This window comes from Mesoplodon densirostris, chromosome 8 (genome assembly GCF_025265405.1).
Source record: "Mesoplodon densirostris isolate mMesDen1 chromosome 8, mMesDen1 primary haplotype, whole genome shotgun sequence".
NCBI lineage: Eukaryota > Metazoa > Chordata > Mammalia > Artiodactyla > Ziphiidae > Mesoplodon > Mesoplodon densirostris.
In genome coordinates, this window is record NC_082668.1 from 14,903,801 (window position 1) to 14,975,889 (window position 72,089).

At 41.7% G+C, this 72,089-nt stretch overlaps 1 protein-coding gene across 1 annotated transcript; it reads left to right on the plus strand.

The window, feature by feature from the left end:
- The first annotated feature begins 365 nt into the window (after positions 1-365).
- On the plus strand, positions 366-46,773 carry WDFY1 (WD repeat and FYVE domain containing 1). Its single transcript, XM_060107098.1, has 12 exons — positions 366-622; positions 17,404-17,471; positions 21,867-21,940; positions 28,006-28,060; positions 29,539-29,689; positions 31,262-31,374; positions 33,433-33,559; positions 35,714-35,819; positions 41,123-41,224; positions 42,766-42,896; positions 44,401-44,509; positions 45,296-46,773. Exons 1-12 carry the CDS (start codon positions 486-488, stop codon positions 45,353-45,355), a joined length of 1,233 nt encoding a protein of 410 aa, XP_059963081.1. The 5' UTR covers positions 366-485; the 3' UTR covers positions 45,356-46,773.
- Positions 46,774-72,089: the final 25,316 nt, after the last annotated feature.

Here is a 72,089-nt window from a genome sequence, read left to right on the forward strand (position 1 = left end):
TGGGATAGTGCTTGGTATATAGTCACCCCTCAATGAGTACCTTTCAAAGATTCTAAATTGCACTCATTTTTTCACACTTTATCATGTCTGAAATGCAGCTGTGGTCCAAACAAAGGTTTCTTAGAATGGATACAATGTAGTATTATTATTTTCCCAAGGCTCTGGTTTGGGGGACGATTCCTCTTCGCCGCCATCTGCTCAATCCACTCCTGGGTGAATGACTTTACTTTTCAACCTTTGTGAGTTTCACCACTTCTCTGGCAAATCCCTAAGGGCCTCTCTCTCCGCCAAGTAATTTTAGTTGCGCGTCTTCCCCAGCCAATACGATCGTTGGCGGCAGCACTCGGGAGCTTACGGCGGCGCGGCACCCTCACCGCCAAGGAGCCGAAGCGAAACCTGCAGGTCCCCGCCCGGCCATCAGCTGATGGGCCGCCCGCCGCGAAGACCGCCACCGCCGCCGCCGCCGCCGCCGCTGCTGTGCGAACATGGCGGCCGAGATCCACTCCAGGCCGCAGAGCAGCCGCCCGGTGCTGCTGAGCAAGATCGAGGGACACCAGGACGCCGTCACGGCCGCGCTGCTCATCCCCAAGGAGGATGGCGTGATCACAGCCAGCGAGGACAGGTAGGGACGGCGGGTCGAGCGCGGGGCCGAGGCGCGACGGGGGCGGCCCGGACTCCCGCCGGCGACCGGGTGTAGGGACTGTGGGGTCGGCGGCCTCGTCCCTTTTCTCGTGGGGACGTCCACGGCCCCCGGGTCCCGCGGCCTGTCGCCCCGCCGCCCTTTCTGGCCTCTGGGCCCCACCCCCGTCCAGGGTTCCCGCTTTTGGGTTCTCCAGTCTCGACCCCCGCCGCTCCCCTCCCGCCCGGGACGCCGTACCCGCTTCGCACCTTCAGTCCGGGACACCTGTCCCACACGCGTCCACTGCGCTCTGCCAGCCCGAGACCCACATCTCCGCCACGTCCCTCCAGTCTGGGACTCCCACCCCCCCTCGCACTCTCCTTTGTGGGATTTCGCCCAGAGCTGGATGCGCCCCCTCCTCGGTCAGTTCCGAGCCGCTTTCTCTGGGAGCCGGGACTGGCGGCCGGTCACCGCGGGACCCGGTGCCAGTGATTCCCTTCTTGCAACAAACCTCCCGGGGCTTCAAAGGTCTTCCTTCTGCTTTACGCTGGAGTTTACACCTCTGTTTGTGTCGCGCACACCAGGTCCCTAGATCAGTTATTTTATCACAGCATCTCGGACCACCTGAATTGTTATTTACAAAATAGTTTTTTTTTTCTAAAAGTGACTCACTTAAGAAAAAACTTAATAAGAATAGTGAAAGATACTTTTATTTTTCAGATAATTTGATATTTCCACTATTAATGGAAAACCGGTTATCACTTGCCATAAAAAAATTAAACTAATAACTAAAACATGTACATCTGTGTCACCTAAAGTCAGCTCTATCTTGTAACAAGACATCTTGCCCACCGTATTTTGGGAAACACTGATCTGATGCGATTTTCTCATTCTATCTAAAAGGAAACTGAGGCCCATGGAGAGGCACAGAAATACTGGTGACGCCACAAATGCACCCCAGGATTCCCCAGTCCAGCTCTCTGGTCTTCCCAGGGCTGTGTGATTGGATCGGAGAGAGGTTATTTGTTTTAAAACTTTGGCATTTTTTTAAACCCTGAAAGTTTAAAAGGTTAGTGGCTTTACTGTGGGAATTTGGAGGAAATGACTGATGTTATTGAGAGAAACTGTGTTTCCTTGCGACAATGAGTGGTCTTAAAGGGTGATATTGCAAAAGTGGAAAGGCTTTCTGGAAGAAGGAAGGTACTGCTGTTCTCTTAAAGCTGGAGGCTTTTTGTAATCTATCTTTTGAAGTAAGTACCTTTGAGGGCCTGTCCCAAATGGAAAGAGGAAACCTGAAGCCCTCAGTGCCTCTTTGACCTTTGTATTTTGCTTTTGAGTGAGTTTATTGTGCGCAGGCAATTTACATGTAGCTGAACTTGGTGGGACCTGGGTGTGGGTGCGTCACCAGGATGGGAATGGGAGAGAGAGGGATACACGAGCCACAGGGAGAAGAGGGGAATGTAAAAAAAGGCAAAGGACAGAATAATGATATTTGCATGATATGAACATAGATGCAGACAACACTTTATACAAGTTAGCTGTCTTTATTCAGTAAAATATTTTATTCATGACTCATGTGTTGGGTCAATCGCTGAATATTTGAGATTATTGGCCAGGAGCAGTGCTGATAAATGTTTTATGGAAAGTGATTACTTAGCTGCCCTGGGACTGAAGTGTTCTGGGGGAGCCTTAGATCAGCTCATTTTGTCACTGGGGCACAGCAGGATCCTGGCAGATGACTGGACCAGGCGAGGGTTGGGGCCTCGGGTTTCTAATTGGTGTTTCAGGCCCATGGACCGTCCTGGAAGGTAGGACACTCTTTTCAGCAGGTGCTACACTTTATGAGATTTACGAAAGCACACGGCTATGGGGTTTTTGTTGTTGTTGGATATGGTGGTTGGTTTTTACATTGTCATAAATATGTGTCGTATTCTTCAATCATTTATTTATTCACTCATTTCTATATTTAGCAATACTGTACTTACTGAGTGCCAGGCCCTAGAGATAGAACAAGGATCAAAAGTCATAGCACCTGCCCTTATATAACTTTGGAATCATTGATTTTATGGCCTCTGACTGATAGAACCAGCCTGTTGAGGAAATAGAACACTGACCACCCTAATTCATCAAACAAGCATTTATTGGACACTTACTGTGTGCCGGGCCCACGCTAGACCAGTGGGTAGAAAAAGCTGACGCTGAAATTGTTTTTTCCAAAGGGCTGGATGGTGTGGTGAAGAGATGGCCGTGTGCTCTCAGCTTCCTGGGTGCTGGGGAGACACAGAGGAAGGAGTATCCTTGGGTGAGGGCTGGGTTTCAAGGAAAGCCTCCCAGAGGAGAAATCACTGGAGAGAGGAGTGGTCTGTGTGACCCTGGTCCAGGCAATGGGAAAGGACAGGAGAATTTGGACTTTAGTTTGCAAGCAGTGGGGGACCATCAAAGAGTTCAAAGCAAGCAAATGACATGATCAGAATTTGTACTTGAGAAGTAACAATAGTTAACCTTTTAAAAGCCCCTTTCCTCTCTCAGTACAGAAGTGGACCCATGTACGTGACTGCATCCAATCCTCACATCTCCCTGTGAGGCGAGTTCAGTCACCTAGTCTTATCAGCAGTTCCAAAATTCAAAGTATTTAAAAAGTCAGATGTGCTTTTTGTTTGTTTGTTTGTTTTGTGTGAGTTAGGCCTGAAAACTCATTGCTGCTAAAACTTGACCTATAGAGTTGAGACTATTTGTAATCTCTATTTGTCCCATGTGGTGTGAATATTCATTTGTTTCACTGCAGAAAGAGCAATGCATTTAATTGCAGTCGCTGCCCCAGGCCCCGCTGGGAGGTTTATGGAACATTTGGTGGAGGCATCTTATTGTAACGGGCATTTGACCATTTGGAAAACTGGGGCACAAAGGACCTTGAGTAAGTACCCAAGGTCATGTAGCCAGTAAACGATAGGACTGCGATTTGAACCCAGGTCTGACTCTGAGGCCCCCAGTTCTTTCTGCCACGGCCCTAGTTCCACACCTTTGGAAAACCTGAGTCCAGGCAGTGTCAGTGACTGTCTACTCCGGCAGCAAGTGTAAAATGCTAGGATTCTGCCTTCCACCCCTCCCCCCTCCCCCCGGGGACATTGGGTAATATCTGCAGGCATTTTGGTCGTCATAACTCCGGGAGGGCACTCCTGGAATCTAGTGAGTAGAGGATGCTCAACATCCTTTAATGCCCAGGACAGACCCTCATGAAAAGGATTATGCAGCCCCAAATGTCAATAATGCCCAGGTTGAGAAACCCTGGTCTAGGCTTAATGTACATGTTTATCTGGTCTCTCTAGACAGTGGTTCTCAAACTTGAGTGTTCATCAGAGTCACATGGAGATAAATCTTGTTAAAACACAGAGATTCTAGTTTAGTAAGTCTGGGGCGGGGCCTGAGAGTTTGTCGAGAGTTTACTTGTCATGATGCTTGTCTGTGGAAACCCACTGGGAGAGAATACTGTTTATACGTTGTCCTCTTTTTTGTCAGCTTCTGGGATGTATTTGCCTGGAGTCCTTTAGATATACCCACCTATTTCCCAGTAAAACCAAACTATATATATGATAGAGCTACATACAGAGAATCCCCCCAGGGAGTAATAAACCACTGTGGAGTATTCAGCTTAATTCCATCAGACCTGGTGTCACTGGTAATGGTTTGGGCAGTGAGCTTAGGGGGTCTAATCAGAAACCTTCAGGGGTTACTGTGCCATGAAGGGTTAACAGAGAATGGCGCTCCTCTCACATGCATTCATTTCTATTTTGTTGAAGTAATAAGTACCCCACGCTCTTTTGCTTAAACTTCATTCTTCATGAAACCTTAATTAGTATTTTTAAATTTTAGTTTTCAGTTGCTTGCACTTTGGAACTAGAATATTTGAGCATGCAAAGTAGAATGATACATTTGTAAAGTGAAAAAAAATATTCTTGAGTCAACGGAGTATGACTGTCTTTCTCAGGAGACTGTGAAAATAAAAGTAATAACCTCAGTATTACGTTTCAGAATTTGAACCGCAGCAGTCATTTTCCTGGTAAGGGAAACAGAAAATGAGACTCTGCTTTCAGGACAGAACTGAAATGTGGTGAGGCAGGAGGAATTGATTCCCTAGACACGTTTGCTTTTTGAACTTCTTTGCTGTGAACTGCACCAAAAAATTAGACAGTCAGTTGGTTGAAAAGGATAGATAGCATTTTTTAAAGATAAAAACTTTATTAAAAGCCTTATCAATAAGTTAAGGCTGTGGGCCCGCTGTCTTCATTTTTTGAAAAATAGAGTTTGGAGAAAAGCGTGCTAATACTATTGCTTCAGGGGCCTGTGGGCCAAGGTTGATTTCTGCAAGAAACTCAACTTTGTCTGGCCCAAGTCAAACAAAGAGATATCTCATATATTTTAAGATATTTTAGGATGTTTCTCTTAGGCTGGTAAATAATAGAGATTATAGAAAATCAACTTTTAAAATATTTTTGGTGGCATCTTCCTTTTTTTTTGTTGTTACACCAGCTATTTAATTTTTTTGTTTTCTTTTAGACATTTCTAAGCATATTAAGACGGTTTGAAGGAAAAATTATGTATTTAGTAGCTGTTCACATGGAAACAATCTTAAATAAACAACTTGATTTTTAAGTGTTATGCTTAGGAGGAAACCTGGCGTAGCTGGAAGTTTTTAGTTTATACAGAAAACCAGAGTGTTAACCACTGTATTTTTGTTGTCATGCAGTGCCTAAAAATAGACTCTTTCGTTTGTGTTACAAAATAAAGTGAAGAAGTGAGAAATGGGAAGCCTGAGTGGGAGAGCATTTATTCCTCTGTCGTTAGAGTAGTTTTTCATTGTTATGATCATTTTCTTTTTATAGCATAGTTTAGAACAGATTCTGGATCCAGAATGCCAGAGTTTGAATCCCAGCCATGTGACCCTGGGCAGGTTACTTATTCTCTCTGTATCATAGTTTTCTCATCTGCAAAATGGAGATAATAAAGGCACCTACCTCATAGGGTTTTGTGGGAATTAGATGAATTCACATGCAAAGCATTTTGAACTGTGCCTGGCACAGATAAAGTGCTTTTTGTGTGTTGGCTATTACTGTTTTCATTCCCATTTATTTTCCATTTAATTGCTTTAATCTCATCAGAAGCTAAAGTTCTCTCTGCTTATTCTATCTGTGGGTATGTATGTGTGTGTGTGTACATGAAATGAAATTTCTCCTGTCTGAATAGGATAGTACTGTTTTGGGGGTCATTTACACACCTAAGTTCTTATAACTGTCTTCGAGTTATGCCTTTTCATCATTTCCATATTTGGTCACTTACAAGTCACGTCAGCCATAAGTTTTCCCTTATAAAAATCTTTGCCCTGCTGTGTTAGGGGGCGCGAAGGCCACCGCCAATTTCCTTGATTCACTAGGACTGTCATTATACAGTCATGCTCATGGCCATGATTTATTACAGTGGGACAACCCAAAACAAAATCCATGAAGGGAAAGGCGTGGGGTGAAGTCTAGAGGAAAGCAGGCATGAGCTTGCAAGAGTCCTGGCCCTGTGGAGGCACTCAGGAGGTGCTCCGTTCCGCCAGCAGAGTTACATCACATGTGTGAAATACCTTCTACCGGCAAAAAGGTGGCTGGAGACTCAATACCCAAGGCTTTCACTAGGGGTTGGTCATGAAGTCAGCCTCTGCCTCACACGTGCTGAAATTCCAGACTCCCAGAAGGAAAGCATGTGGTCAGCGGTCTCTCAAATGTTAGTTTGAGTGAATCAATGAACAAATAAACCTGGTAGGTATGAAGAAGCATGGACCAGAATTGAAAAACAGGCTTCTTCCTTATGGCCTCCAACGGTGCTTCTTTTAGGTTAGTATAACCTTGCATTTCAAGACTTCTGGGCTGTGAACAGAGTTTGAACTTTTTATTTTTAATTCAAGAATCAGTGTTGCGTGGACCCTACATTGATTGACTCCATCCTGTCCTCCTGCCCCTGCTCCTCAAAGGTTGTGATAGCTTTTACCCTTCTGGGTGGCACAGAGGTCACAAAAAAATAATTTTGATGCTAACAGTGAAAAGATAACAGCAGGAGTGGTTCCCCAAATAAAAAAGAAAACATCTGCAGGTAGAAAACCCAGCCATCAGGCTTCTGGAGCAGCATTATTCATTTAGGGGCTGGTGCAAGTACCACACAAGTGCAAGTGGCCTTCCCTCCAGGATAAAAGTCTGCCTGTGACACGATCTGCAGTGTGAGAGTCACCATTGTCATGGACCCTTGAAGCTGCCCCGGATTCCTTCCCTGGACTGTAGAAGGGGGTGGAAATTTTAATTTTTTTAAACCAGTCTGATTCTCCTCTGTAGAAAGAGGCTGGTTTCCCTGCCTTTCAGTTTAGATAATCAATTCAATAAAAATCTAGTGTTTCCCCCCTTTGTTATCAAAGGAGAAAGGCTGCTTTCTGCCGCGGTAATGAAGAGGGCAGAGTTCAGGAGACTTGGCTGGAAGGAAACTGCTGTTTATTTGATAAAAGCAGATTGTACCATATCCTTTCCTCTCCCTCTTAGGCTAACATTTTAATGTTATAGAAACCAGCCAGGCTACCAGAATTACACATTTTTGTAGGTAACCCTGGAGGTACTGTCAGACTAGGAAAAAATATCCTTTGTAGTAGGTAACACAAATGTTTGGTGATTTACCAAGATATAAAATAGCATCAGCAATCCTAAGAGTGACTGGAAAATCAGATTTCCCCAAACTTACTATTTGTTCAGAGTTTAAAAGAAATCAGGCCTGAGGCTTAATTAATTTGTAGCATATGCTATACTCTGTACTCTTTTAAATCATTTTGTTGAATAACCCCTGTATATCAGTTTACAACTTAAAGATGGTTAAATTGCTTTAATTTAGCTATTTTGGGATGATTAGGGTGTTGTTTTGAGAACTTTTTTTTTTTAAGTTTTAAAAAATAATTATTTATTTAGGCTGTGCCGGGTCTTAGTTGCAGCACATGGGATCTTTAGTTGTGGCATGCATGTGGGACCTAGTTCCCCGAACAGGGATCGAACCTGGGCCCCCTGCACTGGGAGTGTGGAGTCTTACCCACTGGACCACCAGGGAAGTCCTCTGAGAACTTTTTTAAAAGAGCTGGTTTTAATCATCAAAAAATCTACAAACCATAAATGCTGGAGAGGGTGTGGAGAAAAGGGGACCCTCTTGCACTGTTGGTGGGAATGTAAATTGATACAGCCACTGTGGAGAACAGTATGTAGGTTCCTTAAAAAACTAAAAATAGAACTACCATACGACCCAGCAATCCCACTACTGGGCATATACCCTGAGAAAACCATAATTCAAAAAGAGTCATGTACCACAATGTTCATTGCAGTACTATTTACAATAGCCAGGACATGGAAGCAACCTAAGTGTCCATCGACAGATGAATGAATAAAAAGGATGTGACCCATATATACAATGGAATATTACTCAGCCATAAAAAGAAATGAAATTGAGTTATTTGTAGTGAGGTGGATGGACCTAGAGTCTGTCATACAGAGTGAAGTAAGTCAGAAAGAGAAAAACAAATACCGTATGCTAACACATATATACGAAACCTAAAAAAAAAATGGTTCTGAAGAACCTAGGGCCAGGACAGGAATAGACACAGACATAGAGAATGGACTTGAGGACACGGGGAGGGGGAAGGGTAAGCTGGGACGAAGTGAGAGAGTGGCATTAACACATATACACTACCAAACGTAAAATAGATAGTGGGAAGCAGCTGCATAGCACAGGGAGATCAGCTCGGTGCTTTGTGAGCACCTAGAGGGGTGGGGTAGGGAGGGTGGGAGGGAGAGACAAGAGGGAGGAGATATGGGGATATATGTGTATGTATAGCTGATTCGCTTTGTTATGAAGCAGAAAGTAACACACCATTGTAAAGCAATTATACTCCAATAAAGATGCTAAAAACTATAAGTCATACTCACCAAAAAAAAAAAAAAAAGAGCTGGTTTTAGAAATGCTGATGTGTCGGGCGAGGTGGAACTTGGCCTTGTGATTTTACAGAAACACTTGTGTGCTATTTGAATCTGTTTATCAAAGTGTGGGCATGACTTTCAAGGTAATCATACCAGAAAATAACATGTATTGAACCAAATGTATGTTCTCATGGAGTTACAGGTTTGAAAATGGTGTTAATCATGACTTACATGAGATGCCTCCTGTTTTGAGAGCCAGCGCTTTTTAGAAGAAAAATCATGCTTTGAGTCTGTCTTTGCTCTAGTATGTTGTAGCTTAAGCAGATGAGGCTTTATAGACTTGGTGATTTCCTAAAGTGTATTTTTAACTTGCTTTCAATCAGCTCTCTGAAAGAGTCAAACAAAGGGACTAGAAGAAATAAAAGGGGCCTCTCTGCTCCTCATCAGGAATGTCTTTGAGCAGATCACAGATTAATCTCCCAGGAATAAGTACTTCTTTCTTAACCAAACCTTTGGTTTTTAGTCTGCTTTTTATGTATCTACTGTAGTAAGGTAAAAGAACATACGGAATTATTATCCTTGATAGACAGGATGAAAATATTGAATAATATTTAATTAAGAGTAATAACTTCATTTATGCTTTTACAGTAATGTCTTCAGTTTCTTGGGAATCAAATTAGCATCTGAGCAAAGTGAGGATCCTAGAGCTCAGTTAAAAATTAAAGTGAACTTATGTGTTTACTAAGTACTTTGAAATTCTTGACACTTGGTCAATGCCAAATGCTGTTTTTATTTCCAGTTTTAAGGTCAGATTCCTAACTATTCTTAAAGATATACTGCTTGGGACAGATAGCATTGTATCAGTTAGCTATTGCTATGTCACAAACCAACCGAAAATTCAGTGGCTTAAAACAACAAGTGTTATCATTGATCATGAGCCTATAGGTCACCTAGACAGTCCATCTGGTCACAGCCAGGCTCACTTATACACGTGTTGGCCCTGCTCATCTTAGTCCGTCTCTTTCACGTGGCTTGCTAGCCACAGCCCTGTGGAGGATGGCTTCACCTGGCACAGTGGGGCTCTCTTCTGTGCGATCTCTCATCCTCCAGCAGGCTAGCCCCTCTTGTTCATGTAACCATGGTAGGCTTCCAAAAGAGGGTCTCTTTACTCAGAGCTGGCACTGCATTGCTACAACCATGTTCTTCTGGCCAAAGCAAGTCACAAGGCAGCCCATTTTCAAGATCAGAGAAGTAGCTTCCACCTCTTGATGGGAAGAGCTACAGAGTCACATTGTAAAGGGCATGGATGCAGGGAGGGGTAAAGCATTGGGCCCATTTTTGCAACTTGCTACCTCAAGCACTTACATATTGAATCGTATACTGTAGTTGATCTTGAGGTAGTGAGAGATTTTGTTAGAATGATTGTACATATTGAGCACAGAAGTCAGGATTTTTTTGAGCTAAGTGAGAATTTTGGAGTTAGACCTGGACTTTTCCACCTTCTGCATTTATATGGAGAAAAAAGGAATTTAATGCTTCATGTTTGCTTATTGTTTAGGAGTTACTGCTTTGGAGGATAAAATGTAGAGTTTTCTGAATGCCCTTTAAAAATTGTTCTATATATTAATTAATTACCATATAAAGCTTCTTTGCTTTGAATTATTTACTTTGGTATTGTTTTGAAATGTGAATTTTCATCACCTTCTGGCAGAATAAGTAGACAGAGTTTGAAAATCTGATCCAGGGCTGCTGTTGGTTTGTTTCGTTTTAGGACTTTCTCCCTCCTGACTTCTGCCTCCCTAAGTATAAAGTGGAGGTCTTGGGCTTCCCTGGTGGCGCAGTGGTTGGGAGTCCGCCTGCCGATGCAGGGAACACGGGTTCGTGCCCCCGTCCGGGAGGATCCCACATGCCGCGGAGCGGCTGGGTCCGTGAACCATGGCCGCTGAGCCTGCGCGTCCGGAGCCTGTGCTCCGCAACGGGAGAGGCCACAACAGTGAGAGGCCCGCGTACCGCAAAAAAAAAAAACAAAAAAAAAAAAAACAAAGGAGGTCTTGGCTGTCATCTTTGCCTTGAGGGTGTGGTATCATGTTCTCGACAGACCACAGCTTTTCTAGATTCCCAGTGCATACGTAGAAGGCAGGAGGTAGCGTCTGTGCCACTGGAGCTCTTCTCTGGGAACTTTGAGAAGTTAAGCGGAGACACGTTTGTGAAGAGGCGCGGTTTACTGCCTTGTATCTTTCAGGCCATCGAGTCCTGTGCCTTTTGGTGTCTTCTCTTTCCTGCCTTGCTGCACTGGACTTCTTTGCCCAGCTCTGCCCATTCTGCCCCTGCTCACTGCTCCCGGGGCCTAACTGATGCTCTCAAGGCCCCGTCCACCCGGCACCTCTAGCCCTCGTGTCCAGACCCTCCTCACTCCTCTGCGCTGACCTCCATGGGTGCAGCGGATCCCCTGACAGACTCCATGGGGGCACAGGGCCTCCTAGACTCTGCCGCACTGAAAAAAGGAAAGTGGTCGAGCCCTATTTGAAACTGCCTCTGATTCTAGTGCCTGCAGCCGCGCCAGAGCTTCAGTCTGAGCCCTGCTTTACTACTCAGCCTCACTTGCTCTCAGTGGTAATGATTTAACGGGCAGGCTCCCAGGGAGTGGACGGTTTTTACATTTAGAATTTGAGATAGGTACACTTGAAACTCAGGCAAGATAAGTCCTTATGTGCCTCAGGGCTTATGAGGAGGTGTTTAATTGTTGGTGGCCCTGCTGTTTTCCTGCTTCTCAGCTGTTCCACATCTTTTCTCTGGGAATACCCCCTCCCCCGCCCCCCAGGAACCAGAGTCCTTGTCTGCCCCCGGGGGCGTGTTCCCTCCTCTCCTTCCTTCTCCCCGTCATCAGCCGCCTTATCCTCCCTGCCCAGCCTGACTCAGCCTAATCATGGAATTTACTTCTATCATCTTATATTAAGCTTAAAAAAAGAAACCCTTAATATATTATAAACATTTTTTCATGGTTCTATGGTCTTCATAACTAATTTTAATGACTATATAGGCAATTAAATTCATGTGTCATTAATCCATTTCATTATTTAACATGTTCCCCTAACTTTATTCCTTTGAATAATGTTCATATGAACTTTTTAAAATATGTAGTTCCTTTTTTCATCTATTAAAAAATTTCTTCAGGATCAGTTGCCGAGCCTGGAATTCCTAAATCAGTTCATTGTTGTCGTCATCATCATCATCATTGTTATTATTGTTATCTTTATGATTAGGCAGGAAACGTGCTTCTCACTCTATGGAGCAAAATTCTTTTTTTTTTTTTTTTTTTTTTTTTTTTTTTTTGCTGTACGTGGGCCTCTCACTGTTGTGGCTTCTCACTGTTGTGGCCTCTCCCGTTGTGCAGCACAGGCTCCGGACGCGCAGGCTCAGTGGCCATGGCTCACGGGCCCAGCCGCTCCGCGGCACGTGGGATCTTTCCGGACCTGGGCATAAACCCGTGTCCCCCGCACCGGCAGGCCCTGGAGCACAATTCTTGCCAAAGGATTAGCTCTAGTGTGCAGTGAGTGCTGACAGAAAATCATGAGAGCCCTAGAAACGGCGTGTTATTATTGTTTTCAGCTGTTCCTTTGCTTAGCCCTGCCCGGCAATACATTTTAAACACATTTCAGTCTGAACTATTTAAAATAAAGAAATACAATCCAACTTTGGCATTTCATTTATTTAGAAAATGAACAGATGATGATCCACCGTGCTGAACAATGAGGCAAATAAGATGATGGTTTGATGCGCATACAGTGGGGCTATAGTCTTACAGAGAGTCTTCCTCTCAGGTCTCCATGGAAAACGCTGCAGCCCTACATGAGTTCATGCTTCTCAAACTAGGAGGGCAAAGGAGACTGATGGTGCAGCCCTCCACAGGGGCAGCAGGAGCGTGGGGAAGATTGAAAAGCACTTATAGTAGTGTAGGCTCTGAAAGAAATGACACATTTCCTTTCTAAGTACCTTTTGGAAAAATATCAAACTACTGTTTTTAAAAGAACTTAAAAATAGATCTTGGCAAAGATGAACATGTTTCTCAGGTTCTGGTTTTAAGGAAAGACTTTTTTTCCAGATTGACGCAGTCTTGGAACATCAAACAAGACCCCTCTACTAGAAAAATGGGTAGAATAAGCAGCAGGCAAAAGATAAAATGAGTTTAGGTGAGTGGGTGTAGGTTGTCAAAATAGTGAAGGAAAAGTTAAGCTGTTTTACTTCAGTCCGAGAGGGACTTAGACCTTCATCTAGGCAGACAAGATTGTGGTTTTTGGAAAAATAAAGCCATCTGATCCTGACACTTTGGTGATTATATCGTTCATTAATATCATCCTAGAGTTTTTAATAGTTTGCTCCTGTAAAATGTTACTAAACTGTTTGTGACTAGTAGATTTTGTTTCCAGTTTTCTGAATAGTAAATTTTTTTAGTCTGTGGAATTTGTTGATTTTTTTAAATAAGCAGCCCAACTTAAGCCTGTTTTTATAACCATTTTTTTAAACCAATGAGGCATGTTCTGACTACAATACAAAACAAATTTCTATATTACTTAGTAGAAATTATACACCTTTGTTTAATATCATAGTTTCTTGAGAGTGCCGGAGTACTAGGAGTTAAATTTAATATCGTTTTGATTTTTATGTCAGAAGTGGGAGATTTTAATATGTCCCCTAAGTAAGGGAAAGAGTTTGGCTTGAAAAGAGAAGGAAGGGAATTCCAGATAGAAAGTGTGAGTACAGAGGTAAAGCCAACTATCAAGGTCAGCTGCTTGATTTGGAACCTGATTCCCAAGAAAGGATGGTCTTCTCTCAGCCTGGATGTGATAAATAATTTCCAAATGAAACACCCCAAGAGATCATTTGTCTTGCCAGTTTCCTAGTGTGTCAGCTGGGTGCAGACCAAATGGTAGTAACTTACGTTTGTTCTCCAAAGGAAATAATACTGTGTTTCAAAGATGCTGGGGTCTAGGTAGGTCCCATTTTGACCTTGGACTAAGCTGCATGAAGTTAAAATTTGACTTTTCCAGGTTAGATGATTGGATGGAAGAGACAACCTTTAACGTTTCCAGCTCACAGTGACTTCTGTGCTGTCTGAAATCACTCTTCTTTCAAGAGGACACAGGGAAAAGCATGTGCCACTGAGGCCTCCATTGAGCTACCAGTGCATTCATGACCCACAACTTTTGGGGTTGATCTGGGGGCTTTTAGACTACATCAGCATTCTGGTCTTTAGACCCTTAAAAAAATAGACAGATAGGTTTAATCCCTTTGAGTGAATGAAGGTGCTGTACGGTGCTCTCATCTTCAAGTGCCTTGACCTTTGCTGTCCTGTCTTTGTAAGTGGAGTAGAATCCTTGAACAGATTTACTGCTTAGAGGTGAGTTGGCCTTTAACTTCTTATAACTCCTGTTTCATCCCCTATGTTGAACATAAGTAATGAAATGTATCCATAAACATTCTGTACTAAGTAACATAAAATATAGTCAACAGAATGTAATATTGTGTTAGTAGTTCAGGCCTAAGGATCATCATTATACGCTTCTATTGATTAATTTAGGTGAGGTCGTGCTGAAATGGTACCCATCCTGAGGGTGCTGCCCAGATGAACTACTGCCTAGAGAGAAAAGTCCTTGGTGGAGTGGTGAGGGAGGAGGGATTAGGACATAACCTGAGCTCAGCATATTTGGGGCCTCTGAGGTTGACAGCTTGCTGGGATGTAGGGTCTGGGTCTCGGAATCATAATTATGTCAGTTGAACCCCTGATTTTTTTTTTTTTTTTTTTTTGTGGTACGCGGGCCTCTCACTGTTGTGGCCTCTCCTGTTGAGGAGCGCAGGCTCAGCGGCCAAGGCTCACGGGCCCAGCCGCTCCACGGCATGTGGGATCTTCCCGGACCGGGGCACGAACCCATGTCCCCTGCATCAGCAGGCGGACTCTCAACCACTGCGCCACCAGGGAAGCCCAAACCCCTGATTTGAGACAACAGTTGGTTAGCTCTGAACACAGGGGCAGTGGGATGCATGGTTCCTTGGGAGATGTAGCCAGTAGTCGACACGCCCGAGGTGGACCAGAGGGATGAGCCCACCACGTAACCTGAGAGGAGGCTGCACTGAGGCATGAGTGATGAGGGCTGGACGGTGGGGGGCATGCTGAGAACAGAGACAAGGGCCAGTGTCACAGGTAGACATTACTGCTTACTTCTTTAAAAAACAAGCAAAAACCTGCAACACCATTATCACACCTAAAGAAATAAGCAGTATTTTTTTAAAATAAATTTATTTATTTATTTATGGCTACATTGGGTCTTCGTTGTTGGGTCTTAGTTGCTGCGCGCAGGCTTTCTCTAGTTGCGGTGAACAGGGGCTACTCTTCGTTGCGGTGTGCAGGCTTCTCATTGCAGTGGCTTTTCTTGTTGCGGAGCATGGGCTCTAGGCGTGCAGGCTTCAGTAGTTGCGGCGCATGGGCTCAGTAGTTGTGGCGCATGGGCTTAGTTGCTCCGCGGCATGTGGGATCCTCCTGGGCCAGGGCTTGAACCTGTGTCACCTGCATTAGCAGGCAGAGTCTTAACCAGTGTGCCACCAGGGAAATCCCCATTAAGTATTTTTCATAGCTTCATTTAAATGGTTTCAAACTAGAAAGATCTGTTCCATGAAAAAGTCTTAACCTCTGAGGTTTGTGAAAAAAGAAAACTAAATAATCATGAACAGTAACCAAGAACCCACAAATAATAACAGTGGTTTAAAACGTTACCTCAAAGAGTGTCAAATTTTGGTTTAAGATGCCGAACTACAAACAGTAAAAAGTATAGGTCTGTTCACAGATGCTTTAGTCTGATCTTTCTCTCTCTTTCCCTTTTAATTTTGGATGTGAACTTGAACTTTCTAGAACTTCCTATCACAATATAGGTACTCCTGAAGGAGTCTGCCTGATTGACTTGCCTTGTGAACTTTGTCACGTAGGATCTTGTTTAATGGTGCTTGAACGAAGAGACAGTGTCTGAGAGACTTCATGGTGTCCCACGCAGACACAGTGTATGAGTACCTATTTGATTGCAAATAGCAAAGATTACTCAGATTCGCTTAAGCCGCTGAGGGTGTTTATGGTGAGGACGCTGGGGCATCTGCCTCACGGAACCCAAGTCTAGGGAAATAGCGGCCTCAGGAGCAGCTGGCATGGGGGACTCTCCACCTGGACTGTCTCCAGCTTGCTACTGCTTCTCCTCTTCGGCCGGCTTCATTCTTTCCCTTTTATTAACGTACAAAATTCTCCAGTCCAAATTGCGAAATGTGTGACCAGAAACAGTCATTTCAACGACTGGAGACATACTGATCTATTTCTGTCTCTCCTGGTTTCTGATTTCCTAGGGAAGGAACTGACTGATCCCATTCCTGGTCTGGCCAGTTGTGATCAGAGGTGGGATGTAGAGAAACATTCTGAGGGATTCAACTTGGCCAAAGGTTCCATCATGACCAGTTAGCAGTGGCTGGAAGATGGGTCATGTTTTACAAATGGCTGTTCCTACACTACGGCCTATATGGCCAGTTCACATTTAAAATAGCATGATTCCCACTGTGCTGCTGGGTCATCTTATTTATTTGGATGAATGAAAGTTAACATCTAGTCTTTATTTTCTTTTATTTAGCTCTAATCATTTACAGTAATCTGTAAGATCTTAAGTACAGCTGGGCAGGTTCTGAAAGATGCATACACCCACGTCACCTGCTCCCCAGAGCCTTACCATGGCCCTAGAAGGTTCCCTCACATCCCTTCACTGCATTCTGTCCTCACCCCCAGAAGCAACCACCATTCTGATTTTTATCCTCATAGACCTGTCTTACTTGTCTTGAACTTCAAGCAGAATGGAAACATAGTGTCAACATTTAGCCTTACTGTATTTTAGTTCAAGGTTGCAACCATTAATTCCGTGCTGGCTGTGGGCCAGAATCTGTGTTGCTGTTAGAAATACAAGAGTGTGATAGAGCTGACAATAAGGGACACTGAGACAGGAGTCATGGCGAAGGCAGAGCACAGCTGTGCCGGAAAAGGCAGTGAGTGTCCTCCTCTGAAGAGGAAGAGGCCCAGAGCCTCCTGGAGGTTCCATGAGTGCTGGAGAAATATTCCATGGTGTTCTTCTGAGGTGCTAAGCCAAAATATTAAACCTTGGCTGTTTTGGTCATGTGTCATTTTCCTGCCTGTGTCCAGGATTTCCTCATCTCTCTGTGTGCGTTCTGGTGAAAGGAGAGGCTCAGAGACGGGTGTGGAAGGATTTCCTCCCGGGGCCGAGACGACCGGGAATTATCTGTGAACGAGCGGTGGCGTGGGCTCTGCTTTGTACGCACGTCTCTCCAAGTTCTCCAGAAACATTTTCTTTCCATTTACGTCTACGACTCTCATTTGGCTGCGACAGCCAGGCGACCAAGTTTGCAGTTTGTTGCCAAGAAAAGTAGTTAATAGTTCTCAGCTTTCTTTGTATATCATGATATGATGAATATTTTCCATATTATTAAAGTTATTTAGAATCCTGACTCCTAGTTACTGCATAACTCACCATGTATGGACATACTGTAGGTAACTATATAATATGTGTGTGTGTATATACACACATATATACTAGTATAAAGTATACCATAATACTCTGTGTGTGTATTGGTCTAATTTTTCCAGTTATTAATGTTATAAGGTCAATGGGAAACAATATTGAAAATAAAATAAAAAGTTTGCCTGGAGCGGAAAAGAAGGTAAAATTACTAAAGACTACTCGTTTTTTTCTTTGCTTTTCTCCACAGAACTATCCGAGTATGGCTGAAAAGAGACAGCGGTCAGTACTGGCCCAGCATTTACCACACAATGGCCTGTGAGTAGCTGTCTTTGAGGATTTAAATTTCAAAATTCCTGATTAAAAAAAATGCTGCTAGATTTCGAAATGAGCTTCTTAGTTGCCTGATACCTCTGATAGGCTGTGTTAAACCACAGAAAGACTCCCTTTCTCTTGCGAATGAAGCTGGGTCTACCGGCTTAACTGAAGTGGACTTGAACAGAACTGGAGAAAATAAAAGGAAGAGGAAAGCCTCCCACCTCCTCCATTTTCCTTTGTCTTCCTTTTGCCAACTTGTATTAGTAGTAACTTTCTTCTTAGTAATAGCTGATATTGACACTAAAACAGGGCTCTGAACACTCTGCCTTCTTAACTGGCCTTTTGCCCAACTTTTTCATAAACTCTGGGTACTGTTGAGAGATTTGATCCAAGGCACATCCAATGCATTCTACATGGAGATTTTTCTCAGTAGTCAAATATGTTCTAAAAATAAACCTTGACGATAAAGCTTTTGCATTGAGATTTTAGAACAGCCCTGAGATGTAGTGACATCAAATTACATTTAAATCCAGCCCTTCCTGCAGATCTAAGCAGCTTTGTATCCTTCTTTCCCACTTCTCCATCCTTTCTTGAAAAAAGCGCCTGGATACCACCCAGGTCCAAGCTGGGGTTGAGTCCTGCCACCCCCAGTGGCCACACGGAAGGCATCCATAGCTGCTTATTTCCTGGTGGTTTTGGTCCTTAATGAGGGCTTTTCCTCAGTTAAGGTTTCAATAATCAGAGGATCCCCTAGGAAAAGACAAAGGGCTCTGGAGCAGGCTTGACGGTTTGCTAGTGACGACTGTTACGAAGTTCTCCAAAGAAGAGTGTTTGCTAGTTCCAGACACTGTGGACACTGTTCATAGCTCCCTTAAGAGTTATTCCAGGGGCTGTGGAGTTTCTTACAAACACAGAGCTGCCAGTTATTCAGCAAATTCCTTATATCAGCTTGAGTCATCCTTCCAAGCACCTCCTTTCTTGGCTAGCACTTTCTCATTTGCACATTTATCGCAGGGTACATGCAGGGTTTAGATCCTATAAGCATTTCCACAAATTAGTAGTTTATCAGGATTTTCATTTGTTCTGCCTTCTACTGACAGCTTGGGCAGGCTGGTTATCTTTTCTATCTTGATAACCATTCAGTGAAAATGAAGTGGGCTTTTTGGAATACTGGTATAAAGCTAACTATTATAAAAGGAACCATAAAACTTTACCATATGCAGTGTGTTAAGACTACCTGAAACCCTAATCATGATTTACTGTGCCAGGCAGTAGTACCTCCCGTCCTGTGTCCGTGTGTGTCTGTGGATTTGTCACCTTGGTTACTCAGTGTGAAATAGGAAGCGGCTGATGTCTTGTGAATGTGCTTATGGAGGCCGTTTGATACATTTACTTTGGGATTTTGAGGGAGCAGGGTAGAGGTAGGTGGGGTACTCTGGGCCTCTGAGCCTATCCTTTACCCAATTGAAAAATAAAAGGCTTCTCTTAGACAGATAACTCCTTACTTCCAGTGACCCAGTGATAGATCCAACAGCCTGGGGACCTGCTACCTGTGCTGGGGGGTGTTTTGCCGCCTTTGTGGACAGTCCTGCTAATGCTCTTGCTGTTATCCCTTCCTCCTCTCCATTACCCCGCACTTCATAATCTGGCCACAGCTCAATCTCCTGAGACCTCAACCTTGGAGTTCATGCTCTTAAGAACAGAGAGAGACTGAGATAGATTTTTGTCCAGTGTTTAGTTCAGTGACTCCTTGGCTTGTATTTCCCCCAGATATTTAGTTCACTTTGTAATTGATTTCTCCCCCAGGGCACCAGAACCTAGCAGTAGCAGTGCACACTCTTCCTTGGCTTTTGGGTCTTGGGCACGTGGCTTTGCTTTCTCTGTTGCCATCCCTTGCTATCTTGGCCTAACTGTACCCTCCAGAAGTAGCTTCCAGCGCTGTGGCTGGAAAGACTAGTAAAAACACATCTCTGCTGTGGGTGACTGACACCTTCATGTTTGTATCTACACGTATGCAGCCTGTTGCTTCCAGATGCCTCTTTATCACCTCCATCTGGAACAATGTCTACTGATGAAATTTCAAGAACACTGCCAGAAGAAAACGGAATGAATGAATTTTGAGAAATAACTGCTTGTCTGTTTTATTTTAAAATTAAATTTGAAGTATGAGAAGAAAAGTGCCATGTTGGTTTTAAAAACTGTCTGCAGATTACCCAGTTGAGGACATTTTAGTGGTCATCCACCAGTTTGTTTCCTGTGACCTAACAGAGGTGATCAGTAAGCAAACCTTAGAATGTTGCTGTATGTGGACCAATTATGATTCAGAACATTACCTCACATAACAAAAATAACTTTCAGAATCTGCTTTAGCTGAAGAAAGATGTAACTCTTAGTTTCTGTATCTACTATGTGCCTCATGCATTTTTGTTTTTTGGTGCTATTTTATGAAATCATCACAACAGCTATATAAGGTAGATGATATTTTCACCATTTAGTAGACAAGGAAACTGAGGCCAGAGGTTGGAATTGCAGTTCATGCCCATCTGACTCCAAAACTGTGCTGCTCACCATGATATGGGGTAGGTCCACAAACTTTTTCTGCAAGGGGCCATAAATACTATGCTTTATGGGCCAAACAATCTCTGTGGCAACTTTTCAACTCTGCCATGGTCATGTGAAAGCAGCCATAGGAATACATAAATGAAAGAACCTGACTATATTCCAGAAAACCCTTTGTTTACAAAACTAAAGTTTTAAGCATATGATTTTGGACTGCAATGGTGCCTTTTTAAAAGGTCACTGATTTGAAAGATGATTTGTGTTTTGCTTGTTTATAAAACTATGTGAACATTCACATTAAAAAAAAAAAGTATAGTTTATCTCAGTAGAAGCTTCCCTTCTAGGAAAAAAGCCAGGACATTTTTAGATACAAAGCAAACTAGCGAGGCTTTTTTTTTAAATATGTTAGAATTCTCTAGTCTTATAAAATTACTCAGCACATTGTAATTTTTACACAAAAGATTTTAACATGTCTATGTACAGTTAGTTATAGGATTGGGCATAAAAAAAATTGAAAAGAAGCTTAAAACTAAAGCATTAAGATTTAGTACCAACTGAAAGGCAAGCAAAAATGATGACAGTGAATCTTTAAAATCATCAAAGAGATTTGATTTCTCAAAGGTAATTTTATGTGTGTTTATTAAAAAGCACTTTGTATGAAGATACATATATCTTTGTGGTTATAATTCTTAAACATGATCGTTCTTTGTAGTTTCAAACATCAATATGGTGGATAAGGGTGTACAAACTTGTAGTCAGTTCTAACTGTTTTGTGTGTAGACAGTTTTGGTCTCTACATTTCAACGAGATAGTTTTTTGAATGCAACTGAAATAGTCTGATCATACAGCTAACTATGTTTCTGCCTTTGAGTACAATTCAGTATTGTAGTTTATTTTCTTCCTTTGGTGGAGAATATCAGCCATTGTAGTTAGAGAACTTTAAACTGCTTTCAAATCGTAACTTCATTTATAAGATTTTTCTCTTTTACTTTTTTTAAGAAGTTTTATTTCAAAATAAACTCAAGTTTGTTTATTTCCTAGCATGCATTTCATTCCACAGTCAATTAAAATTCTTAAGGCTGAAGTGAACCCAAACATTTCTTTTTCCAAATGCTCCATTTTCTAAATCACTTTAATTCTGATTTTTAGCAGAGGAGATGATTTATAGTTTCTCCCTTGTGAAACTCATTCTCTGGCCCATGCTTTCTGGAAGAAGACTATGTAGAAGCTGGAAGAGGGGTGCATACATGGGAAGAGTCGGGGCTGTCCTAGTCACATGACATGCTATGGACAAAGAAACATATCTACCCCTCACAACTCGTTAGCACAAACTGGGGTTGTATGAGTCATCGCAAAATGGAACATTTTTTTCATCATTGGGGAAAAAAAAAACAAGTAATCCCAAAGTGGCTTTCCCAGCTTGCTCACATGCCACGGAAAGGGAATTGTGGTGCTGGGAACTGTTCTTTCCACAGATGCCAGGTGCTGTTTTACCTGTGATGGGGAAGTGGGAGGGGCAGGATGACCTGTGGAATTTGGGTAGCAGATCACCTACTCTAAGCACTGGACCCCAGACCTTTCCAGAAACAGGTAGGAGTTTCAATCAGATGAAACTTCATGGAGCTCGCCTCACCCAAAGTGATAAAAGTAACTTGGAAGATTGTTAAAGTTAAAATTTTACACTAAGACAACAGAATTTTAGTAATTTTTTTTTATAAAGTGTTTTTGCCCTCTTTCTTTTAACCTAAGTTTTATAGCTCTTTTTAATAATGTACCTTGAACAATGACTTAACATGCTTAGCTTTGCACGTAACATGATCTTTGTCTTTCTGGCAGCTCCTTGCTCTGCTATGGCTTACCATCATGATAGCAGACGGATATTTGTGGGCCAGGATAACGGAGCCGTGATGGTAGGTAGCTTCCAGAATGTATTCATTATATTGACCTCCTGTGTTCACTCCTGTTGGACAGTGTAAATAAAGCTAACAATGAATGCCTGCTTGTTTGGCATTAGAAAATGTTTCATTCAGTACAGATGTTAGGCCTAAAAATGGATTAATTTTAGTTTGTGCTTAATTGTAAACTACAGGTCTTCCTCAACTTATGATGGGGTTATATCCTGATAAACCCATCGTAAGTTGAAAATACATTTGGGACTTCCCTTGTGGAGCTATGGTGAGGAATCCTCCTGCCAATTCAGGGGACACGGGTTCGATCCCTGGTCTGGGAAGGTCCCACATGCCGCAGAGGAGCTAAGCCCGTGTGCCACAACTACTGAGCCTGTACTCTAGAACCCACAAGCCACAACTACTGAAGCCCGTGCGCCTAGAGCCCGTGCTTCGCAACAAGAGAACCCACAGTAATGAGAAGCCTGTGCACTGCAGTGAAGAGTAGCCCCTGCTTGCCACAACTAGAGAAAGCCCACACACAGCGACGAAGACCCAATGCAGCCAAAACTTAAAAAAAAAAAAAAAATTAATTAGTAAAAAAAAGAAAATATATTTAATACACTTAATCTACTGAATATCATAGCTTAGCCTAGCCTACCTTAAACGTGCTCAGAACACTTACATTAGCCTACAGTTGGGCAAAATCACCTAACACAAAGCCTATTTTATAATAAAGTATTGAATATCTCATGTTAATTATTGAATACCATACTGAAAGTGAAAAACAGAATGATTGTGTGAGTCCAGAATGATGGTAAGTGTGTTGGTTGTTAACCTTCATGATCACATGGCTGAGCGGGGCTGCAGCTGCCCCTCCCCAGCATCATGAGGGAGGATCGTATGGGAAAAGATCAACATTAATCGAAGCGTGGTTTCTACTGAAGGCGTATTGCTTTAGCACCATCGTAAAATTGAAAAATCATAAGTTGAAGCATCATAAGTCAGGGACCATCTGTAGTTCCATGGAGCTCTGAATGCTGTCATGATTGATGGTTTGGTGCTCAGTCTAGCCCACAAAGTACAGCCTTCGTACAGGGGACGTGGGTCCTGTAGCAGCCCTGACCCCTGAACCCATGAAGGAGGAGGCTGGGGCAAGGAAAGTGTGGGAGAGAGCGCACGCACGTGTGTGTGTGTGTGTGTGTGTGTGTGTGTAGGATGAGGAGGAAGGAAAACAAGACTAGGGACTAGTCATTCAGCCAACAGCTCATGTAACTCTTTGAGGCTCTACATCTCAAACCATCTTTGGTGAAGGACCAGATATTTAGATTTTCAGTTTATTATAGATAAGTATTTTTGTGGGTCTAACTGTGTGTGTGTGCGTGCATATATTTAATGGAGATGTAATTCATACACCATAAAATTCACCAGTTTAAAGTGTGCAATTCATTGGTCTTATAGTATAGTTACAAGATCATGCAACCGTTAATACTCTAATTCTACAACATTTTTATCAGCTCCTCCAACCCCCGAAAAAAGAAATCCCACACCTATTAGCAGTCACACTACAGTCCCCTTTCCTTCAGCTCCTGGCAGTAGCTAATCTACTTTCTGAATTCAGAGGTTTGCTTATTCTAAACATTTTACATAAATAGAATCATATAAGGTATATATCCTTTTATGTATGGTTTCTTTCACTTAGCATAATATTTTCAAGGTTCATCTATGTTGTAGCTTGAGTTAATACTTCATTCCTTTTTGTGGTGGGATAATATTCCGTTACATAGATATACCACACTTTGTTTATCCATTCATTAGTTGATGGATAGTTGGGTTGTTTCTACTTTTTGGCTATTATGAATAATATTACTATGAATAGTCACATAACAGTTTGCATGTGAACCTAAGTTTTCAATGTTATTGGGTATATACACCTAGGAAAGGAATTGCTGGGTCATATGGTACCTCTGTACTTAACTTTTTACAGAACTGCCAAACTGTTTTCCAAAGTTTCTATACCATTTTACATTCCCAACAGCAATATATAAAGGTTCTAAGTTTTTTACGTATTTACCAACACTTGTTATTTTCTGGGTTTGTTTTTGTTTTATTATGGACATCCTAATCGGTGTGAAGTGGTATCTCATTATGGTTTTGATTTGCATTGCCCTAATAGCTAGTGATCTTGAGCATCTTCTCATATGCTTGTTAGTCATTTGTATATCTTCTTTGGAGAAATATCTATTCAAGTCCTTTGCCTTTTTTTTTTTTTTTTTTTTTTAATTGGTGAGTTGTAAAATACTTGGACCTTCAGTTTGGAAGAGTTTCACCAGTGAAACCACCTGGTCCTGGGCTTTTCGTCCTGGGAAGTTTTTTGAGTGCTAATTTAATCTGTTTACTTGTTATGGGTTTTCTGTTTCGTCTTCAGCCGGTGTTTGTTGTTTATGTCTTTTTAGGAGTTTGTCCATTTTATCTAGCTTATCTAATTTGTTGGCATGTAATTGTTCATAGCAGCCTTTACAGTCCTTTTTCTTTCTGTAAGGTTTATAGTAACGCTCCCCCTTTCATTCCTGAATTTAGTAGTTTAAGTCGTCTCTCTCTTTCTTCACCACTCTGACTAAATGTGTGTCAATTTTGTTGATTTTTTCAAAGAACCAGTTTTGATTTAATTGATTCTCTATTGTTTTTTTCTATTCTCTGATAATGTATTTCAACTCTTTTATTTTTCCTTCGGTTTGCTTTGAGTTTAGTTTGCTGGATTGATATTTTGGGTATTACATTGTTGATTGAGAAAATTTGCTGGTTTTGTCTGCTTGGATGTCATAATAATATTAAATTGCTGTAAAGGTTTCTGAACACACATTCCCTATTTCTCTGCTTCTTTCATCAGGACCAGTGGTCCGCAGACCGCACTTTGAGTATCATTGCTTTATAGAACTGCACACAGAGCAGTGAGAGCACAGACCGGTGCCTGCACCTGGTCGGAGAGCGGCAAGGCCAGCCTGTTACTGTGCTGAGTCATAGAGGATGGCTAGGAGTTAACCAGGAAAGAGGGAGGAGGAGGACTTCCAGACACAGAGGACAGCATGAGCAAAGACAGAGGGGCTTTTAAAGTCAGAGTGTGCGCAGGGAACAAGAATGAAGCAGCTTGGCAGCATGAAGCATGTAAGACTGAAGAGATGGCTGGAGCGGGTCATAGAGAGCCTTGCATTCAGCACTAGGTGTCATGCAGAGTGCTAATTAAGAAGAAGGTAGACATGGTCCCTGCTCTCAGGAGTCTTATGGCCTCGTGGGAGGGACAGGTAATATACAAGTAAACATCAAATTGCAGGTTGTGGTAGGTGCCGTGAAGAAGTGAACAGGTGCAGTGAAAGAGGGAATCCAGAGAGATGTGTGGCCCCACTCCTAGCAAACAGGATCGTCAGGAAGGAAGACTGCTCCAAGGGTGTGACGTTCAGCTGAGGCCTGAAGGGTAGGTAGGAGACAGCCAGGCAGAGCCCGAGTAAGTTTTCCAGAAGTGAAGGTCCAAGTAAAGACTCGAGGCAGGAAGATCTCTGTGTCTGAGGACTTGAAGGGGGTCATCTTGGCGGGATGGTGCTGAGCGACGGGGCAGGACGAGGGGCAATGTGACAAGTGGGCTGAGGCCAGGTCATGCAGGGCCTTGTAGGTCTGGGTGAAGTTTTAAGTTTTGTAAATCTGTGGGAAGCTCTTACAGGGTTTTCAGCAGATGAATGGCGTGATTTAATTTACATTTTTAAAAGATCACTCTGGCTGCTCAGTGGAGAGTGGATCGAGGGGCCGCAAGAGTGGAGGCGGGAACGTCAGGTGTTGTCGCCTTCTGGGTGAGAGGTCAGTGGCAGTGATGATGGTCAGAAGCAGATGACGGACATACATCTGTGGCAGGTTGGGTGTGGGGAGGGGAGGAAGGGGAGCAACTCAGGTGACAGCCAGGTTTCCGGCTTGAGTAACCGCTAGACAGAGGTATCATTTATTGAGAAGAGAAAGGCTTAGGGGCATGTGGGGAGAGGGGGCATTTAGAGGGAAAGAAGACAGTGAGGAACCAGCTGTACAGTTGAGATACCAGTGAGACACCCAATGGCGATGCAGAATTGGCATTGGATTTGCAGGCCTGGAGCCCAGTGGGAGCCCGGGCTAGGGAGTCATCTGCACATAGGGCGTCTTTCAAGCCATAAGAATAGCTGTGATCGGGCTTCCCTGGTGGCGCAGTGGTGTAGAGTCCGCCTGCCGATGCAGTGGACGCGGGTTCGTGCCCCAGTCTGGGAAGATCCCACATGCCACGGAGCAGCTGGGCCCATGAGCCATGGTCGCTGAGCCTGCACGTCCGGAGCCTGTGCTCCGCAACCGGAGAGGCCACAACAGTGAGAGGCCCGCGTACGGCCAAAAAAAAGAAAAAAAGAGTGACCGGGGTGAGCAGCTAGAGACCCTGAACGTGGTGAGTGTGGACTCATCTGTAGAGAAGGTTTTGGCTGGGGAGGGGATGAAGAAAGTTTTAGTATCGTTAAGAGAATTTTGTTGTTTTTTGTGTGCTTGTTTTGCTTTTTAAAGTAAAGGAGAAGAAGCCTTGAGTGTGTTTAAGGGCCAAGAAAGAAAGAGCCAAGAGAAAGGACAGGCTCTCTGCTTAAGCAGTTCACGCAACAGTGGGCCGCTGGTGAGGGCTGGGGAGCTGCGGGCTTGAGGGTCAGTGCCCACCTGCTTGGGGCTGCTGTGTGTACGTCGTGTAGTAATAAATGCTGGTGGTCTTGTTTTTCTCCCTCTGAAGATTTTATAGGAATATTGTGGCGATGTGTGCACACATATATAACGAGAAGCCACGAGTGCAAGCCTCAAATGCCTTCTCCAGTGGTGGCAGTGGTCATGCATTTATTTCTCTAGGGACCATTCTTGTGGCTCGTGGTTCAAGGGTACTCTCTGTGGTTATAGGGTGGCATATAAAAACTCATAGCTCCTCAGTGGAAAGGGGCAATGTAAATTCAATTTATTATTAGTTAGTATTAATCTATTGATTTCCCCCGAGTAGAAATTAGTATGTATAAAATGCTGATACATTTTTGTACTTCGTAAAAAACCAAGATGGAGGACAAAGAATCAGTATTCCTTTGTGGGTTGTTTTTGATTTTTTTTCATCCTGACCAATCAGCAATTCATAATGTCCATGTTATCGAGACCCTTAAGGACTTATCAGTTTAGCACTGATCAGTAGAATTTTTAATTAGTGCTTTTTCTTTAGAGTTTTATCTTCTCAGTTTTATGCTGAGGCTCATTTTCTCATTAAGAAATATGTACTTTTAATTTTTTCCTAGTTATAAAGTATTATGTAGTCTATATAAATTTTAGAAGATACAGGAGTATTAAAAAAAAAAAACACCCACAGTGTCTAAATTTCCTTTTTTTTTTTTTTTTTGCGTTACGCGGGCCTCTCACTGCTGTGGCCTCTCTCGTTGCGGAGCACAGGCTCCGGACGCGTAGGCTCAGCGGCCATGGCTCACGGGCCCAGCCGCTCTGCGGCATGTGGGATCCTCCCGGACCGGGGCACGAACCCGCGTCCCCTGCATCAGCAGGCGGACTCTCAACCACTGCACCACCAGGGAAGCCCTAAATTTCCTTTTTAGTGTGTGTTTATATATTAAATATACGTAATTTTCCTCCTCTATTGCCTCATATACCCAATGCCTTATTTTCACTAGTGCTGAGAATTCTGTTAGTAATGGGTCTTTGTAGTTTTACTTTGTATGTGTCATCTTGAAATTCTAGTGAAGCCAAGAGAGCAAAATTAACAAGATGCCTCCTTTGCAATTAGAGGGAGAGGAAATACAGAGCACTGATTTGTAGAGGAAGAATTGGACAAAAATGCTGTGATGGTTCACAGCACTTTCTTTACTTGTCTGGTTCCAAAAGAAACGGTAACCCAAGGACAGGACCAAGAAGCAATTCCCTGTTGTTCTTATGTAGCTAATCTTGAGTCCCAAGGCTGGTGATGGCCATTTTTGGATTTTACTTCCTTTTGAAAGTTAAGGTCCTGTTGTTTTTAAAACCATAACTGTTTTCTTATTGCATGTGTTTACTTTTAGGAATTTCACGTTTCTGAAGATTTTAATAAAATGAACTTTATCAAGACCTACCCAGGTAATTGTGATACACACACACACACAACTAGAATACCATGTCTTATGATCAAAATTAGGTTTTCACATTAACTTTTTAAAAGTTTTGTTACCCCAGTTATGTGGGAGGTTATTAGCTCTTCAGAGTTATTTACCATCCTTTTCCTGCTTATTAACATTTGAAATTTTGTATACTATTCCATTGGGTGCATGTGTCAGATTTAATTTAACCATTCCTCTGTTTTGGAAAATGTATACTGCTTCCATTTTTTTTATAACACATACTAACATATATGATGGTGTGTATACATATCTGTGTGTGTATTTCATATATATGTATATACACATATGTGTGTGTGTGTGTGTGTCCTTGATGGTTACTCTTACTCTAATTCTGTAACTCTGATTATTTCTATTTAAGACAGATTACTAAAAGTAGAATAACTGGGTCAAACTTTAAAACTTTTTTTAGTCCTCTGGATTTATTTTGCAAAACTCTTTCCAGCAATAGTGTAAACTTTTAATGAGTGGTGATTGAGAGTGCCTGTTCATTAAGTCTGTATTGATCTTTATAAATGTTTATTGCCAGTTTGATAGTCAAAAATAGTTCTCAGTTTTAAAATTATTTAAGCTTTATTTAATGTTGACCATTTGTCATGTTTTATGAATATCTGTTCATGATTTAGCCCATATTTCCTGGGAGTTGTAGTATTTTCTGATTTTTCTGATTTATTTATCAGAGCCCCTCCGTTTTTCTGAAGCAGGCTACACAGCTGAGAGCAAGGTCAGAGGTGTCTCTGTCTAGCCTCTGACTTCATTCATCAAACTGGGCATTTATTAAACACCAGCTGCATGCAAGATCCTGTTCCAGATAAAGCAGACAGGTCATTGCTCTGGTGTGGCTTGCAATTGACCTGGAAATAGAAATATTCTAGAAGTTAGGTAATAGAACACCTTCCTCATTCTCAGCTATTGCTTTGGAATGAAGAACTTTACAAATGCTTCATCTTAAAAATAAAAAGTTAATTTCAGAAAATTTCAGTTGCCATTTTTTACAATGCCAGTGTTTTCTAAAGAGTCAAAACACTAAAGGTATAGACAATAAAAAACAAACAAACATATTTTTTGGAGATAAGACTGCTGTTTTCCATATGGAACTCATTGAGAGTTGTTTGTGTGTTTTTTAATCAGTTCTCTAATATATTATTTGAATCCCTCTTGAGCATTACTCTGTAATGATTTGTAGCTTCTGATGGTCTTCCCTGTAGGGAGGCAGAGGGCAGGGCCACGGAGAGCCTGCGATAGATCTTGGGTTGGGGCGGGCAGATGCTCTGCAGCCTGTTTGGAGTGCAGGCATCTCCGGGATAGGACTGCTGAGTCTGTGAGTCTGCAGACCGACCAAGTGGAGAAGGGGAGCCTCAGTTCACACCCACGGAAACTGGATTCCAAAGATCACATTTCTTCCTGAAGGGCGCAGACTTTCCCTCTCTGTCCCCACAGCTCATCAGAACCGGGTGACCGCGATTATCTTCAGCCTGGCCACAGAGTGGGTGATCAGCACCGGCCACGACAAGTGTGTCAGCTGGATGTGCACCCGCAGCGGGAACATGCTCGGGAGGCACTTCTCCACTTCCTGGGCTTCATGTCTGCAGTATCCTTCCCCGCCCAGCGCCTCCCAGTCTCAGTAGTTAGTTTTGAATGTGCTTGAAAATTGCTGATTGAGATCCAAAGACTGAACGATTCCTACATATTTCACATAAAATCTAAGAATTTCTGTCTCTGCTTTTTTGCTATAAAGTTGGTTTATTAAAGATAATGACTAACTGAATTGCTGTTCTCTGCTGGGATGTGCTCTAGGTGTTTTAATACAAAATCTGGGAAAATCTAAACTTCATTAACGCAGACCCCTCCACTCCTTTGCTTTTCAAAGTGAAAGAAAAGACTTTCTGTTGTAGAAAGAAAGGAATGACTCTTCTGGTGATGGTTTCTTTGCAGACCCCACAGGAGAATATAAGAAGGGTCTGTGACCCTGGAGTTCATAAATGGGCTACAATGTGTTTGGAGAGGGTTCATAATCCTTATAATACTCTCAAAGATGCCTCAGGATACCCCAAATGTTACAAAATTGACGCTCTCAAATTTTTCTACTACTCTATGGGATTTGTTTCACGTAGAGCTCACTCTTGCTTAAGGCTGCCTGTGGTAGCTGTGTATCTTAGTGATGGCAAGGTCAAGGCTGCCAGCAACAGGCAAATGCCTCGCAGTAATTTCTCTTTGAGAGTTGGACGTCTGGTGTAGTAAAATTCTTTTCTTCCATTGAAAGCCTTTATAAAAAAACATGTGCTACAAATGAATGCACCGCATGAGATATTTAAAATAGTACCATATGCTTTTGAATCAAGCAAGGGAAGGCTACTCAGATGTATCATGTGCTAAATAAGTTTTTCTGTTACGTGTTTGGCTTTCGTATGGATTGATAGAAAATGGCACCGAATCACATAATCATGGCCCAGCCTGTGGTCGTCCTTTTGATCTATGTTTTGGAATTAAAATAGTAGTTATCCTATTGTGTGTAAACTACTGATTTGCCACAAATGTCTATGGCCATAAAGCGACCAAGAAAGTAATGAGTTGTTGCCAATAGTTAATATATTTTTAAATTTAAAGTTTACTACTATGCCAAATGACTGCCTTTTGGATGATTAAAATTAAACTCTTCACAGCAATTTAAACCATCCTCTTCACTTAACGCTAAATCATCTAGGCCCCCCAAAAAGATGGGGTCATGTCCTTATTTGCTGTCAGTTTTACACCATTTCCAGAGATTTTTCATGAAAAGCAGTTGTCTTCCAGTTCTTTTTGTCTGTTTTCATTATTGAGCGTTTTACTTTTTAACACTTTGTTATAATTTGCTTATAATCACTTGTTTTTATGTCTGTCTTCTCTATCAGCTCTTAACTTTTTTGTTGCCAATTCCTAGGATACTGGTTGGAATAGTAACAGCTACTCAGTGAATTCTTGTTGAATGAATGAATATTAATTTTCCTGATAATTCTAGCTTAAAACATTCTTTTTCTTCAATATTTACATGTTGTATGATTTTCAGTTGGGTATTTCTTTTCTCATAGTTTTAGGTGTGTGCTTACTCTCTTTAGAATGTACATTTTCTTCTTTATAACTTTGAGATGGATTGTGTTATATGTCCTTGACTGCTTCTCCACAGATATGACTTTGATACTCAGTATGCTTTTGTCGGCGACTGTTCTGGACAGATAAGCCTGCTGAAGCTTGAACAGAGCTCGTGTTCAGTTATTACCACCCTTAAAGGACATGAAGGTAGGCTGTATACTCACCGCCGTTTTTCACCTAATTTGGGCATCCAAATTTAGTTCTCAGCTCTGTGGTTTCACGAATGATCACCTCCTTATGATCCGTCAGATTTCAATTCGATTGGCCAGATAGGGGAATTAAATCTCAAAAGATCTCAAAGAGTGAAAACTAAGTGAAGGCAGGGTGTTGGGTAGGGTTTTGTGTTGTCCAAATCCCTTCTAGATTGCTTGTGTGGATAATACTTTCTATTTTGTTTACCTTTTAAATTAAATTATTTTTGAAGACCCTTTAAAATGTCTTATAAATGGTGAGACTTTTGGAAGAATGTTGTTATTACTGTCTTAAATTTGTCACTTTCTAGGACACCAAGCAAGATGTAGTAGGTGAGTACAATTAGAAGAAATGTATGAGCTGGTTCTGTCTCTACTTGGGAAACATCCCCAGGGGAGGGACCGAGGGAAAAGAATGACTGGGTGGAATTTTATTATTTCTGTAGGGTGGTGAGTTGGCCAGGCTTTGTGGAAAGGCTTTAAAACTCAATCGGCTATATTGAGTAACAAATTAGAAGCTCTGAGGCCATCTGGTTCACATAGAAGAATTGGGGGTTTGTTGAAGGAATTAATGATGGGCTTATTTATGAAAATAGTGTTTTTAAGTGTAACAAGTTAAATGTCCTCCATAGCTAATCTATTTATATAAAACCGAGTGTATCAGATCAGGGACCTTGAAGGGGAAAAGGGAGAGAGAAGGACAGTAAGTTTGAATAGATTTAGGCAGGAAAGCACAGGCCCTGCAGAAACCACTTTCTGTTATGACTAATGGTCTCATGATCCCCATGCTGTTAAGTATTCTCTAGGTTGCTAAGGGCAGAGTGGGTTCTGATAACTACTTAGCAGTGTTCATGTAGAAAGACCTTGCTTGTCTGCTATTAGGCCTCTAGCTGAAGTGCATGGGGCATAGGATCAGACAGGGTCAGGATTTCTGCAAAGTTGATCCCTGAAGCCAGTTTTGCACAATACTTCTTTTTTCACTTTCGTTAAGCTTCTGTGAGAAACTAGTCTCTGTTGGTTGCTTTTGAATGTGGCTTTATCAGTTTTCTGTATACCCAACCAAAAATATTATTAGCTTGTGTGACTGGTTCAATTTTATTAGGTTTATTAATAGTTTTTTTCTAGGCAAGCAGCAGTCAATGGAACAATGAAAAGATCTGTTGAAAGAGAAATCTGTAGAAAGAAAGATTTTCCCAAGGATATCAAATTTAATAAGTTTAGCCAATATAGAGTGTGAACTGTAGGGTTTGGATTTTTTTACCTAAGTTCTCTGGCATAATTGGATGGTATGCCTGCATCTCTTTTTTTTTTTTTTTCCTCTGAGATACTTAATTCAGTTTTCTTAAACGCAGGCATCCTGCGGTAAGACACCTGCAAGGTCCCAGAGCCCTAGAATAATCTAGATTTTAATCTTATATAAGATAACCACAGAAAACTTCACTGCCTTTTCTCATTAGACATTGGGAGCTATTTTTTTGTTTTTCTTTTTTTTTTTTTTTTTTGCTGTACGCGGGCCTCTCACTGCTGTGGCCTCTCCCGTTGCGGAGCACAGGCTCCGGACACACAGGCTCCGCGGCCATGGCTCGCGGGCCCAGCCGCTCCGCGGCATGTGGGATCTTCCGGGATCGGGGCACGAACCCGTGTCCCCTGCATCGGCAGGCGGACTCTCAACCACTGCGCCACCAGGGAAGCCCTTGTTTTTCTTCAAAAGCTTTTTCTGAACTAACCCTCATATACAGCTATTCTATAATTTTTTGGTATAGACAGGGAAAATCTTCTTTAAGCACATTGTGTTCAAAGCAGTTTGATATGCAACTGAAAATCCTAATCTTGTAGCTCGGGACAGCGGATGTGCTGTGCCTTCTCTGTGAATCGTGATAAAGTGTTGACCGCCCTTTTGTACAACGAAAATACATTTTTACTTAAAGACTCAGCTGGTCCTCGTTCAGTCTTCTGCCTCAGATGTGTATGTCCTGATGTAGAGTTACATTTAGCCTCCCTCTCTTACGCCTAGGTAGTGTCGCCTGCCTCTGGTGGGACCCTATTCAACGGTTACTCTTCTCAGGAGCCTCTGACAACAGCATCATCATGTGGGACATCGGAGGAAGGAAAGGCCGCACGCTCTTGCTCCAGGGCCACCAGTGCGTGACTGTTTGTGAGGGTGGGGAAGGAATCTGAGTTGGGGCAGGTCGGGGGAGGCGTTAGTATTCTGAGACTACTTTCTCCAAACCCCGTCTTTTAGCAGACAGTGAGCCCTGTTTGATAGGGCTCACTCAGTCTGCTTCGAACTGCTTTTCCGTGAGTCCTGAGAGTCTGGTGTTCTGTAGCAAAAATAGAGGCCAGGATTTTCTTCTTCCTTAGTCCATTGGTAGTAACTACCGTGCCGTTGGTAGTTTGATAGGGAATTGCACTGAATCTGTAGATTGCTTTGAGTAGTATAGTCATTTTCACAATGTTGATTCTTCCAATCCAAGAACATGGTATATCTCTCCATCTGTTTATGTCATCTTTGATTTCTTTCATCAGTGTTTTATAGTTTTCTGAGTACAAGTCTTTCGCCTCCTTAGGCAAGTTTATTCCTGGGTATTTTATTCGTTTTGTTGCAATGGTAAATTGGAATGTTTCCTTAATTTCTCTTTCTGATTTTTTGTTGTTGGTGGATAGGAATGCAAGAGACTTCTGTGCATTAATTTTGTATCCTGCAAACTTACCAAATTCACTGATTAGTTCTAGTAGTTTTCTGGTGGCATCTTTAGGGTTTTCTATGTATAGTATCATGTCATCTGCAAACAGTGACAGTTTTACTTATTCTTTTCCAATTTGTATTTCTTTTATGTCTTTTTCTTCTCTGATTGCTGTGTCTAGGACTTCCAAAACTATGTTGAATAAGAGTGGTGAGGGTGGACATCCTTGTCTTGTTCCTGATCTTAGTGGAAATCCTTTCAGTTTTTCACCATTGAGAATGATGCTTGCTGTGGGTTTATCATATATGGCCTTTATTATGTTGAGGTAGGTTCCCTCTCTGCCCATTTTCTGGAGAGTTTTTATCATAAATGGGTGTTGAATTTTGTCAGAAGCTTTTTCTGCATCTATTGAGATGATCATATGGTTTTTCTTCTTCAATTTGTTCATATGGTGTATCACATTGATTGATATCTGTATACTGAAGAATCCTTGCATCCCTGGGATAAATCCCATTTAATCATGGTGTATGATCCTTTTAATGTGCTGTTGGATTCTGTTTGCTAGTATTTTGTTGAGGATTTTTGCATCTCTGTTCATCAGTGATATTGGTCTATAATTTTCTTTTTTTGTGATACCTTTTTCTGGTTTTGATATCAGGGTGATGGTGGCTTTGTAGAATGAATTTGGGAGTGTTTCTCCCTCTGCAATTTTTTGGAAGAGTTTGAGAAGGATTGGTGTTAGCTTTTCTCTAAATGTTTGATAGAATTCGCCTGTGAAGCTATCTGGTCCTGGACTTTTGTTTGTTGGAAGATTTTTAATTATGGTTTCAATGTCATTACTTGTGATAGGTCTGTTTATATTTTCTAATTCTTCCTGGTTCAGTCTTGGAAAATTGTACCTTTCCAAGAATTTGTCCATTTCTTCGTGGTTGTCCGTTTTATTGGCATATAGTTGTTTATAGTAGTCTCTTATAATCCTTTTGCATTTCTGCAGTGTCAGTTGTGATTTCTCCTTTTTCATTTCTAATTTTACTGCTTTCATCCTCTCCCTTTTTTTCTTGATGAGTCTGGCTAAGGGTTTATCAGTTTTGCTTATCTCCTCAAAGAACCAGCTTTTAGTTTTATTGATCTTTGCTATTGCTTTCTTCCTTTCTATTTCATTTATTTCTGCTCGATCTTTATGATTTCTTTCCTTCTACTGACTTTGGGTTTTCTTTGTTCTTCTTTGTCTAGTTGTTTTAAGTGTAGGGTTAGATTGTTTATTTGAGATTTTTCTTGTTTCTTGAGGTGAGATTGTATTGCTATAAACAAGATGGCAGTGTGGGAAGACGTGGAGTTAGCATCTCCCCACAAATAGGGCGCCTGCCAGCCGCTGGTGGGGGACTCTGACCTGCAGTTCTTAATGACTGATTAGTAGTGTTTATTTCATAGAAACTATTATTCTGTATAATAAGTTATTGAATGCCAATTAAAGTTTATACTGGGATCCAGATCACCAATGATAAAATGTCAGTTGCTGATTCCAACGAGGGGAGAGATTTGAGCCTGAATGAAGATGATGTCTGTGTTTTCCACATCGAGACATGTAACTGCTGTGTGTGCTGTTTGCAGTGACAGGGTGCAGTCGCTGTGTTACCTTCAGCTCACGAGGCAGCTGGTCTCCTGTTCCTCAGACGGCGGAATCGCAGTGTGGAACATGGACGTTAGCAGAGAGGAGGTAAGAGAGGGCAAGGCAGGGCTGACCAGGAGAGCTCCCACAGCCTGCCTCTTGGTTTTCTACCCGGTGACCGGAGATGCCAGCCAAGGTGCAGACAGTCCCAGCTCTTACTGGTTATCAGCTGACAGGGTCCTGCATGTCACTTTGCACTGCATTCACTACTCATTGGAGAGTTTCCACAGGGACAAGGGATATACACAGCCAGGGCATTTAGGCTGATTTTCACAGAGAAGGGCAAGGAGAGGACACGGGAGACGGTCTGGCACGCCCAGGGGAGTGACTGTGGGGAAGCGCTCCGAGGCTGCACACCTGCCCTGGGGTCCCCGAGACGCGCACCAGGGGCATAGCTCCTCTGGGAAAATATATCTCTGTTCTCTGATTTTATTTTCCACTGACTTCTGTTCCACTGAGTCCATGTCAACATAGTGTTCTTTTCAGGAGACCCGAGTTCTAAGTGCCTTAATTTCCCTGAGTCTCCGTTCCTTCTTCCATAAAGTGAAGTAGTTGAATGAGATGACTTCTAAGGTCTCTTCCAATTCTTTAGACAGACACTCTATCTAAGCAATCTTTCTGTCTTTCTTTTCTATTTTAAATATTGCTGCAGGGAACATTTTTGACCTTGTCATTGTGTGATTGTTCAATTATTTATTTCAGACAAATTTCTGAAAATAGACCCTTTGGGTCAAGGATATGTGCATTCTGAATGCTTTTTATAGATGTTGTCAGAGGATTTCCAGGCAGGATTTCCATTCTCATCTCTGCCAGCACAGGTACTTATCTGTCTTTTCCAAGTGGCGTTTAAAACCTGTGATGTAGATAGCGGAGTTGATTCCAGAGAAGATTTTAGCGTGAGGGGTGTTAAAGACTTATGGTTTAACTTCAGAAACATTTATTGAGCATCTAAAGGGTGACCCTAAAGTCTGGAAACTTAGGTGCATATGCATCATAAATGATACTGCATTGCAGTACATACTGTATTGCATGATGTCACATGATGTGTTCTGGGTGCTGTCCTTTACGCAGCGTGTAGGTCAGTATGCTGCATACCTCTGTGGTGGACGCCAGGCGTGAATGACCACAACGAAGAGTAGACCCCGCTCGCCACAACTAGAGAAAGCCTGCACACAGCAACGAAGTCCCAACAGAGCCAAAAATAATAAATAAATAAAAATAAATTTATTAAAAAAAAAAAAGAAATAGCAATATTACTCACTTCCAGACTTTATGATTACCATGCTTTATACACAAAGATTCATACCTGCAAGAAGTTTGTAATCTAGTGAAGGAAACAGACTACCGTATAAATGATAAAGTGCCGTCCGTCATCTGGAGAAGTACCGATTGCTAGTTTTTTAGTGACCTTGTGAGACAAGTCACATAGAGGAAATCTTGATTGCGTGTCTGCTGGTTAATTTCCCTTTTTGAATTTTCTAAAGATCTTTTGGTACGGCTTAGAGTAACTTGTTATTAAACATATGTAGCATTGGCTCGATATTACAGAATGTGTAATACTTTCTTTTCAAAGATTTATTTGAACTGCGTTTTGTATTTATCATCTGCTCGTTACATGCAACAGTGGCAGCTAGTATACTGTTCTATTTCCTAGACTCGGCCTGTTGTTTTTCAGTCTTACTCTGTGTTTCCTGGATCGTGAGGGAGGAGACCATTGGGGCCTGATTCTACTAGGGGCTCTTGTAAGGGTTTAACGACTTGGATTTCAATCCACTATTCTCAGCCTTGGTAAGTTCTTTTAGATGTAGAAAGTAGAAGCAGAGTTCTTACCTTCAAGGTTATGTGAGTGTGGAGTTTACCTGTGCCTCCAGGGAAAGAAAAGACAGTCCTGTCATTCCTGTGGGGGTCACTCTTTTCCTTGTAGTCACTTATGGAAGAGTACCCCAAATCATGAGCACACAGCTGGTAATACGTTTTGCTCTACGAGCTTTTCTGTCTCAATGGTTGGCAGTATTGGTGGGAAAGAAAATTATGTCAAAAAGATGCAGCATTTTTAGTAGTTTTTTTTTGGTTTTTAGTTGTTGTTTTGTTTTGTTTCTACCAGCTGAGTAAATATTAGTGCAAAAGTAAGCAGCCTCCGATCTATTAGATTCTGAACTTGAGTTCGGGTTTTGGACAATTTGTGGGACTTCTTTAGGCACAGGCCTAGAGGATTAATCCCAGATTCTCTAGCCCCACAGTGTTTGCTGGAATTTCTTTCTGAGTCACCTGGAAACACTCACTGTGGAGTGTCCCCAGCCTACAATGGCTGTCGGCCACCACACTGGCTGGTTGGAAGCAGATCTACCTCCCTGCCAGATTGTAATCAAAGGGACTCTTTTCTGGAAGTAGGCATGAAACATAAATGAGCAAGTAACAATAATTAGAATGAATCCTCTTGAAATGAGGACTTTATTTGGAGCTAGTCGATCACGGAATGGATACTGTTTTATACATTAGTTCAAAGTAGATGAGCGCACCAGATAGCAGCAGCAGTGCATTGGGGTTATTCTTGTTACATCATCTTTGTCCAGATTAGGCAGATGGAACAAGATGGAGAAAAGAGAGTGAAACAGAAAACTTGATTAATGTTCTCTTCAGCTCTTCTCAGCATAAAAGAAAACTTTGTCTCCTTAGAGAATAAGCATTTAATAGGATGGTTCATGATAGCTTACACCGTAACACTTAATTCTATTAAAAGAAACAAAGTTATGGGTATTTCTTATATCAAAATATGTTCCAAAAAGTCTGTTGATTTCTGAGTTCATTTTTTCATTTGTTATCTCAAATTATTTTAAGCATATTTTTTTCTTCCCTCATGCCCCTCTGCCTTCCCGCTCAGCAAAGTAATATTCTTTCCTAACCCTTAGGCAGAAGCATGCTTCCTAAGGGCAGGAACTCAGTCCCCATTGGTTGTCATACTCCAGAAACATGTTTGGAGACCCTGACATGTTGAGGTGAAAAGGACCATGTCCAGAGGCTGTGTAGAGCGCAGTGGACGAGTGCAGGGCTGTGGGCTGGACTCTTGGGTCTACTGGGAGCTCCACCCACTAACCAACCATGGACAGTCGATTCAATCTCTGAGCCACAGTTTCTTTGCCTGTAAAATGGGGAGAATGTTGCTCTGTATCTCCTAGGGTTGTGTTGAAAATTAAGCAAAATATGGCATATAAAACCCTTGGCACACACTGCTGGACTTACAAGGCCCTTTGTATATACCAGGCATTATGCAGAACACTTCGCCAATGTTGCCTCATGTAATCCTCACAGCCTTATGCGGTGTATCCTTCTATTTGAATATCACTGCCGTGAATACGTTTTTGCGTTCATCTTGTTCCACGGGACTGTTCCTCACATGGGTGGTATTGCAGGAGTTAACACTGGCGTGTGTCACAAACATAAGACTAGACAGTGGCCCCTGCTTTCCTTCCCCCTGCGATTTAATGTCCCCACGTTGTTGGCAGCAGGGCCCGTTGTGTCGTTGTAATCACCGTTTCTCCTTCAGGAGCATTGTTCACAGGCAGTGTTTTCAAACCACCTTCTCTCTTCCCTGGTCACAGAAACAAGTAATTCTACATCAAGTGGTAATCTTCCTCACGGAGGTGCGCATCTCTTTATCACTCTTCCTGTCCTCCCTTCCCATTTCCAACATTAGCGCAGTTATTTAAAGAAACCTCTCCTCTGGGCTTCCCTGGTGGCGCAGTGGTTGAGAGTCTGCCTGCTGATGCAGGGGACGCAGGTTCGTGCCCCGGTCCGGGAAGATCCCACATGCCGTGGAGCGGCTGGGCCCATGAGCCATGGCTGCTGAGCCTGCGCGTCCGGAGCCTGTGCTTCGCAACGGGAGAGGCCACAACAGTGAGAGGCCCACGTACCACACACACACACACGAAAAGAAACCTCTCCTCTGTCTCAGCCCACTTCATTCTGTTTGTGAGTGCCTTACCCCCCGACCCCTGAAAGAAAGACCTTTGTAATGGCTGTCCTATCTAAAATAAGGAATAAGAAAGCCAAAAGTTTTGATGAAATAGGAAACAAAAAAAGAAGTTGGGAAACTCATTCTTTAAACCACCAAAAGTCCCTTTTCGAATCTCTGTAAAGTTGACCATCTTCACTGCATATTTTATAAGGATCAGTGTAGGTCAGTTCCTGTGGTTGTCCCATCGTCTCCTCTTATCAGATACATTTTTCTTGAGTGTTAACTTTCAAGATCAAGAACAGATTATTTCTTACTTCATGACCTTTGGTTTAATTTTATGGGAATAGTATTTTCCATTTTTATTGCACGTATATGACGGTACATGATTGAGGTTAAGTAGGCTTTTAGCAGGTTCATCTTGTAATCGAATACAACTTGTAATGTTTTGTTTAGAGAAGTATTTTCTAAGTTCTGAGTGAAGTAATTTTGAGGCCTAATTGCCCCGTTTCAACAAAAATTCATTGAGTGCCTACCCTGTGACAGGCTGAACGTATTTAAAGATGAAAAGACCAGTGAATAATTCATAGATTAGTCGAAGGGGCTGGGGGGAGGAAATGTGCATAAAGAATTGCAGTGCAGGGCTTCCCTGGTGGTGCACTGTTTGAGAGTCCGCCTGACGATGCAGGGGACACAGGTTCGTGCCCCGGTCCGGGAAGATCCCACGTGCCGCGGAGCAGCTGGGCCCGTGAGCCAGGGCCGCTGAGCCTGCACATCCGGAGCCTGTGCTCCGCAACGGGAGAGGCCACAACAGTGAGAGGCCTGCGTACCGCAAAAAAAAAAAAAAAAAAAGAATTGCAGTGCAGAGAGATCACTGCTCGAATGGGGGTCCGCAGGCTGGCTGTGCGGGCACAGGGAGGGAAGGGCACCACTCCGGGAGCTGGGAATGGGGGCGGGGCAGCTCATCTGTCTGACACGATGCCCCGCCCCGAAGATCTCCTGTTGGTCACCTTGTAACCCCACAAGCCTTCCCAAGTGGTAGTTCGTCAGGTTCTGCAGAAAAGGTTTTTGCTCAACTGGATATAGTTACCAAACAACTTTAAAAACTTTGGGCATAAAAAAGAAGTGTATGAAGACAGCTCTTAAGAGTTCATAATGCAAAATGAACTACTCCCTCCTGTCGCTAGATTAAAAGTGAACAATCCTGAAAACATGGCAAAAATGATAAAGGTGATTCAAAACACAAACATAATATTGAATATGGCAACAGCTATAATATATTGAAGAATTTGAAAAAAGGATAACCCCACCAAAGTCTGGAACTGTTGTATTAATTTCTGGCAACTCAGTGTAAACAGGCAGACTCTCACATGTTGGGTTTCACTTTCTCGTCCCCCAGGCTCCTCAGTGGTTAGAAAGTGACTCTTGTCAGAAATGTGAGCAGCCCTTTTTCTGGAATATAAAGCAGATGTGGGACACGAAGACACTGGGGTTGAGACAGGTGAGTAGCCAACATCGAGTCATCACTGGGTTATGTATTTTGTTATTTATATGATTAATCTGTCATTTTGTTTGGGATCACACTTTTCCCTGTAAATGCTGTTGATTCCTACCTTTGTGGTGTCACCATCATCGTGTGACTGACCATGAGCTGGGCCTTTCCCAGGTAATAGTGAGACTGCTAGCAAACTATGCCACTGCTTGTCCTGCAGTGGAAAAGCCGGGATGCACAGAAAACCCTGGGAGCCCGTTCGTCAACAGATGAAAAAGTTTTGAGTTTAGGACTATTACTTGTTAAAGTCAGTGTTTGTACTAGCCCAGCACAAAATCAGAATGAACTAAGGCGTCTAAGCCTAAAGCTTGCACAAACAGACAACAAGTAACAGATTAGCCCTCACTGGAATACTCTGACACCAAGAATTTTAGATTATTCATAAATTGTTCCACATAAGTGTACCTGGAGCATTTCTATTAAGCACGTTTCAAGTATGTACTGTTTTTTATTTTTTTTAATTTGTTGAAGATACATGTCCCAAATAGCCTACAGATTTCAAGGAAGCGCTTAGAACTGGTTAGTCATGTAACACTAAAGTTCTACAAAAAACATAGTTCTTCAGTAGCCTTGAAGGTAGCCACTCATTCAGATTGAATATGAATTTGTGCAGATAAGTAAAAAATAATGCAATTTTATTCCTTTTATTACTGGTTGCACCTCTCTAAGGGACTGACAGAAAGTTTATGTGTGTTAATAAACTTTCTTTGACTTTACTTATGAAGCTACTCTACAGCAAGGTCAGGTATGAGACTGGCAGGCAGTGCAGGAATTGTTTTAGCATTCATAACATTCTAATGATTGGAAATAGCACCCACATTGCACCCTTGGCCTAGTTTTCGCAATGCATGTCTGGTGGTAACTGATGTGTGAAGTAGTCTCTACTTCAAAGGAAACATGAAGAATTAATTTTAATCTTATGAGTTAACAACTAGTGATAGAGAGAGGAAAGGTGTGGGTCATAAGGCTTTTAGTGGTTTAAAAATTATATATGTTAACATTAGTAATAATAACTGGGCTATTTTGGAATGTTCTTGGTGCTTATTTCCAGAATCACAATTTGAAAGATTAAAAGAAATAGCACAACATGATTATAGGTATCTGTTTCTTAATGAGGGCAAATTACATTTAAGACTTTATATCAACACTTTTCTCTGTAATAAGAATAATTTTTCCCTCCTGAAGTCTCTAGCCATTTGGGTTCCTGAAAGAGCTTGAACTTGGTCTTAACAATGTTGTTTATGGTCGCCTAGGCAGATAATATGAGTGAATAAAAACTAGTATTTGACCAATAACAAAGCAAAGATATTTGGAAATCCTCAACGGGTGCTGATATTGTCTGCCTTTGGCGTGTTTACTGATACATTGAATTGGGGGTGATTATAATTCGAGGCACATTGTCCCAATTCCATTTCCCCTACTCTGAAGTGAGGCCACGGGCATTAAAACAAAAGGTAAACTCCTCCTTTTCCTCCTTCTGGTCCCCGAAGCACCACTGCAGGAAGTGTGGGCAGGCTGTCTGTGGGAAGTGCAGCAGCAAGCGCTCCAGCTACCCTGTCATGGGCTTTGAGTTCCAGGTCCGCGTCTGCGATTCCTGCTATGACTCCATCAAGGACGAGGAGTGAGTGTTTGCTTATCTTTATCTTTTTGTGGGTCCATCTGCAGTGGGAGAGACTGAGAAATGATACAGATACATGGTTGACCCTTGAACAACGTGAGGGTCAGAGGTGCAGCCCTCTGCGTAGTGGGTAACTTGGGTATAAAAAGAGTTGGCCCCTCCTATCCATGGTTCTGCGGGTCACATAGTGCTGTGGTATTTACCGTTGAAAAAACTCTGGGTATCAGCGGACCTACGCCGTTGGAAGCGTGTTGTTCAGGATCCCCTGTATTTCTGCCCACTCGTTTATCCCTTTCATAAACAGTTTCTAAAGAGAGGATTCTGCCCTAGCTTTATGACTTAAGACAAGTTTCTCCCAAACACTGTGAGAAATGATGCTGCTAAGACCAGTCTGGCCAGGAGCCCCCGCACCACTCGGGATGCTGTGAGGCTCAAGGCCGTGTGCACACTGATGAGTGGCTGAACTGGCGCCCTACAAAAGCACCCCGGTTTCCACCTGTGCACACACACGCATGGAAATTTTATTTGTGGGAAAACTCTGGAGACCCCTGTTCTCTCTTCCACAATGATCCGACCCAGCAATCTGTTCTTAAATAACTATTTGTGTGTAAGACAAGTCTGTCTGCCCTCCATTCTCTGCTGATGCAGGCAGATCCATTTGGACAGAACCAGCATTTTATTTTACTCCTTTCTTTTATTTTTATTAATTTTTGGCCGCATTGGGTCTTTGCTGGTGCGCGCAGGCTTTCCCTAGTTGCGGCGAGCGGGGGCTACTGTTCGTTGCGGTGCACACGCTCCTCATTGCAGTGGCTTCTCTTGTTGCGGAGCACAGGCTCTAGGTGCGCGGGCTTCAGTAGTTGTAGCACGCAACTCAGTAGTTGTGACGCACGGGCTTAGTTGCTCCGCGGCATGTGGGATCTTCCCGGACCAGGGCTCGAACCCGTGTCCCCTGTATTGGCAAGCGGATTCTTAACCACTGCGCCACCAGGGAAGCCCTCTTTTGCTCCTTTCTGGATCGTCTTTGAAAGTAGCAGACGGACATACCTTGGTGGAGGCCCAAGTAGGAAAGCTAGAGCGGCAACACTGGTGTCAGTCAGGGAGCTGGAGATGGGGCCTGTGTTGCTGCGGGCTTTGGAGCAGAGTGAGGGTCAGCGTGCACAGGAGTGCTGCTTCTCACACCAGGGTTCTGAGGGAGCCTGCGGCCTGGCATCTCATGCAGTGTAGTCTTGTCCTTATGTCTAGGAAGGCACCAGCCTTTCCACTAAAAAAAAAAAAAAGAAAAAATATTTTGGTTATTTTGGGAGTTTTAGAAAATCTTTTATAAAACAGTCTTGCAACTTATCATGCTTTCTATCATCCTTTAACTATAGTTTTCAAAACTGTAGCCACACTTTTAGGAGCGAATTTTGACACTGTTATCGTATTTCCTCTCTGTTGCTAAGAAAATTCACCCCTTGGCTCTAGAAACAGCGGGGTGAGTTTAAATGGTCTCTTTTCTCTCTGCTAGTCGGACTTCTCTAGCAACCTTTCACGAAGGAAAACATAACATCTCCCACATGTCCATGGATGTTGCTAGGGGCCTGATGGTGACCTGTGGGACCGATCGCGTGGTAAAGGTAACCTGCCAATTAGCACCTCAGTGTACACTGCTCCACCATCACGCTATGAATGTGCATAAGGCATTTCTGATGGGCAAGCTCGCCTTGCCTTTTGAGGAACAGCCTATAGCCACGTGGAAACCTGGAAACAAACTGCGTGTTGGTGAGTTTCCACGCACTCGGTGGTGTCTCGCTTGGCCACGTCGGTCTCTCCAGGTGAGCCAGTGAGGGTCTGGCTCACCTCTGTCACTGGCTGCACTGAGCCAGCCCCAGGGTCCTCCCTCCCACTGCCTGGCCTTAGCTGACCCCTTTCTCTGATCACTCCTTCCCTGGCTATTGATCCTTTCATCCTGGGCAGAAGGCTTCCCACGTATAAGAAATAACCACACGCTTTTTTATTAAATCCCTGGGTGGCTAACGCAGAAACTGAAAGTAAGTGTTTTATCCTAGTACCACTCTTGAGTTGTAAAACTATGACATAGTTTATTTCATCATAAAAAGAAAATGGGCTTTTCCCCAGTTGGGCTTTTTATTAAAAATAAAAGTAAATTTATAGTAAAACATCATTATGATGTAATTTGCAGGTGTCTAGAGAGATACTGCTTATAAGCTTTTTTCATATTGTAGCCGACCACGTTGTTTCGCCGCTATGTAAATCTCGAGAAGGTTTTGTAGGGAAAGAAGGGAATGAGTGATGTTGGCCCCTTTGAGAGTGTAACAGCTGTCTGTGCTCAGTGCCAGCAGCGCCTCCTGGGGGGCCACGTGACCGGTGCTGCGTCTCCAGGCCTCCCCCTTCTCTTGCAGATTTGGGACATGACGCCCGTGGTGGGCTGCAGCCTGGCGACTGGGTTTTCTCCACATTGATCCGGGAGCCGGGCGGGGTCTGTGCCTTCCCAGCAGCAGCCTTCACCAAACACGATGCTTCCCTGTAGCTCCACAGTCACTGTCATGTGGATGGACAGCAGCCACTAAAAAAACAAATCAACGTTTTTAAAAAGAAAAAAATGTAAAGGTGTGTTTTGGGGCATTTGTGGAAGTACCCGCGGGATGTAGCGGGTCCCCGAGGAGTGGAGTTAACCCCAGCGAGACGTCCTCGGGAGTGGTGAGCTGACGCGTGCTGAGGCAGTAATTGAGCACGTGAGAGTTCCGGAGGAAAAATTCTGAATGGAAGAGTTAAAGCCTAGAACTTTCTTCAAGCAATTCCAACTACAAACACACTTCCCCCCAGACCTGCTGGGCCCGCAGGGGCTCCCATGCTTCTCTGCAGGCAGAGCAGGGGTCAGGGGAGGAGGACTTTTTCTCTCCCTTGGGGGCTGCAGTGGGACTTAGGAGCCCAGAGATCCTCCTCATCTGCTGGCAGTCTGTGAATATTCTCTACCCCTAGTCACTGAGAAACGTCTTAACAATATCTGTCCTCTCCAGGTAGTGCCATGTCCGCTGTTAGTGTGTGGCCCACTTCAGTTGTTTCTCGTCCCAGCCAGCATGTCGTGGGCGAGCTATCAGATTGTCACTAAGAGAGCTGTACAGTTTCTATACTAACCAAGGCAGTCCACACTCTTCCCTTTCCCCCAGATGTGCTCTGAGGACAAGACGTTTCTATGGTGCTGTTAACACGGGACTCACACAAGCCGCCTGACTTTTTCTGATTGCAGTCAGTGATGACTAATGGAAAACCCAGCTACCAGCATGACTGTGATGGGAAATGATCAGTCCATTCCATGGAACAGCCCAGTCCTCCTAAAAGACACAATCTATTTGCAGTTTCAAGATGAGTCCCTGTGATACTGTGGCAATTTAATAGACACCTCAGAAAAGAACTCCAAAGCTTTTTAAACTAGGTTGACTTTTAGTTATAACTTATTTCACAGAAGGAAATCGGTAATCCAGAGCAGTAACTGTTAACCAGGTCCTGCACAGTAATTCCTAACTTGTATCAAACGGCATTTTAAAAGTTTTTGGCGACTTAGTACCAGGATGGGGCGGAGGTAGGGAATGGGGAGCCTGTCTTTTAATATTCAAATATCTATTTGTTTTTAACAGCAAAACATGTACCTGTTACTTTAGGGCTATGGAAGTGAGTGGAGAGACGTCAACTTTTATTAAGGACAGATTTTAAAATAGATAGCAAAATTATTTTTGTTAGTCTTACTAATGGATATTGAAAAAAACTACTGCATCGCTTTTGGGGAATCATATCAAGACAACATCATTCTGTATGATATAACTAAGGGACTAAATATTTTAAAATAACAGCTGTTAATTAAAATGGTTTTTTTAACATCTTTATTGGAGTATAATTGCTTTACAATGGTGTGTTAGTTTCTGCTGTATAATAAAGTGAATCAGCTGTACATTTACATATATCCCCTCCCTCTTGCGTCTCCTTCCCACCCTCCTTATCCCATCCCTCTAGGTGGTCACAAAGCGCCGAGCTGATCTCCCTGTGCTATGAGGCTGCTCCCACTAGCTATCTGTTTTACATTTGGAAGTGTATATATGTCAGTGCGACTCTCTCACTTCGTCCCAGCTTACCTTTCCCCCTCCCCGTGTCCTCAAGTCCATTCTCTACATCTGCGTCTTTATTCCTGTCCTGCCCCTAGGTTCATCAGAACCTTTTTTTTGTTTTTAGATTCCTCCTTATATATGTGTTAGCATGTGGTATTTGTTTTTCTCTTTCTGACTTACTTCACTCTGTATGAGTTTTTTTTTTAATAATAGTTTAAGACAGGCAGTTAAACTAAGATGTCTTAATGGCCAAGTGGCACAAATAAGGAAAGGAGGTCAGGCACATCATGTTCTAGAAGGGTCTGCAGTAGAAGTCGACTTTGTTGCTCCTTGTAATTTTTGTGTTATATCACCTGAAAAAGATGTTTTCTTTAAAAATTTTTACCTAGTAAAAATTATGCCCTTTGCATAATGTCTGTTACCGACATAATCCAGAAGAAAACTTGAGTGATGGTAACTTGAATGGCAGTGTTGAATGTTAGCTTAGTTTAGTCAATGGTTCAGCTCATACAAAGGTGCTATCCTGGGGATTTTATGAAGTCCTGCAGAGAAAATAGAACATGATCTATCCCTTGCCATGTTGAAGAGTGCCGAACTGTGGTTTTGCTTTCCTTTAACCTCTGTAAAATGTGACTTTATGATGTCTGTGGTAGACTGAGCAGAGTTTCGCAGCTGCTGAGAATATGCCATAGCTTTGAGACTTTTTTTATTTTAAAAAATCCTTAATGAAAAACTCAGTGTTTCATAGAGAATATAACGCTGATATAGCGCTTCCTAAGGGGTTAACCTAAGTCAAGGAGGAAAGGTCTGTATGAGGAAGAATTGGAACAGGGTATCCAGAAAAGGAAAGGAGAATGTTTCAATGTATTTTTTCTCCACCAGAGCTTATTACCAGTTTTTTTTTTTTTTTGAAATGCACATGGCAGGCTTGCCTTGTCTCTATCACACACTAGGTAGCAAATGGGGTAATATTTTTTATAAAGGTGGGTAAAAATTATTTTCACAGTTTTAGGGACTGGGCACATAGAGTACAGCTAGACTTCTAGTTATTGCCTTATTTTGACTGCGTTACTCTTTAAACGGGTCACTTAAGTGTTTACCGAGTAAGGGTTTACTGGTTTTTCCATTCCTGAATACTCACGCTGAGTTGCAATTAGGGATCACAAAGCACAATGTTAGAGAATATCCTTCTGTTTAGATCTAGTATGTTTGTGATCAGGACTTGGCCAATTCTTCATTCTAAACATGTTCTAAAATTGCTCTTTATTAGTGCAGGTGATAGGAATATACCCTTATAGCATGAGATGGAAACATTATTCATTACATTGTAAATCTCTGTTTACTATGTCTTAGTTCTATCCTGCAGCCTAGAGGATATAAACAAAACATACTGCTCTAGAAGATGGTGTCACTTTGTTCTCCCCCTGAAGCATTCAGTCTGTTAATACCTACATTTTTAAACTGTTGAAACAGGCCTAAGTATGGAATAAATACCATAGTGGCTCAGACCCAAGGAGATATTTTCTAAAATCAGTTTTCATTACATTACGTCCTACTTCCGTTACTGGACCTTGTGTCTCCTTAAATTTAAGAAACCCGTTACTATTAATGATAAACCATCTCCTCATTATAAATGTGAAGTTTAACAAGTAAGTAATACATACTATATTTATTCAAGTGTCTATTGCTTAATTGTTAACTGTGAGCAGATTATTGAATGCCTACTCTATTTTCTGCTATTTACTATACAGTAACTCTTTGAGTAAGTTGAAGTTTAATTGTGCAACAAATTTATATTAGAATACAATTTGAAGTGTTTTTCTCTAGAGACTTTTTTGACTGGGGAAGCAAAGGGCAATGTTGATTAGTACATTTTGTCTTGTAGTAGCTATGTTTCTGTAAGATAGGGTGCCCTGCGTGTCCCAGACAGCTAGAAAACTTGGTTCTTTTTGCTTCTATTTGCGGGTTCTGTTTTTTGTGGGGTTTTTTTGAGAATGTGCGTACAATAAAGTGTCCCTTGCTTGTTACTCTGTTGCTTAATTTGGCTTTTGTTATGTCTGATCTGGACATAGGGCAGCAGTAGTAGCTACCGTGGTTTAGCACTGTCTGTGTGCTGGGTGCTCTGTGGACTTTGCATTATTCAGTCCCGGCGGCACTCCTGCAAGGCATTGTTTTCCCCGTCTTACAAATGAGAAAACCAAGTAGATACTGTCTGTCTGACTTGAAAGCACGTGCCTTCTTCATACCGCCTGCCTTAATGTGGTAGCGTGGAATGAGGGTTTTATATAAAGGAAGTAGGTATGATCTGTTTTGAAGTCTGTGAAGCCCTGGAGTCGGATCACTCAGGATATACAGGCCCCCTGAGTGCCCTGAGCCACGTGGAAACACCATGATCCCTGCGCTAGGTCCCCTTGCCAACAGCTCAGTCTTATGAAGAAACACAGGGTGGTTCAGACCCAGGAGAACTGAGTCCTCAGCTTAACTGATAAGGGGTTGGTTTAGAGATCAGAATGGCAGTTTATTGATTTTTTTTTTTCTAAGCACTAAAGCTTTATTTTCTCTCATCATCAAGATAATATGTTTATTGGGAATTCCCTGGCAGTCCAGTAGTTAAGACTCAGGGCTCTCACTGCCAGGAGCCCAGTTCCGATTCCTAGTTGGGGAACTAAGATCCCCAAAGGTGTGTAGCGCAGCCAAAGAAAAAAATATAATAATAATATGTTTATTATAATAAGAAGAAAAGGGAAATAAAAAGATAATACCAAAAAGTATTTAAAAGATTTCTTAAAAACCCCTTAGTCCAACCACCCAGAGAAACCACTGTTAAACTTATTCTGTGTATCTTTCCAGGGTTGTTGTTGTTATTGTTGTTGTTGTTTTTGCAGTACACGGGCCTCTCACTGCTGTGGCCTCTCCCGTTGCGGAGCACAGGCTCAGCGGCCATAGCTCACGGGCCCAGCCGCTCCACGGCATGTGGGATCTTTCCGGACTGGGGCACGAACCCGTGTACCCTGCATCAGCAGGCAGACTCAACCACTGTGCCACCAGGGAAGCCCCAGGGTTTTTTTTTAAATGCACATGTACATATAGAACACACACTTATAGATATAGTGTTAATGGGTGACTACCTTTTTTCCCCACCTGATGTAGTATGGATAGTTGGCCCATGTCAAAAAATTGTGCACCCTGTTAGCATTATTAGTTGCTGCAAAGTTGTAGTGGACACTAGCTCTGTGCTGTCCGAACGTGTACTGGGACTGCCAGTCTCCAACTCTGTGAGGTTAGGTAAGTCCACGTGACTTACTTCAGCCAATGAAGTACAGGCAGAAGCATTTAATTGCAGGCGAGAGGCTCAACCACCAGTTTCTTTCCAAGCGGTCACGGAAGTACATGTTGATAGAGGAGTGTGATGCTAAACCATCCCATGGAACCCAACTTGCCCTGGATTTGCAGTGGATGTTACATGAGGGGAAAATAAATCTTTGTTGTTTTAGTCCACTGAGGTAGGGTATGTGGGGGGGGGGGGGGTGTGGTTTAGCTGCAGCATAATTTAGCCTGGACAGCGGTATTCCATTGTTCCATTATGTGGCTGAACCATCATTTATTTCACCAGTCCCATGTTGAAATTAGATTATACATCTTTTGAATATTTGAATTTTTAATTAAAAGTCTAAATATTTTAAAATACTAAACTCAGCATGCCTGTATATTCATCCTTTCCCATTTTTCCAATTATTAGGGTAAATTCTTAGAAGTAGGAATTGCTGGGTCAAAGAATATGCATATTGTGTTTATTCTTATTGCTAATATACTCATACCATTGCCAACATTTGAATTTGTTCCTTTGAATAGGCAATAAACAGGTGTAGCTTAGTGTCTTAATCTATGGAATTCTAGTTTGTTGATTTACGGGTTTCTGTAAGACAGTCTAGATAGAACCCAGGTCACCTCTGGCAGACTGTGCAGTGGACAAGGATGCGGGCGATAAAAGGTTGGCTGGATGACCTCAATGCTGTTACGACAGCCTGATGTGCTTGTTGCCATGGGTGCTGGAGAGTCAGCTGGTCGCTTTTCACTTGGAAAGTGGAAACAGACCAGCAAGTTGTTTCCTGCCTTCCCTTTTTAGGTTTCACCTGGCTCACGTATAAAAACATTCTCGGGAGGCTAATGCTGATACTTGAGTTATAGCTTCCTTTCCCATCTATCACTCTTTAGTCCCTAAGTTTCCTTGACTATAGTTAGATCTCTTTCTAAATCTTTTCACTGCACACACAAACCATCCCTTAGGGAGTTTATTACATATTGATACATATAGTTTCCCACAAAAGTTGAGTAACACACTATGAGACCACCTTCTTGACTTTAGTCTTGTCATCTGTGCTATAGAAATGGAGCCTGTGAGATAGCTTCCCAGGTCAAACCCAAGTGGAAAACTGAAGATTCAAGCTCTGGTCTGTCTGACCTCAAAACTCATGCTTCTTTTTCTAGTACCCCATCTGGGTCTTTCATATTTGAAGAAATTTTAGATCCTGGAGAAAGATAAAGTAATAGAAATTTTGTTACACCATTAGCAAGGGATGTGTGGTATGTTTTCCCACACCCTAGAGTTTAAGGTCAAGAGGGGCATTAGAATTCTATCTGTCACCCCCTCACCTCCACCCTGGACTCATGTATCAGTGGTATCACTGATAGGTGGCTTCTGTGGTGACATTTATAATGCCTAGTTTCTTACAAACCAATCATTTCCTGTATACTCCAAAGAGCAGTGATTCTTAATCTGTGTTTTATGATATTTATGATCCTCTACTATTTATACATCATTTTGAAACTGTTAAAAAAATTCCTTCCAGAAAGTAAATTATTTTTATCTGAAATAGATTAACATTAATGCACAGCAAAGACTGTAGCAGTGTCCCCAGATCAAGCTAATAAATTTGAAAGAACTTGGGAATCACTCTTCTCAAGTATGGCTGTTAAGCCTGTGACACTGGTAAGGGACTTTTACTTAAATCTGCTCTCATAACAGGGATTTTCATCTATGCCTGCAACATTTAAGAATAGCCAATAGCCCGTAGACTACACCAAAATCAAACCCAACTAATAAAGTCACAAAACAGTTACATGATTTTACTATTTCAGAATTCAAAGTATCATTCCCTTATTAAATAAATATGATATTCTTTTGATAAGATAATGGTAACCAGATATTTCAATAGGTGTAGATTTTTCCAGTTAATGCTGTGATATCAAACTTTGCATGATTGCGCTATTTGTTGAATTCAAGATACCTGAAGTCACAGAAAGGAAAATTATCTTCGAACAATTGCAGGCTAAATTAATTTAAACTCTTCTTCTGGACCTGCCACATGCTTTAACTCATGACAGGAGACTTGATACATACATGGTGATGGCCTGCTAACATGTGCTCTGGTTCTTGCCTGAGAGCCTCTGAAAGGCAGGGACCAGCCTTTCTATCTGTATCCTCAATGCCCATCATACACTTGTTTCTTCTCATCCTTTGAAAATGCCACATTAGGCTGAATACGTTGAAGGTTTTATGTGCTCTTCCTTGAGCTGTTACCTGTAGTTAGAGGAACTAATTGGAGAGCAACTTCTAAAATTAAGTAGGAACATCTGGTTGAATTAACCCAGTGTAGTATCAAAAAGAGGAAGGGAGAGGAAAAAGCATACGGTCAAACAAATTTGTTTTATTTCTGGATTTACTTGTGTAAAAATAATTCTTTGCTCAAGTGACTTGGGACTTTATTTCTGTGTTATTATTGTACTTTCCTATTTCTTGTATTTTATTGACATGGCATCAAATGTCTTCTGCTGCAGGAGTCATGTCAGCTGTAATCTATCAGATGAATCCCAAGTTACAAATGTGTGCTGAAAATACAGGCAAGCTTGCAGACACAAACCTCAGTACAAGCCTATTGGCTCTACCTTCAAAATGTATCCCAGTACAGCCACTTTTCACCATTCACCTGCTATTACCGTGATCCAGTCATTTGGATTGTTCCAGAGGCCTCCTAACCAGTCTCCCACCTCCTGCCCCTAACAGCCTGTTCTCAACACACCTGTTAAAACACGGCTCGGATCATGCCATTCCCCTACACAAAACCCTCACAACTCCACCCCACTCACAGTAGAAGCCCAAGTTGTAAACTGTCCTGTCATTATCTCCCTGACTTCTGTGTTCTCCTTGCTTGCTCCTGTCTAACCGTGCAGTTCTTGTTTTCCTCTCTCTAACTTCTATGGGACAGAGAATTTGTGCAAACACAGCATGGAGCTGAGGATCAGGCACATCATAGACACTTAAATGATGATGCCTGTATGTGTACAGTTTGGGTGCTGTGTGCATAAATGCCAAGGAACTTAGGTGAATTTTCTTAGGGAGTGAGTCCGTAGTGTGAAATTCCTGTTCCTCCACCACCGTCATTCCTACCCACCCTATCTCACCTTCCAAGCTACTCTTAACAGTTTCCAGAGGCTGGAAGGAGCAGTTAGAGAAAAGTGTAGAGAGGTTATAGAAGGTAAGTACACAGGGGACATGAGATGTTTCTAAAATATCAAGCTCTAGTTCTGGGAGTCTGATCATCATTAAGACCTAATCAGAAGACAACACTCTGCAGCTTCATGTTTGATGGGTATGATGGTTTAAAAATATTTCTGCAAATGCTTAGACCCTCCTCCTATTGAGTGGTGGGATTTAGGTACCCTCCCCTTGAATCTGGGCCAACCTTCGTGACTCACCAATAGAATATGGCAGAAGTGACACCGTGCAGTGTCTGAGGCTAGATAAGAAAATGCCACACAGCTTCCACCTGGTTCTCTGCGGGAAACCAGCCACCTGAGACCACCAGGTGTTGTGGTCAGTGGCAGAGCTGAGCTCCGTCTGACAGCCAGCATTAACTGCCAGCCATGTGGGTGCGCCATCTTGGAGGCAGCCTATCTGAGCTTTCAGATGTCTGCAGATCCAGCTGACAACTGCCACGCAGGAGAGGAGCCAGTGAGGGCTGCCGAGGTGAGCCCTTCCCCAGTTCGTGACCCACCAAACTGTGAACAAAATAAAATGCTTGTTTTAAGCTGTTAAGTTGTGGAGTGATTTGTTACACAGCAGTAGTAACCTGAACAACAAGCCATTAATTCCTCATCTGGGAGCCATAGGACAGAGCACTGTCCCTACCCACCCGCCAACCCAAGCAAGAGAAGTGGACCCAAGGCAACACAGTACCAACGAGCTTCTTCAGAAACAATTGGGTTTTTTTTTCGTAAGAGCACTCCAGGGGCCTATAGCTAATGGGTCATGATCCTCATTATCTTTCTTCAGATTTCCTTCACATTCCTACCCACCAAGCCCATCGCCCTACCTCCACTCCAAATTTTTCTTTGAGATTTCCCTTTTGGCCACATTAAACTTGTTTTTTCTTTTTAACTTTTTGTTTAATGTTGGAGTCTAGCCAATTAACAATGTTGTGATAGGGCTTCCCTGCTGGTTCAGTGGTTAAGAGTCCACCTGCCAATGCAGGGGACACGGGTTCGAGCCCTGGTCCGGGAAGATCCCACACACCGCGGAGCAGCTAAGCCCATGCGCCACAATTACTGAGCCTGCATGCCACAACTACTGAAGCCCGTGCACCTAGAGCCCGTGCTCCGCAACAAGAGAAGCCACCGCAATGAGAAGCCTGCACACTGCAATGACGAGAAGCCCCCGCTCGCTGCAACTAGAGAAAGCCCGCACGCAGCAACAAAGACCCAACGCAGCCAAAAATAAATAAATTAAAACGAACAAACAAAAAACAATGTTGTGATAATTTCAGGTGCACAGCATGTATCCATTCTCCCCCAAACTCCCCTCCCATCCAGGCTGCCACATGAATTTGGTTTTGAACTAACCCAGTCTGTACTAAGCATATTCAGATTTTATATTGGCCATATTTAAGGGTGCTCTAATTTTCTCAATGTTTTTTGCCCATTATGTAAATGCAAGTCATGTACCATGATTAGGGCATGGAGAGTTCTGAATTATGTAATTCCCAGTTTTCTAAGCACTGAAACGTTACTATATGTGATGTGTATTACATCATATATATTGTGTTTTTATTGACAACACCGTTCATTGAAAAAATACTGAGTTTCTACCATGTATAGGTACTATTCTAGATCCTTGAGAAAAAAAAGAAAATGAACAAAACAAAGATCCTGCCCTTGTGGAGCTTACATTCCTACAGAGGGAGACAGACAATACAGAGTAAGCCTAATAGATAAGTTATACACTATACTAGAAGGTAATAGTGCTATGGAGAAAAGGCAAAGAACAGGTTGCCACAAATGGAGCATGCAGGTGGTGGGTAGGGGTAGTTTGCCAAATAGAGTGATCAGGGTGATACATGTTCAAAGGATTTGAAGGAGGTGAGGAAGATAGCTAAGAGGAAATCAAGGAAGAAGTTCCCAGGGAAGATAGCTGGATCAGAGTTTCCAAGACAAGGGTGAGCTTGATGTGTCAGGGGAAGAGCAAGGAGACCAGAGTGGCTGCAGCGGAACGACTGAAGGGGAGAGTTTTAGCAGAGAAAGTGAGAGCTCAGTGGGGGCTGGATCACGGAGGCCACTGCAAGGATGCTGGCTTTTACGGACTGAGGTAGGAGCCACCTGAAGGCTTTGAGTACAGGAGTGACGTGAGCTGACTCGCATATTAGGAGGGTCACTGGCTGCTCTGCTGCCCATACCCTGTAGCGATGCGGGAAGGCAGGTAGCTGAAGAGGCTGGGAAGTAATCCAGGAGAGAAACGATGGCGGCTCAGTCAGAAAACGCTCCAAGTTTTCCCCTGAGCATTGGGAAGGGTGGGGCTGCCATACAGCTCAGAATTACGATCAGTTGTCTAGCTGAAACGTAGATGCTGGGGAACCCTGATCCAAACTCGTACCACAAAAAGAACCCAGCATATTCAGAACTGACCAGATGCCAAGCCAATATTCCGTGTGCGTTTTTTCTTTATTTCACGCAACATCCATGAATGAGAACGAATCCCCATTTCACAGAGAAGGAAACTAAAGTTCTGAAAGGTTCAGAGACATTAAAGTTCAGTGACCTTGCCCAGCCTACTAAGTGGAGGGGCCAGGATTCAATTCCATTTTGACTCTACAGACTGTAGATTCTGCTGCAGCCCTCAGGGGGACACTTCCTCACTGGACCTCAGCAGCTGGCATTTTCACTTTGTTTTTCATAATATGTTACTCAACTGTCCAGTTATGTAAGACAAAATTAATTATTGATTAAAAAATGTCACTGCCTCCTAAATCTCCCCTCTCCTGAATCAATAGATCCTCCAGTATCTTTATACCTACAAATCCACTTGATTTACCCATTCATTCAACTTGAATGGCTTCTGTCCTTACTGTTTATTGTCTCATATCGCTTGAACATATTGCTGCCAAAGACTGTTGAAGCCAGGTTGCTTTGGGTCCTACCTATAGTTTTCTCATAATAAATACATAATTCCTAATCATAGGTATCTAAGTATATAAGGTTTCTAAGCGAAGGTATATGAGTTACCTGTAGTTTCTGTATCTTTGCTATGCTGACTTTGGCACCATTTTATTTATTTATTTTTATTTTATTTTATTTTATTTTATTTTTCTGGTTCGTGGGCCTCTCACTGTTGTGGCCTCTCCTGTTGCGGAGCACAGGCTCCGGACGTGCAGGCTCAGCGGCCATGGCTCACGGGCCTAGCAGCTCTGCGGCATGTGGGATCTTCCCAGACCGGGGCACAAACCCGTGTCACCTGAATTGTCAGGCGGACTCTCAATCACTGTGCCACCAGGGAAGCCCCCCATTTTATTTTTGACATCTAGATTCACTATGGTGCCAGATGATCTGTGAATTAGGAATGCCTGATAAACTACATTTTTACGTCTTTCTAGACTTCTGTTATTTGGAGATGGTTTTTTGTTTGGTTTGGGTATTTTTGGGCCAGGCGGCATGTGGGATCTCGGTTCCTGGAGCAGGGATGGAACCTGTGCGCCCTGCAGTGGAAGCACAGAGTCCTAACCACTGGACCGCCGGGGAATTCCTTGGAGATGTTTAATAGGAGGGAATTGATGAACGGTGGCAATGCTTGCAGGGGAATTACTGCTGCATAAATGCCATGCCTGCCGGACTGTTCAGCTCCTCAGGAGGTGTGGGTGTGGGGAAATAGTCCAGGATACTTTGTTAGATGCCTAGCTTGTCCATTTGAGAAGGGGGTCTGCAGACATTTTATTATCCCAGCTTGGAATAGTTATTGCAGTTATACCATTTTATTTGTTTTCTTTTCCATTGTAGTTAATTATTTTATATATATCCTTTTAAAAGGGTGAAGAAGTGTCCACTGATACCTTTATCATTGATAGATGGTGGCACGCGATCTGGTATGCAGGGTGCCTGCAAAACTACAACCGCTCCAGACTGCCTCAGGGCTTTTCAATCTTGGTTTCTTACTTTTAATTATAAGTGAAATTCAATGGAAGCTTGTTCACCTTCATTCGCTTTCTGGTTCCATTAAATGGTGCATAATCACCCTCACCCTCAGGGTCCTACAAGCTCAGGATTAATAACCTGTGTGGCTTTGACTCCTTAAATGTTATGCCCCAGGAGCCTCACATGCTGCACCCTAGTCCTGACCTGAGTCATTACCCTCATCTTCTTAGGAATTATCATCATCTGAAGCTGTCCTCTTCATTCATTTACTAATGTGAATAATGTGACTAATATTTATCTCTCTCCTTAGACTATAAGCTCAATGAAAATATAAACTCTTTGTCACAAACAGCCCGCTTGTCCAGTAGGTTTAGGAAGCATCATGCCTACAGGCTCACAAAAGCTGTTTTATTTTAATTCCTTCTCAAATCAGAAGAAAAAATGAAGATAAGAAGAATGAATATATAATAACGAGTCTAGCCTGGATTATATTTGTCTTTATACCAAGGTAGTCATAAAATATACTATTTAAGATATTTTTATGGGGACAGGGGGCCATGATGGCAAGAGTGGCCTGGGGCCCACAGAAGTTATAACGCAGCCCTGGTCACAGCACCTGGGACTGTGCCTGGCCCATGGCAGGTGCTCAGGAAATCTCTGTCATGAGAATGAGTTAGTGAAGGGAACATTCAACCAAAATAGAGATTTGGAGTCGAGTCAGGAGATACTGAACAAAGAATTTTGTCCCTGGAGTCTTCCATTTCTAAGAACTATTGCTTCTCATTTCAAGTTTTAATCTAGATTGAAACAAATACCCAAGGACTCTCTAATCCATACAGGTTCCCATATGGACTCTACAAAACCACCTGTCTGTGTGATTTACAAAGAATGTGAGGACATTCTTAACAGCCCAGGCCAGCATTCTTCAGCATTCTTGCTGAAATGGAAGGTTTTTTGTTTTTTTGCTTTTGGTGAAAATAAATGGTTATTGTTCTCCCTTCACTGGCCTTTCATTTATCTAAAAAGTTGCCTAGTGTCTTCTCTTCATTAATTCAAATTCCCCAAGTTTTCACTTAAACACTATATTTATACATGTCAGGAAACATTGGTGAATCTCAGTGAACTCTAGGGCACCATGCCCAAGGGTTAAGTGGATCACAGTGTTTCATATTTCAAGTCCCAGTAGTAGAAAATTCACATAGTTTATTTCAAAGAATATACAGCATAACCTCTTTGGGACCGATGATAAATACAGTTGATAAATTCAAAAAATTTAGTTTTTGTTGTTAATGGTGATAGCCCTTTCTTTTACAAGCATCTAACTTTGTTTGGGAAGGGGAGGCAGTGTGGGATAATGGTTAGGAGTGCATCCCCTGGTGACTTCATGCCTGGGCTTGAATCCCAGCTATCACTTACTGGCTGTGTGATCTTGGGTGAGTTACTTAGCCTCTCTATGCCTTAGTTTCCTTATCTCTAAAGAGAAGATTGTGATGGTGCCTACATCATTGGGAGTTTGTTATGGCCAAATCAATTAATCCATGTAAAAGTGTTTAGAATGGTTCCTGGCACATAGGACATTTGCTCAGGATATGTTATGCAGATTCAAAATTCAGCTTATTAAGCCTTATTAAATTAAAATAAACACCTCTCTGTCTATAAACAGACAGGACTTATATTACTCAGGGAGGCAAATTTTAGATTAATACCAACACTCTTGCAAGTTCTCATAAAATATAAATGTTGTCATACTCAAATTCCTTCTGTTTCTTTGTTATATTCCCCCAAATGAGTCAAGGTCAAAGTTTCTATCAGACTCTACAAGAGACCCAGTTAAAACAGAATCAATTTTCATTAGAATTAAATTTTGAAAAGAAGATTTTGAATTATTATTTCTACAGAGTATATTTGATGCATTTTTCCATTTTTAATTTCTATTTTGATTTTGACATTAATTCACATTGTTTAATAGTCATAATTATGAGTGATATATATGTTGATTTTAATTAGGTTTCCAGTTTAGCTCCAAGACTTAAAACTATTATGACATCATTTTACTCATAATGTAATTTTAATCTAAAATGTTTAAAGCTTCCATTTTAATTTCATGAATTAAAAGCTAAAGCATAACCACCACCTCTCTCAAGATATGAAAGCTTCCTTCCTTCCTTCCCACTGACCACCACCCCCTGCCCCCAAAACACCCAACTTTCTTTACTTCAACACAGTATTGCTAACTGATAACTAGAGAAAAGAGAAACGTAATTCTAGTTTTCAATGATTTCACAGTGACTTTCACCCCAGGTAAAAAAGGTTTCAATGGCCTTTTGTCTGTACAATAATCATCTTTTTAGAAAATAGAAAATATATTACAGAACTAAGTCCTTCAAAACCAATGGCCAACAACGACCTACTGTATAGCACAGGGAACCATACAGTTGCTCCTAGTTCCAAGTTCAATATCTTGTAATAACTTATAATGGAAAAGAGTCTAAAAAAGATTCACTTTGCCGTACTCCTGAAATTAACACAACATTGCAAATCAACTATATTTCAATAAAAATTTTTTTAAAAGACAAATTGTCTTGATGTATTTGTCAGCATTTAAACGTTATTTTTAAAAATTCCAATCATCTGGGACATGCATAAGACTGTTGAATTTATATTGGTCCTCAATTATCAATAATTGAGAATGCTGTCAACTGCTTTTTTCTTAACTTTTTATTTTGACACAACTTCAAACTTACAAAAAGTTGCAAGAATTCCCATGGACCCTCCCAAATTCTCCAAATGTTAATATTTTACTACATGTGAAACTGAAGGCAGTCGTCGGTTAGATCCCTTAAACTATAATTCACTTAATAAATAATATCCTGTAAACTGCCTTCACTAACTAAGCTCGCTTTAATTATTTTTGCAAGTTGTATACCCTCCAAGCTTCACACAGTCTTGGTAATATATCACAAGATTCCCTAACTGCCCCCCAACCCATAGATAATACCTCTGACCTATGGGTTGCTATCGTAACAGTTGGAGCTGGCTAAGACTGGTTGGGACCACCGACACTCAAACTGGGCCTGTGCAGCTGTCCAGTCTGACCTTTTGACGTCAGAGGGTCAAAATCTCTACCTTCAGAGCAAGCTAAAGCCACCATTTTCTGAACATGCATCCCATGAAGAGCATGTAACTCAGATATGTCTGTGCAGAGCAGCAATTGCCTCACCTTCTTCCTGCCTCAAATCACCTTCCCCTGCACCTCCGACCACCTTATACTCTTTACCCGTAAATATCCCAAGCCCCTTGCCTTCAGGGAGGCCGATTTGAGAATTGTTCTCCCATCTCCTCACTTGGCTGCCTTGTGAAGAAACCCCTTCTCTGCTACAACCCTCAGCATCTCAGTGTTTGGCTTGGGGCACTTTGGGCAAACCAACCTGGTTCAGTAACACATGTAATGAATACTTTGAGACTCTATGAACACCCTATTACTCTTCAAATTTTCACCCACTAGTTTTAGCATCCATTGGTGGTTCTTGCTTGATGATTTTCTTGGTACTCACCAAGACTGCTTGATGATTTTTTAATTCCAGCATTTATTCTACATTTATTAGTTTCTTTCTAGTAAGAAAAGCTTTGCCTTGACCCAGCAATCCCACTACTGGGCATCTACCCAGAGAAAACCATAATTCAAAAAGACACATATACCCCAATGTTCATTGCAGCACTGTTTACAATAGCCAGGTCATGGAAGCAACCTAAATGCCCATCAACAGACTAATGGCTAAAGAAGATGTGGTACGTCTATACAATGGAATATTACTCAGCCATAAAAAGGAATGAAATTGGGTCATTTGTAGAGATGTGGATGGACCTAGAGACTGTCATACAGAGTGAAGTAAGTCAGAAAGTAAAAAAACAAATATCATATATTAACGCATATATGTGGAATCTAGAAAAACAGTACAGATGAACCAGTTTGCAAGGCAGAAATAGAGACACAGATGTAGAGAAGAAACATATGGACACCAAGGGGGGAAAGTGGCAGGGGTGGTGGTGGTGGCGGTGGGATGAATTGGGAGAGTGGGATTGACATGTATACAGCAATATGCATAAAATAGATGACTAATAAGAACCTGCTGTATAAAAAATAAATCAATCAAATTAAATTTTAAAAAAAAGCTTTGCCTTTCCCTTCATCTGTTTGCTAGTTTGTTTATAAATCAATCAATCCATGTAGACTAGTGAATTCTTATTTTATCCAATGGGTTATAATCCTTTACTATTATTATTTTATTGCTTGAATTCATTTAGATTTTTCTCGTGGGAGTCCTTTCAAGCTGGCTCTTGTGTTCTCTTAACATGTCACTACCACTCTTTGCTTACTTTCTGGCACAACAAGACATTCCAGGCTTTTCTTACACTTTCCCTGTGTCAGCCCTGATGCCTGTCATTTCTTCAAAGTTTGTTTTATTTCATGGTATATAGAAGCAAGATCTGAGTTTTAGGCGGGCTCATTGCTTCTGGGGTATTACCGATTTTAGGCCTTTTCAAAGGAGTGAGTTTAGGAAATAGATATATGTCTCCACACACACATACATATACATATACATATACATATATACCTACACACACCTATATCTATTCTATACTTCTATCGTGCATTCTTTTTCTTTTCTTTTCTTTTCTTTTTTTTTTTTTTTTGGCCGTGCCACGCAGCATGCGGTATCTGAGGTCCCCAATCAGGGATCGAACCTGTGCTCCCTGCAGTAGAAGAATGGAGTCCTAATCACTGGTCCGCCAGGGAAATCCCTATCATGCATTCTTAATGATAATTCCAACTTCAAGCCAACACTACAGGGTTCATTCTACCACCCACTCTTTCTGCATTTATGACTCCCTTCTACAACAGTGAGAAACCTGTCTCCCATGACCCATAATATATTTACTTACTTGTTGAATCCTAGAACATACAGGAAATAGTTTTAGAATTCCTAATCTATATCTCCAAAGAAGAAGGGAAAGGAAGAGGAGGACTTGGGGGGAGGAGAGAGAAGAGGAAGAATTTGTTTACTAAATTCTGGTCCAGTATTTAACAGTTTTTTATTTTTAACCAGAGAGGATTTGGTCCAAAAACTGTACCCTGCAGGTTTTGGACTTGTCAGCCTCCATAACTGCATATGCCAATTTATTAAAATAAATGTCTCTCTCTATATAGATCTCCCTCAACTCTTAATGGTGTTACAACCCAATCAACCCATCTTAAGTTAAGAATATCTTAAGTCAAAAACGCGTTTGATACACCTAACCTACCAAACATCATAGCTTAGCCTAGCCTACCTTAAACGTGCTTAGATCACTTACATTAGCCTACAGTTGGGCAAAATCATCTAACACAAAGCCTATTTTATAATAAAGTGTTGAATATCTCCTGTAATTTATTGAATACTGTACTGACAATGAAAAACAAAATGGTTGTTGGATTCAGAATGATTCTAAATGTATGAGTTGTTCACTCTCATGATCGCCTGACTGGGAGTTGCATCTCACTGCCACTGTCCAGCATCACAAGAGAATATGGAACTGAGTATCGCTAGCCCTGGAAAAGAGTGAAATCCAAAATTCGAAGTATGGTTTCTACTGAATGTGTATCACTTTCACAGCATGGTAAGGTTGAAAAGTCATTAGTCGAACCATCATAGATTGGGGGCCATCTATATATACACATCCTATTGGTTCTGTTTCTCTAGGAACCCCTGACTAATACATATGTGAAACATTAACCTGAATCCAAATGTTAGAACTGTGCCCAGAGCTATACGTAGAGAAGTGACATTCCCCTAGCCCCTTCCTAGTTTCTCCATTCCCATCCCACTCACTATCTCTGGGTAAATAATCGGACAGTGCCTGGTTTAGGCTCCTTTTGCACAAGAGGCAGATGCACGTGTGTTTTGTTTGCTCTTTTTTGTTGTATGAAGGTAGCGTACTATACATACTCTTGCACTTTGCTTTCTTCATTTAACAATATATCCTGGGAACCACCCACATCAGTTCACGGAAGTTCTTCTCATTCATTTGTGCTGCTGCAGAGTATAGCTGTGCCATAGTTTATTTAGATGCCTCCTATGCACGGATTACATGTGGTTTCCAATATTTTGCAGTTACCAATAATGTCACAGAGATTTATTTTGTACACTGTATTTTTATATTGTTGGAGGTGTATCTTCATGTGAGTTCTTAGAAGTGGAATTGCTGGATCAAAAGGTAAACACATATATAGTTTTGTTAGATGTTGACAAGTTACCCTGCATAAGGGTTGAGCCGGTTTGCATTCCCACAGCAATGGATGAGAGAGCATGTTCCCCACAGCCTGCCAACAGAGTTTGTTGTCATACTGTTTAATGATTGATCCTTAACCAAAAAGTTAAGGAATCTCCAGTTTTAATTTGCATTTCTCAAGTTGAACATCTTTACATATGTTTAATGGTCATTTAAAACACTGTGTGATGTCAATTATACCTCAATAAAAAACAAAAAGCAAACAAAACCAACTTGTGCGTGTGTGTGCGTGTGTGTGTGTGTGTGTGAGAGAGAGAGAGAGAGAGAGAGACAGAGAGACAGAGAGAGAGACAGAGAGACAGAGAGAGAGATTTTTCAGTCAGGTATTTTGATCATTTTGTTCTCAATTCTGAGAAGTTCTTTCTATGTTAGGGAAGTAGCCCTTTATCTGTGGCTATGTTGCAAGAAATGTTTCCCCAGTTTTTCTTTTTTTCTTTTTTTGTCTTGTTTGGCCCTGCACGTGGCATGCTGGATCTTAGTTCCCCAACTAGGGATCGAACCTGTGGCCCCTGCAGTGGAAGTATGGAGTCTTAGCCCAGTCACTGGACCCCCAGGGAAGTCCCTCCGCAGTTTTTCATGTGTCTTTTGACTTATGGTGTTTTTTTCCTGCCATAAAATTTTTTTTTAAATTTCATGTAACCAAAGTTATCAATCTTTTATTGATTTTGTCTCTTGTTAGAAAAACTCTTCCATATACACAGGTTAAAGAGGAATTTATATGTTTTCTTTAGTCCTGTGTGATTTCCTTTCTCTTTCATTCTTCCTTTATCTCTTGCTCTTTCTCTTACCCTTCCTTCCTCCCTCCCTCCCTCCTCCCTCTTTCTCTCTCTCTATCTCTTTCTCCCTTTCTTTCTTTTTTACAGTTAGATTCCTGATTCCTGTGGAGTTTACTCTCATGTGGCGTGACATATGGATCTGACTTAATTTTTTTCCAAATGGTAAATCAGTGTACCAGTACCATTTATTAAAAAATCCATCTTTGTATCAGTGGTTCGAGATAAGCTTTGTCATAAAGTTCCGAATAGACTTGGGTCTGTCTCTCGACTTTATAAGCCATTCCACTGGTCTATTTGCTCCTGTCACAAAGTGCTGTACTGTTTTAGTTCTAAAGGCTTCGTAGTATGTGTTAGTGTCTAGTAGAGCTAGTCTATTTTGTAGCTCCTTTAAAATGTTTCCTGATTGTTCTTGAATGTTTATTTTTCCATATAAACTTTATTTCTACTTGTCTAGCTCAGTAAACCATGCCTTGGTACTTTTATTGGGATAAGTTATTTATGAATTAAGTTAGGGAGAACTGACATCTTTATAATGTTGAGTCATCTTGTGCAAAGAGAATGTGTTCCTTGTGTTCAAATCTAGTTTGTGTCTTTCAGGAAAATTTTGGTCTCCTCTAAGGTTTTGCACATATTTTGTGTTAAATTTATTCCCAAGTGTTTTTTTTTTCTTTCATTTTTGTTGATAGGGTAAATGCAGGTTTCTCAGCTATTATATCCTCTAACTGGTAATTGTGTATAAGAAGGTTATTGATTTGTTTTTGAAATTATATACTGCTTCTTTCTTTTTTTAACATCTTTATTGGAGTAAAATTGCTTTACAATGTTGTGTTAGTTTCTGCTATATAACAAAATGAATCAGCTATAAGTATACATATATCCCCATATCCCCTCCCTCTTGCGTCTCCCTCCCACCCTCCCTATCCTACCCCCGCCAAGGTGGTCACAAGACACCGAGCTGATCTCCCTGTGCTATGTGGCTGCTTCCCACTAACTATCTATTTTACATTTGGTAGTATATATAAGTCCATGCCACTCTCTCCCTTTATCCCAGCTTACCCTTCCCCCTCCGCGTGTCCTCAAGTCCATTCTCTACATCTGCATCTTTATTCCTGTCCTGCCCCTAGGTTCTTCAGAACCTTATATATATATATATATATATATATATATATATCCTGCTTCTTGAATGAATTATTTTATTGGTTGAATGCTGAGGGTTTTTAAACAATTTTGTGTTTCCTTCTCCCTGCACCAAAAAAAACCTGTTAGTCTTCATAAAACCTGGACATCAGTGATATAGTTATAATGAATTACTTGAAGATTTTTTTCTGCCACATTTCAACCACAACTTGTAAAAGTAGAAAAATGAAAATTAAGAAATGTACATTTAAATATAGTGTTATCTCAAACCTTCATATTTAATTATGGTAAAAAATGTCAAAGTCCTAATTATACAACAGAGTTAAATTTGTAGCTGGTGTCTGGGAATGTGATATATATTTCTTTCACATGGCTCCTTAGAAATTCGTTTTATTTTTATTTATTTATTATTGAATATTATATGAATTTTATTTTTCAAAACAGACAACTTTTTATTAAAGTATAGTTGATTTACAATGTTGTGTTAGTTTCTAGTGTACAGCAAAGTGATTTGGTTTTATCTATCTATATATATGTATATATATATACATATATATTTACAGATTATTTTTCAGAGTCTTTTCCATTATAGGTTATTACAAGATATTGAATATGGCTCCCTGTGCCATATAGTAGGTCCTTGTTGTTGCTTATCTATTTTATTCCTTACAAATTCTTTAGAAAAACTTTAAGCCTTGTTTACAAATATTAAGCAGGTTATACTTACGTGAATTTGAACCTTCAAAACTTATTGGGTAAAGGGTAGGGAGAAACCTCCAAATAGTTTTCAGATTTCAGATTTCCATAAGGCAGTAGATAAGGGTAGTTTTTGCTTTTCGATCTAATGGCTTATGTGTTAAAATGTATTAATTAAGGATAGTACACAATTAAGTACCTAATGGTGTTGAAAATGCAATTGCACATTTAGGAAAATTCCCCCTAGTAGCAAAGTTGCTTCTGTGCTCCTATAATCACTTCAATTGCTCAGTGAAAGCTTCTAATTAAATGCAGAGTGCTGGATTTATTTCCATCTATTACCTAAGTCTCAAAACCAAGTCACAGCAGGATACTGAGGGGCATTTACAGCTCAGAAAATAAAATACCATTACAGAATTTGCCTCAGTGTTTGCACTTAGTGTCTAGAAAGCAAATATTCAAAGGGACATAAAAGGAAGTGTGTGTGCTTTAAGTCTTGAAACCTAGTTGCCTTTTTTTTTTCTGACATCACAGGGCTCAGAGTTAATTCAATGACAAAAAAAATGTCCAATATATTCTTCTAGATATCTCTGGTGAAATGAAAGAATATTGGGTTATTACTTACAGCCAACTGGTGTTTACAACAAAGTCAAATTAAAAAATAGAGCATTGAAGAACCAATGTTTCAAAGAGGGTAAATATTGATTCATGTATTTATTTATTTATTCATTCATTCAAATATCCTCTTCACATATTTAGTTTCTGGCACTGGTTGAAGCAAAACACTAGGGATATAGCAATAAATAAGACACATGAATCTCTGAGTGCTGGAGTTTATATTACACGATGATGGAATAAAACAGAAAGGGTTAGCTGAAATTTTGGTGTACAGGGACTATTTATAATCTATCTGGACCTTAATTAAAATTCCAGGGTCTTTTGGGCAATACACAGAGTTTAATAAGAAGGAAAAGTCCCTCTTCCTGGGAAGCTTCAATTAATTGGAGATGACTCCTTAGTTGTGTTGAGAGGGGAGCACTGAGTAGGAAGTGAAGATGGTTAGTGAAGGACTAGTTAGATTGGTTGGTGAAGAATCCCTAGGGGATAGAGATATAGATACAGATCTAGATATACAACTTTATTAAAGTGTTTCCCTGGGGAAAAGAGGGAAAACTGTGAGTAGGAAGTTATGCAGAAGCTACTGCATACTAAAGATTTTTAAAACATGCATAGGTCCATGTAGTTTCACCTATTTAGCTTTACTTTACAGCTTTTCCCACACTGGTTCCCTCTAACTGTAATCTTATAAATTTATTTATTTATTTATTTTTGGCTCCGTTGGGTCTTTGTTGCTGCACATGGGCTTTCTCTAGTTGCGGCGAGCTGGGGCTACTCTTCGATGCGGTGCGCGAGCTTCTCATTGTGATGGCTTCCGTTGTTGTGGAGCACGGGCTCTAGACGTGCGGGCTTCAGCAGTTGTGGCTCACGGGTTCTAGAGAGCAGACTCAGTAGTTGTGGTGCATGGGCTCGGTAGTTGTGGCACATGGACCAGGGATAGAACCCATGTCCCCTGCATTGGCAGGTGGATTCTTAACCACTGCACCACCAGGGAAGTCCCTAACTATAATCTTAAAAAAAATTTTAATAAGCCTGTTTCTTTCCATTTACCATATTTTTATAAAAATAAAATTGAAAATGTCCACCTTGAAAGAATAGCCTCTTGCATGCTGAAAATAAAGGCACAGAATATATATTGTATTGCATTTTGTTCTTGAATCCAATGCTTACATTTTAGCACGGGGGTCAGGCCCAGTTCCTACAGCACATAACATCTTCAGTACGCTGTGTTCTTGTTATTTGTTGCTTTCTCTTTGCATTTGTACATTTTCTCTGTTGGATTTTCGGCAGTTCATTTAAAAATCTGAATTAGAGCGTAACTAATTTCTCTATTCAAAACATATTTGCTGCCAGCATATGATTTTAAATTGTGTTCATTTGAGGCCAAGCCTGTCTGGATGTAAAGTTACATCTTTACTCGCCCCCGCCCCCCCTTTATTTTTTACCACCATGCTGCTGCTTCATCTTCCAAATGGCCTGGCATTACTGCTTCTCCTGTGTGAGGCCCAGTGTGGGTTCCCTGCAGTCCAGAGGAGGTGGAGGTGGCATGGTGGTGCTTATTCTTTTTCAAATGCGGTGCTAAATTCTTCATTTGGGTTATTTGATTTAATCCTTTTAAAAACGCTCTGTGGTAGGAACTATTTTTATTCCTATTTTACAGATGAAGAAATGCTCCTCAAATTCTGCTTTTTCTGCCCAAGTGTTGATTCTGACTTCCTAGAGGAAGCCTACAGGAAGTGCTAATAAACACTTTCAAGACAGCATGGGGTAGAAAGTGCATGGACTTTGCTCCCAGATTTATCTGGGATTGAATTCCAATGCTGCTGCTCATTGGATATGTTAACCCGGGCAAGTTACGCAAACATCCTGGCCACTCATTGCTTTCATTACCTGTAGAATGAGTACAATAATATTGCATATGTAAAGCACAAGGTGTTTAAAGTAGCTAGCTTAGTATCCATTATAGATATTAGTTTCTTTCCTCTCCCTCCCTTTCATTAGAAATGATGGTGTTAAAGTGGAGATTGAACATATTTTGGGGAAGTCGATGGAGAAGAGGAGAGTGGTGCGTGGGATATGCCCCTTGAGGCAAAACCTACTTTCGGTTGGAGAGTTGAGGTGTGTGGTCTGATTGCATCCTGAGTTCCTGGTTCATGGCCTAAAAAGAACACAGGGTGCTTTAACAAAATGTCAATACTGGGCAGTGCACGCAAGTGTTCCCTGACCCAGCCCCAGGGGTGCTTATTACCAATCAAAGAAAAAAAGCCATAAAATCTGATTGAGCAGGATTGAAGGATATGAGTGAGGCCGCCTCTCCAAGGGTAACAAAGAGTGCTCCGTACTCAGGGAGGGGAATAGACCTGCTGGCCAAGAGTCCCTAGGGGCCAGAAAGGAAGGGAAGGGGCTAGGAGAATCTGGAGTCCAGGAACACTCCTCAGTGGGATCTTGAATCTTGAAGTGAGTTCCATTTTGATTCATTCAGTCATTCAACATTGATTCATTCAACTAATAAGCCCGCCTGCCCCCTGTACAACCAAATAAATAAATATTTAAATAAATAAATATAGAGCATTTGGAGTTATAAATTAAAAAATTGATTTATTCAACATGTATTCATTGAGCACCCACTCTGCACAGCTGTTAGGGTTTGGTTAGGGGGGTGGCCATGACCATGGGCTGTGGAGTCGAATGCCTGGACTGGAAGTTCCCTTAGGAGCTGTGTGGTCTCAGACCAGTTATTTAACCTCTGGCTTAAGATTTCTTTATCTATAAGGTGGGGAGAGTAATTACCTGCAGAGAGTCTAATAGTGAAGATTAAATTAGCTAATACATACAAGGTGTTTTGCACACGGCCTGCCACATATTCAATGCTCAGTAAACTTCAACTTTTTTTGTTTTTCTTATTATATTTTTCAGTAACTTTTAAATTATATAATAAATGCATTTTTTTTACAACTTAATTGATGTACGACTGGCATACAATAAATTGCCCATCTTTGAAGTGTACAGTTTGGTGAGTTTTGACATGTGTACACACCCATGAAACTATCACCACAAGCAAGGTAATGGATCTTGCCCTCACCCTCAAATCTTCCTCACGCCCCTTTGTTATCCATCCCCCTTGCATCTCCGTCTCCAAACACTGATCTGCTTTCTGTCATCACTATACATTAGTTTTCATTTTCTAGAATTTTATATGAATGGAATTGTACCATGGGTACTGTTTTCTGTATGCCTTCTTTTACTCAGCATAATGACTTGGAGATTCACCTATGCTGCTGAGTGACTGAACCTTTTGTTTACTTATTTTTTTTTTTTGCATTACTCGGGCCTCTCACTGTTGTGGCCTCTCCCGTTGCGGAGCACAGGCTCCGGACGCGCAGGCTCAGCAGCCATGGCTCACAGGCCCAGCCGCTCCGTGGCATGTGGGATCTTCCCGGACCAGGGCACGAACCCATGTTCCCTGCATCGGCAGGTGGACTCTCAACCACTGCGCCACCAGGGAAGCCCCGTTTACTTATTTTATTGCTGAGTAGTATTCCATTCTATAGATATAAATTTGAACTTTTTTGATGCACCAGAGTGGGCCAGAAGATTAGAAATTCAAAGAATAATAATGCATCTCAGAGGCCTGCTAGGCACTTAGAGGGCCCTCCTGCCCAGCAGGTAGAGGCTGGGTATTGTCATCAAGGTGAAGACAGTGTCGGGCAGATCCCAGACCCAGTTCCCAGCCCTGCTTGATGGGGGGGTGTTTGAAAAGCCCAAGCTACATCCCAGGGTTTCACGTCTGAGTCTTTCTTCTCTGGTTCCTGACTGGCCTTTTGTAATCATGTCCTCTCATTTAGGGACAGGGACCACAGTGTAATGGGAGCCACCCAGTCTGAGAGCCAAGCTTGGGGAATGCCATAGATTGGGACAAGTTGCAATGGTGACTCTTTTAAGCCTGGGAAGTTGCATGGAACTTTTGAAGGTTACAAGTTTAAAGTAGCTGAGAAGTGCCTAGGAGAGCACTGATGCAATCCCCCAGCTCCTCCATGACCCTGAGACCTGGTGAGGCTCAGTGACTTGACCATCCCAAGGCAAAGGCAAGACTAGAATCCACATCTCCAATCCTCATCACATACAATATATACGTATGGGAGTTTAGAGTTGAAATGGCTGCTGCACAGTACATGGACCAAACTTACTATTTTCACAGATGGTAACACTTAAGGCTCAGTATAGCTGAAAGACAGTTTATTACTGGCCCTACTTCTTAGTGCCACTGAATCTGAGCTGACTTGTTTATTTGGAAAGGTGGCAACTAATTATAGAAAAAATAAAGTTCCAAAGAATGGCCCTCGTGCATAAAGGACATTTTTCCACTTAACTCCTCTAATTTTCTCTTTTTTTACGTGAAATGTCACTTATTTTTATTAATAAAATTTAGGGAGAAATCTCTTTGTCTTTTAATTATTTGTGATTTTTTTTATTATCCAAGTATTCAAATCAATTCATTTCAATTTAGCAAACATTGATTACATTCTTACTGTCTGTAAGGCATGTAATTGGAATCCATTCACTTTTTTAAAAAAATTTAATTTTATTTATGTTGTGTTAGTTTCAGGTGTACAGCAAAGTGATTCAGTTATACATATACATATATTCATTCTTTTTTAGATTCTTATATAGTTTAACACAGAATATTGGGTATAATTCCCTGTGCTATACAGTAGGTCCCCGTCGGTCATCTACCTTATATATAGTAGCGTGCGTGGGTTCATCCCAAGTTCCTGATTTATCCCTCCCTCCTCTAATTTTCGTAAGTCAGGAGAAAAACAGGTTCATGTAGCAGCTATTACTCAAAATGAACACAGGGGGTCTCTACTGCCATGTCTTGGCTTGAAATTAGCTCACTCTTCTGGTCTTCCTTGAAAGCTGTACTAACACCTAACTCTCATAAGACTGTTAGAATCTAGTCTTTAAATCCAGCAGGAACAGAAAAAGTTATTTATTGCTCTGGGAACTTCATTTTACCAGAAGTCAAACTCTGAGCTAATATTCACACTCCCCTTTTGCCTGGAAGTGTAGGTTTAATG

What these genes read in the sequence shown, in the direction of transcription:
- WDFY1 (XM_060107098.1), top strand. Translation starts at nt 486, where the DNA reads ATGGCGGCCGAGATCCACTCCAGGCCGCAGAGCAGCCGCCCGGTGCTG. An exon ending in AGGATAACGGAGCCGTGATG is followed by an intron (nt 21,941 to 28,005) that starts GTAGGTAGCTTC and finishes GTTTACTTTTAG; the next exon opens with GAATTTCACGTTTCTGAAGA. An exon ending in TCCTGGGCTTCATGTCTGCA is followed by an intron (nt 29,690 to 31,261) that starts GTATCCTTCCCC and finishes GCTTCTCCACAG; the next exon opens with ATATGACTTTGATACTCAGT.